Genomic DNA, 71,465 nt, shown 5'->3' on the forward strand with positions numbered 1-71,465 from the left:
TCGCTGAGTTTGAAATCCCAGCGCTTCTATCAAACGCAGAAGTCACATGGGCAAACGTGGCCAACCAATGACAGTTTGCGCTTGGTGTAAACAGACTGGACTGGCCAATAGTAGGTCCAGGAGGTTGTTCTGTTTCCTGTTGACGTCAGTGGCTATGTGAGCACTTTTCTGGTGCCAGGAACTGGGGAGCAAGCAGAGAGGGAAGGAGGAAACCCGGAGGGAGTAAAAGAGATTGCAACAAAACAACAGGATTCACATTGGATAGATGTTTAATCGCTTGGGCATGGCTACAAAGAGAGAGCAGTGACATCGGGACGTTTTTCCGGACATGTTGGTTGGCTGATGTTCAGTGAGATAGCTAGCTGCTCCCGGATTCGCGCATCGAAGTTTTGGCTGAAGAAGTTTGCAGCGGTACGGCTAGCCATTAACGTTATCACCGGGGCTTGTCTTCTATCTCTGACACAGCCCAACGCTACGAAGACAGAAACATGGTGTCCTGGATAATTTCGAGAAGCGTTGTGTAAGTACAAAGACGATTGAGAGTACTAAATGTTAACTTAAATGCTTTTCTTTTTTTTTTCTTTTTACCTCATGGAGAATATAAGCTCAGCAGATGGGATTCAGCTTTGTTAGCTTGCTTGGTTGCTTAGCTAACTTGTTACCGTCCTTTGGCTAAGTTATGACCTTTAGTCCTTAAATTTTCTACATTAGTGCGGAAACATATAGCAACTTATATAGAAAGAAATAGTTACCAGACGCCACAAAGACACGGTATTGCTTCTTTAGTAATGTAGATAGTTGTGGGGCCCCAAATTAGCTAACGTTAGCCTTGTGCTGGTGATTCGAGTCCTAAAGCTAATGCTACCATCTTGTTTGTTGACCATGGCCATGCACACTGCTTGTGAGTCAACATAACTTTACAATGTGTCACTTTTTTAAGTATCGGTGATGTGGAACTTTTCACGCCTCTACTTGTACAACTGTGAAGGAGTGTCAGGTACAGCTGTCATCTTGAAGATATTATTAGCCAGCCCTGCCCAATTTAACCTGGCAACCATAACCATTGTTGGGTCACAGGGAGAAATGCGTCCCTGGACGAATTTGAGTGTATGGATTTGTTTGGTCACTGTTTGGCACGACTAAAATCCACTGTGAATAAAGCAGAAGTAAGACGTTCAGATGTAACACACTGGAGATGTGTTTTGCTTTTGGTTAAAATGCCCATTTCTACCTCTCTCCTCTTCCCTCTGCCTTTCTCTGTCTGTACATATCCAGGAACAGTAGTTACGTAACTTGGCATAATGGAGGACAAGAATGCGGTGGGGAGGACAGGAGGGAGTGGTGGAAAAAAAAATAAGAAAAGCCTCACCTTTTTTTCCTCTAATGCAGCTTTCAAACACAAGCCCTCTGTTGTGGGATAGTGAACACGTTCTTTTGTAACTTGTGACTGTTGTCACAGGTCAACGTGCAGTTCATCACTGTTCGGTCAAGACCTGGTTTAAGTATAGGAAGCAGGGGAGCTTTTGGGGTCTTAATCTCATAACCATGTGGAAGAATCATGCAAGTACATCGGCTTCATCAAATATGCTCAAGTGCTACATTCAGAAACAATAAGAGACATGCCCTGTTTACACCTGGTATTAACATCCGTCCTGGGTGATCCCAGCGGACAGCTCTAATGCCGTGTGTGAATGCACCCGAGATGCATTGAGATTCGATCACTCAGACCACATTCGAAGGTGGTCTGGCTAGCATATGGCCACATTCTTTTAGCAGTGCGCACACCTAATTCTTGTCTCCTTTGTGGTCCGATAAACGGTAAATTCAAAAACCACGCATTTGGTCTTTGTAAATGGAAATTATGTACGTGTTTGTTTGCATATAGAGTGGGGAAGTGAGATCCGATCACAAGTGGTCACTCGATCGCATGTTAGTGCCAGGTGTGCACAGACGTACTCGGAGCTGTCCACTTGTGATTGGATCACCCAGGAAGCATGTTAATACCAGGTGTAAACAGGGTCCTAGATCCATGTCCTGGATGTTGTATGGGCCTGAGCCATTCGCAGCACGGCAAGCAAGTGCTAGTGCCTTGAATCGGATTCGTGCTGCCACCGGTAGCCGGTGCAGAGGAGCGGTGTAGTGTGAGAGAACTTGGGTAGGTTGAAGACCAGCCGAGCAGCTGCACTGGATGAGCTGCAGAGGCCGGATTAGCACATTCAGGCAGACCCACCTGGACCAGAACCTGGATGAGGAATGAAAGTATCCTCCTCATGTTATGGAGGATGAATCTGCAGGAGGGGGTTGTTGGCAGCGAAGGACAGCTGGTTTTCCAGTGTCAGACCCAGGTCCCTTGCTGTCCTAGCCTCTGGTATTGGAGAGGTTGTGGGTGGGAGATGCCTTTCCTGGACGGAAGAGCCGCTTGGTCTTGTCTAGGTTAGGCTTCAGGTCAATATACAGTCCAGTATGTGACCAGTGACACATTGATGTTGGTGTGCCTCTTTACTCTAGGACATTGTTATTTCAAATCCCTTGCAGTAAATGACTGGCTGACCCACAGGCAGCTGCAAAGCCAGTATTGTAACATACTGATGATGAGATAATTCAGTGATAATTATTGTTGATCATGTTGTTCATTTCATTTATCCATCAACTGAACTTGATTTGAATAAATGAAAAAATCTGAAACTCAATAAGGGTGTGAAGTGCAGAGTCTACTATAACTTCATCTAGCTAAAACTTGTCAGGAAGTATACCTAGGTTCTGTTCTCTGGGACGTAGGTCTTGCATTTAAATTGCCTGTAGTGAAACAGTTAAAAAAAAGTCAGACGCTGAGTTTCAACTCAGCTATCCATGTGCAACTAATTTTAGGCGGCAGCCTGCAAGGACTGGTTCCAGAATATTTGCGTGCGTCTCTCCTAGTCTCTATTTGTCCTGCACTTTCTCTTCGTTACAGCCTCCTTTTTTGGTGTCGACAAAGACATTTGAATTGTCTGCTTAATAGCTGAGCAGCAGTGAAAAACGCTTGAGATATTCTTCCCAAGAATGTGGACCTCCTGTGGTGATAATTATTACATAGCACAGCAGAAATTCTGAAAAAAAATGTAGCAGCACAATTAAGAAAAGCACAGGAAACAGTAGCCCAGCTTGTTCTACTCCATTGTATTATTGGAAGGATGTATCTTTCGTAGGGCTGTGGTATTGGATTGCACCAAATTGTGCCGGTGTGAGTGGAAATGTATTGACGGTTTAAACTACACTGGTTGCATTGTCTAAATTTGGAATGTTGTGTATGGTCTGCCTGCTACAGTCTGCTTGTACCTCTCAGCAGAGTGAAGAGCAAGCCTCTCAGGATCAGTAGGATGCATGGTGTGCTCTGATTGACTGTGGCCTTTTAAAGGTCCCATATTGTAGAAAGTGAGGTTTCCATGTCTTGTTTGATTCTAAAGCAGCTCTAGGTGCTGTGTAAATACTGTGAAAGGATCAAAACACTCAGTCCACAGAGAAATGAAACACAGCCCGTATTCAGACACTGTGTCTTTAAACGAGCAGTCAGGACTTCCATAAGGTTGTGATGTCACAACTATACAGTCACCGCACTCAGCCACGCCCCCCCAGCAGGTCATCTGATCCAGGCACAGCACCACCCACCAAGTACAGGGACGCTCATCCACCCGCTCAGTCAGTCTGAGTTATTGCAGCGCTCTGCTCAGGAGCTACTCTTCAAGTGTTTGGAGGTTGTTCAGTTTGTCTAAAACGGCTTGTTTCAGACAGAGGGGGGGGGGGGGAACTGAGGGGCTGCAGAAAGGGCCAGGACAAGATACATAAGGATTTTTTTAACTGTGAATCATGCAAAGCTGCTCTAGTGGAATCCTAGAATAAAAATATATATATAGTATATATAAATATAGAGCTGAAAAGAGCATAATATGGGGCCTTTTTAAAAGGCCCTGAAAACACTATCTCAATCAATTATTTACTGTGAGTAATGGGCTCCTACACAACCACAGGGACATCCCGTCAGAAATCAGTCACTTTCTGACCTATATACTATAGGGTAGACACTGCTTTATATCTCCTGTATACTATATGTCTCCTGAAGTTTTCATGTTGTGTCCGCTACTGGTTGAGCAACATACGACCTCTGAGTGTATGGTGGGCAGGTCAGTTTAAGACACCAAATCCTTAATGTTGCCTACGATTTTCTGTTTCACCTCAAATATCACTGCAGCTTTCTCATTCGTTTAACGTCACACGACTGCAAAACAGAACATTTGAAGTGAAATTACATAATAAGGAAGCCCACGGTGTAATTTGCAGCAGGGACGGTATATATCACGGTATATCCGTTTTTTCTTAACATTTCAATCACTGGAGCAGGAGGCGAAAAGCTAGTAAATCTCTGGAGCAGGAGGCGAAAAGCTAGTCCCGTGAAACAGATCATCATCATCCATTGTTTGGAAGTATTTTCGGATTCAGGGCAAGTGACGTTAAGCAAGAACAAATCATATGCAAAGAGTGCGTGAGACTTGTGTCTGCGCTGCAAAGCAACACAACTAACTTGTTCAACCACCTGAACAAACAAGCAAACAAACTGCAGTACGACGAACGCACGAAGGCCAAAAAGAATAACGACGTTACTTCACTGAATCCCCGTCCTTGTCCAGCGTCAACTCAAGACGTCCATAACAGCGTATTCACATATTCATAACAACAACAACATATTCAGCACGCTGCTGCAAAAAAAAAACGTTTGGTACATTTTTTTTAATTTAGATTTTGCTTCTGTGAGTAGGGACCAGTCTTAAGTTTGATGCAAAGATTTGTACATTAGCAGGAATGTAGCACAACGTGGAAGTGAAAGAGGTGCTCTGTTTACATGAATGTGAAGGCGCAATAAGAATATTTTCTCCCAAAAAATCAATAAACATTATCATTTTGGCCATAATCGTGCAGCCCTACTTAACTATCCAGTCCACGTTTCCCGCCCCTCTCCGTCCAGGATCTCAGCCTCTGATTTGTTCCTCCTGTTTTTTGTCCTGTTCAGCACGAACAAAAACATATAAACAGTGCAAGCTGCCAGACTGACAGAAGCAGCGCACCTGTAAATGACACCAAAATGTGGTAGAGACTTCTCAGCATTGTTTTTTTTTTTTTTAATTCCATGACTATTTTGGAACAAACCCGCCATTGTGGCGGATTAGCCCTCCCGAGATTTACTCAGCAAACGGAAAAATCTACCCTCATTTGGCACTTGGTGGGTGTTCATTTTCCCCGTGCAACTGGGGATTATTAACAGCATCTCAGGTGTGCTCATTTTCAGTCGAATCCAAATAAAGTGGTTTAGGTAATCTGGATAAGCTGGTCGGTTTGTTTGAATCTCGTCTCCTTGTCTGATTGCTTGTGCTTCTTCACCTGTTGGACTTTGTTCCAGCAACGTAGTTGTGTTCTCAGATCTCAGCTATTAACTTAGTGAATGAAATGGCATCAGAACTGATACAAATTCAAATAAGACTCAAGTTTTAATAAACCAGAATTATTATCTTTTAAATAGACCGTGGGCCTCATGCAAGTCAGTTGCTCGATTGTTATTCTAGGCTGTCTCTGTATTTTTATTTTTTTTTTTTTGTGGGGAGATTTATGCCTCCAGAAATGTGCAAAACCATTGAGCTTAAGTTTGAACTCGTGTATGAAGTTCTTTTTTAATGTGGGAAGGTTCGGAGAGCTGCAAGGAGCAGTCTGAATGATGTATGTCATTTCTTCCCCCCCCGTGAGGAAAATACTCTGGAGATGTACAGACCTGGATTCTTAACCAGTCTCATTTGCTTTAGCAGCAGTTCTCTCAACAGTCCCGCCTGTACCTTTTTTTTTTCTTTTTTTTTTAGGGGAAAAGTCATGTAATCAAATTCTTATTCCTGAAGCTCAAACCAGATGGTGGAAGCTCAAATCGGGAGATTTATTTTTCTCTCCCTTCTCTGTTTCTCCCTCTCCATGTGTCTCCTGTTTTTTTTTTTTTTTTATTGCTCATGTTCTCTCTTTTCCTTTGCTCTCTCTCTCTCTCTCTCTCTCTCTCGTCGTCCCGTCCGTCTCCCCCTCCTTCCATCTGGTTGTTTGTGGTGTACGGTGTCAGGAAACCAGGGAAATTGACCCGGAGCCCAGAGTCAAGGCCCATCGAAACGCAACAGGGCTATTTTCTCAGCTGCATGCAGAGAAAGAGGGAGGAGAAGGTGTTGAAATGGGAAGAGGAGGGAAATGGAGAGGTGGTTGATTTGGTATGAAGAAGGGGCCCTACTTTTCACGAAATTGTTTCAAGAACATTTCAGTGCACGTTCAACTTATTTTGTGTGAGCTTGGTTTATGGAGACACTTGGTTTAAGTGTCTGTCCTGGTCTGTAGGTATTTGGAAATAAGTAAATGAGTATTTAAGACCATGGAGGATTTCGCAATAACAGAAACCTTCAAACTGTACTAAGTACTAGTAATCAAGTAGACCGATAACCGATATTTGGAACTGATATACATTTGCAGTAAAAAATGGAAATCTTAGCTAAGATGACATATGCTAGCTAACGTTACTGAAGTATGTCCTGAAGCTGAGAGTATGACCGGCCTTGGTAACATATTTGACGTGCAAGAAATAACGTTATAGCCCATCAGTTTTGTTTTTTTTGTTTTTTTGCTAGTCAGCTTAACTTTATTTCAACCGCCGTATCTGTCTGATGTCAGATAGGCACGGATGTCCTTATATGGTATCTCTGCTTCAGGCACAGACGAGATGTTTATGTCAATGTTGCTTAGTGATTCTAGGTTTACAGTTTGCCTTTGGAAATTCTTCCCAAAGAGATCTGGGACTTGGCCGGCCAATCAGAAGAAAGTGGGCTTTTGGGGGGGGGGGCTCTTAAATAGACCAGAGCTCATACGGCTTGTTTCAGACAGAGGGTTAACTGATGGGCTGCATGAAGGGTCAGAATAAGATGAATCAGGACTTTTTTTTGAACTGTTAATCATGCAAAGCTGCTCTAGTGGAATCACAAAATGAAAATTAGCATAATAGGTCCCCTTTAAAAAATAGATAAATAAATAAAGCTGAATTTCAGTGCTGATAAGCGGTCAACCCCTACTACAAACACACAGACGCACTCTGTGTAGTCTTCTATACAGACACACTCCCCCTGACCAGAGTCCCCTCAGCAGCAGGCCCGCCGCCAACAACCATAGCAGTTTATTTTCCTGCTGTTGCTATAGAAACAGCCACGCTGCCACAGCTTCCATACTCTCTCTTCGTGTCTACATCTCTCTTGTCACACTCTATCATTTCAATTGCCTTTGTTTGCATAAAAGTAAAGAACGGTTAGTAGGATTGTGGTGGAAACATAAATATCAGGATAGTCTCTCTAAATGTATGTATTTTTCTACATTGCTTAGGCTGTCGGTAGTGTAACAACTATACACAAGTCTTTCCCCGCCAACGTGGTAATTTGAAAGGCCTTGTGCTTGGCTAGTAGATCTTAGTCATGCTAATGAAGGGCGATTGCTGATGCTGTGATAATAGCAGGTATTTGTGCCTCAATTGCTCCTAATTTGCTTTGACTGCAGCGAGTCTAGTCACAGAGCTCCTGCGCTCACACGGCTGTTCCCATGGTGTGAAGGACATAAAGACAGTAATAAATAAGCTCACATGTCATTTCACTCCACTCTCGAGTGTAACCTTCCCGTCCCACTTGTAGGATGGTTTGTTACGCGTGAAATGTTTTTTTATATATATATTTTTTTTTTTTTGAGGACAATCAAGGACGGGGAAACCAAGCCTCAAGAGTGTAGCAGGGAGTCAGCAGGGTGCAAAATGAGAACTCGCCAGAGTGGAAATCTACGTTGGCGAATGAAATAAACGAGGCCAGCCACCGTTGGAGAGTTGCTGAAGTAAACCTCCTTCGCGACAAACTCTCATCACTACAACACAGAAGTCGATTGACCATATATTGTTTTGTCTTTGACTGACCCTCGCCGCCCACCGTCGCTATGCTTATTTCTGTACAGACATCTCTTGTTACTTATTGTCCCACATTTCAGGCCCAGGCAATTTATTGACCAGGGCAAAATATCTATCTATCTATCCATCAATCTATCTATCTATCTATCTATCTATCTATCTGTATATGTTGCAGAAAATCTATTTAGAAATTGCTCATGCGCAAGATGGACAGAAACGACAAAGTCTGATACATCAAAGGGGTAGCTATCACAGTAATAATGGTACGGCATTATGTCTGACAGCAGGCACATTTATATATCGTCTCTTAGTGTTTTGTCATATCGCCCACCTCAAGCCTCTGCTGCATTGATTTTGACCCTTCTTCGTTTGACCGCTCTCTCTCTCTCTCTCGCTCTCTCTCGCAACCGTTCTAACATCTATAGACGTGCAATACTGGACTAAACCACTGAAATGTGAGATTTTGTATTTAAGGTGTAATGAGAAACTGACGAGAAGCGTTTCTCATCACAAGTTCTGTTGCGTAAGAGGAAGAATGCTGAAGAACTTGTACAACAAACTGCAGTGCAGCCACTGTGATTTGCTCCCCTCTTTCATCCAGCTAGTAATGGCAATCCATTTGCCTACAATCTGTCCAGTCCTAAGTATGATTGGTTGATGGCAGCAGAATGTGATGGTGACAACTTTGCCCCAAAACGAATTTATCAATGCACACCAAATGTGTGTGGGCTGTTTTTTTTTTTTTTTTTTTTTTTATAGCTGATTAGTCTTTTAAACTTTGGAAATGCACCAATTAGTACCAGCAGTGAAGGCTGAATATGCAGTCACTGTGTATTCCAGCTGAACAGATCCAGATCCAGCGTGCATGCTAGGCAGATCTGCAGAGAACACAGTGTGCTGCAGACATGGCAGGCTCAGTGTGCGGGGATAGGAGGGAGGAGGAGGAGGAGCAGAAGAATGTTAGAGAGAGGGATTCAAGGGAAGGAGTGTCGAGCTATAAATTGATCTAGTCGTTTCTCTCTCTCTCGCACTCTCTCACACACACACACACACACACACAGTTCTGTCAAGCAGAGAGGTGTCTGTGAGCCAGGCTTTGGATATGCATTCTTTTGTCAGTGCTTTCACTGTGTGTTTGTGTGAGGCGGGATAGAGAGAGAGAGCTCTGTTGATCTTCATGTTTGGCTGTACAGAAGTCGGCTGCCAGGCTTCTAACAGGGATCCAAGAGAAGTGACCACACCACATCTGTTTAAGCCCCCTTGCACTGGCTCCCAGTTTGTTTTTAGAATTGATTTTAAGATCTTATTGTTGACTTTTAAGGCTCTTCAAGGCCTCTCTCCATACTATACATCTCACCTCTTAGTCGCATACGAGCCAGTATGTAGCGTCTTTCATCTGTCCCCGAGGTGTGGCTTTATAAACTAGAAGTGACGTAACATTACCCGTCAGAGCCCCGGAGCTATGGAACCAGTTGCCTGAGGATTGGTAACCTCTTTTAAATCTCTTCTTAAAACATATTTTTTTACATACCCATTTGACTTGATTTTAATCGCCCTTTTTGCTGGTGACACTGTTATTTGTTTTATTTCTGGAAATTGTTTTTGTAACCTGCTTGTTGTAAAGTTGTTTCCTTGTGTGAAGCACTTTGTGACGAGAGTTAATTAAAGATTATCATTGTTACTATACAATGGTGTTTATCTCACCATTCAGGTGAAGACTACAATAATAACTTCTGTTTTGCTTAAAATACACAAATGATTTTTAGAGTTACTATCTTTTTTCTTGCAGCACTTGCTGAAAGCAAAGTAAGACAACAAAAAAAATACATATAGATTAATACAATTTTCCATAAACTGGCACTCTCTCAGCTCCGCTTACTGTTTTACAGCATGCAGTTTTACTGTTTTGGGTCAGTTTCACAGCTAAGACTTTAATATTTGCAGGTAGCCATTTTCATCGCAAAAACCCCCCCCAAAAAACCCCCACCAACAGCAGACAAGACACAAAACAGACAGACACCGTTCAAGACGAGCTGGTGAACACAGTGGAGCATTTAGCAGCTAAAGAGCCAGACGTTTTTTCCTCAGGAGTTGGTGGAGACCATAACAGAGCTAAAAGAGAAGTGAATATTGGACCTCCATTCCTCAGGCGGACACTAAATTTTGGACATAAATATGAAACGGTTTAACATGTTTGCCATAACAACTTCATAAGGTGATAATAATATGTCAGTGCAGAGCTGCATTTCTTTCGCTGCCCCCCCCAAATGACAAAAAAAGATGTTCCACCTGGAGGCCAACCAAGAACAATCGCCATGTACAGGTGCATTATGACCAATTTTACAATATGTTTTTCATTTCTACATGACTAGACCAGGAGGAAATTGCAACAAACACTCAGATTATTAGGTACACCTAGTTTACATATATCCAGTCTAATCCAACAGTCCTGCAATAAATCCTACCTTCTAATGTTCAGCTTTTGTTGAAACTGTTTTAGAGAGGCGTTGATTAAACTTAATGGTTATTTTGGAGGCTGTAGTTTTCGGTGCCATTGTGTTACATGGAGAGGTGATTCTATTATACTACTCTTTGTGCCACTCGGAGAGTCTGTGGCTGAGCAGAGGCCCTCACTTGTTGTTTGGATGCAGACAAAACAAAATGATATCGCTCCAAAAATAAATAGATAAATAAATAAAACAACCGCTGATGGCCTACCAGATTATCAGATAGCGTGGGAAAGTCGAGACGGAGTTCTTGTCAGGCCCATGGAGACACGTTTGTGCGACTAGTGTTAATTAAAGTGTATTCAATCGTATATGGATTTAATCCCAATATGAGACACTTGAAATCAAGTGTAAATTGGGCCTTGGTGTGTATCAGGCGTGGCAATAAACAAACAAACAATAAATGTTACCCGAGGGGCAGGTAGAAACCAAAGCAGTGTTTCATGAAATAAATGTCCACTGTGCTATGGTTTAACATAAGCCGTTTTACTGGTCTAAACCCTCAATGTGTCATAGTTCTTTTGTATAATCTACTGAGAGATTACCCAGAAAGTAATGCGTTATATGGTTCCAATAAATGGAAGAGTGCAGTTAGCAGGGCCTAACCATAGACCGTATATATAAAGATGGACGACGCGTCTCCACTGTACAAAAATGAAGCTAAAATATCCCGGATGCGGGGGCTGCCATCTTGCGCTGGTGACGTAATTTGGAGCCAGAGTCTGCGCGGTGGTGATTGGCGAGTGGAGCCGCGGTGCGAGGTCCCCGCCCATACTTCCACCTGACCCAATCGTGAGCGCACCACGGTCAATCTCAGCTGTCAATCATGACGTTTCACCCTGTTTTTATAGCATCAAATAACTAATTAAAACCAAAATTATCAGAAAAATGAACACTTGTACTTTGATCTTATAGTTTGGCCCATATCCCATCCGCTAACATGGGGGGGGGGTTTATGACCTATACTGCAGCCAGCCACCAGCCAGCACTTTTTGTGGAGCTGCCATGTCGTCCATCTTTTAACTGCACCACCTACAGAAACTAAACGTTCTTCAGCAATGCGGTGCAAAAGCACCACATCCTATTGACACTAAAATTCAAACAATGATTATGTTATTTGTACATAGCAAATACCGTGTATCTATGTGCAAACAAAGAGTGCAGTAAGTTGAGGTAGTGTTGAAACCCGCACTGGGCCAGACATGGAACCAAACCCCACATTACCCCCTAACCACCGCTGCTGCTGCAGAAGATTACTGAGGAAACATTGAGTCACTGTCTTGTTTTCCAGTGGTTCTCAGACTCTAGACCAGGGTGACCCAACACCCGATCATCGCAGGATATAAATAAGTCCCCAGATAATGCCTTTTAACTGGAAAATCACAATTTTGTATGTAGGCCTCAGTTTGCACTTATTCAATTATTAATTATTAAACTGTCGTGGCTGTAGAGATGGAGACAAGCCGTAAGTGTTGTAAATATTAGTAAATGGGTCATTTGCATGTGATAATGGTGTGTGTGTGTAATAGAAATGATAAGCTTCATGTTGGCTGTTCTCTCTCTCTCCCTCTGCAGGCTGATGTTTGGGACTCTATATCCTGCATACTACTCTTACAAAGCTGTCAAGACCAAAAACGTTAAGGAATATGTAAGTCCATTTTTTTTTTCTCTTTTTCTTCACATGGTTCTACTACACACATGGGACACTAACCCCATATGTAAAGGGTTTGAGGGTTTTTTGGATAACTAGCCCAAGTTACCAACTATTCTGAATTTTCACAAACATTAACATTTTGTATCAAACCAGATCTAATTGTTGCCTTCACCATTTTCATTAGTCCATTTTTTTGATTGTGTCAATAAATCTGTGCATTTCGATGTGATTTGCATTGCAACGATGCAAAGTGCACTGGATCTAGTACTATCGGTGATACCATTGAGAAATTGGCTAAAGACGATTTATCGCAATCGTTCGATAATATTACGTTGCATTACTGTAGTGTAATGTAGTGCACATCTAACTGAAAACAACTAAAACCCATTTACTCTTCTTGCGCAAGAGTCACAGAGGGCGCATGTTAGAACTGTATGGAATGGATCATTACTGTGTGTGTGTTAACCATGCCCTAACAATTCAGTGTACCCACCCACCCACATACTTCTTTTGAAATATCTTTGTGTATATTTCATTGTATTCATTGCATAAAAAAACAATAACAGCACAGAACAATTAACTGTACAATTAACCTAATTAGTGAACTTATTACCTGCAGGAAGTTTTTATGTAAAACTAGCAATTTGTATAAAATTCTGAGCAGACTATTTCCTGTGGATATTGCAGTATCAGACGATTTTTCCTGATATTTTTCGGAACACAATTTCCATGTGTTATGATTTTCTTTTAATTTCACTATCGTACATATGTTTTGATAGTCCAAGCAGCCTGGCTTTATGATAAATAAAGACACTATACCTCTAAAATAACCCTTACGTTTAGTCTTTTTTTTTTTGGAGGATATCACAAATGCTGCATATCATATTTTGAGGGTTACCTGAGTGTTACTGCTGATAGTTCTGCAGTGGTATCTGTAAATACCAGTTTTGAAGGGAAAAGACTGGTGCTCTTGTTAATATTTGATATGACGTTTTATGTGGATGAGAAACACTCAAAGAAAGTGTGTTGTGCAAATCAGGTGAGCTTTGGTATTGTATTAGCAGAGGGACAGACTTCATTCTATATATTTTCTGTCACAACAACTCCCATGATCCCGCGCTACTTTCGGACGTCACCAAACTACGTCTTTTGTTGTTGTTGTTGTTGTTGTTGTTGTTGTTGTTGATTGAGAGACCTAGAGGCATTTAAGGGCTTGGATGTGTTGCTGGAGTTGGGTGATGTAACTAATGTCAGTGAGAGTGAAATCCCAGTCCGCTGTGTTGGTAACACATGGCGCACACACACGGCTTTAACACACACCAGCTCACAAGGTTCAGACGCAGTAAGCCGCGACTCTGCTTTGAGCTTCCTTCCACTCTGTTTCGCCTTCTCTTTGTCTGCTTCTGCGGCTTGATCTCAGCTGTTACTGATACTCGGGTCCACCTCTCTGCAACATGAAGCACTTGGGGTAGAGGCAAATGTGCTCTTGTTGATTGTGGAACGTTATCACTACAGCAGTACTTTCTTATCTGCCTCAGAGCTTGTGAGGCAACCAGTAAAATTAGCACGATGCTACAAGGCACCATACCTGGTGTGTGCGCTTACACATAGGACTGGGCGAAATCATGGTTGAAATCAATATTGCAATATGTAATATATAATTTCACGACATTCATGTACACTCAGTCGCCAGTTTATTAGGTCGATCACTAACTCTAAAGCTAATGCAGCCTGGTCTAACAGTCCTGCAATAAATCTTACCTTCACGATTGCATAGTACAGATGCGTGTTTCTGTTGTTTAGCCTAGTAGAAAATAACATTTTCGTCCTTTATTTTTACAAATTAATTCATTCTCACTGTAACAGTTAATGCAGCTCGTGCTGGTTTATACAGGGCAGGAACAACAGACTGACTGACATTTGTCTCTTTGTAGCGGGGCTCAGGCACTTTGACCATATGCTTAAATTCTGTATTCTCTGTACCATCAGCAGCGATAAAGACTCCTGTGTTAGATTAAAAAAAGATTTTACAGCCTGGGAAACACTGATGCATGATCATATTCTCATGATATGGTTCCACGTCTGTATGTGATAACATTGGATGATTATGACTGGCCCGGATGATGTTGTATTTTCCACAGTAAAAGCATATACAGTAGCTGCCGGGCTACCCTGTATTATTTTGTTGTCAGCCCCAACTTGCAAGATACCAAGGAGAGGAAGCTTATGGAGGAGAAGCTCAACATCTATGATTTTAACTTGAACCAACCCTTTTTTCCCCCCCCACTGGATGGAAGCAAGACCTCAGCAGCACACTTTGCCTGTGGCTGCTTTTGTGTGACTTGAGCCACAGCACACCCTGCCTGAGGTTACTCCAGTTCATGACGAAGTTGGCTCTTAAAATGCATTCCAAAGGCCCAGCCCTCTTTTTCATGTTTTTATTACTTAAGCGTGTGCATACAGTACACGAGGGGTGGTGCATGCTGTCTGCTGCTCTCAGTCAGTGTCTTGTTGAACAGCAAAAGTAAAACCAGTGATTGAACGTCCTCCTCTTCCTCCTTCCATAGATTCATTCCATTCTTCACCTTCTACATTAACAGCACTGGACACCGTTCAGTTAGAAATATCCTCACTGCGTCGCAGCTACCTATCCACTGTTGACACAGGAATGATAAAGTGTTGAATGAGGGCAGTTAAAGCTTTTCACCCCAGGCTCCACTGCTTGACTCCACTTTAAGACAAATGGACTTCTATGCTGAGCGGTCTGGATCCCAGTCTGACTGGAGCAGACTTGTCTGATGGCCCGTGTTGTTGCTGCTTACACCACAGAAATCTGTATATTCATGTATTTGTGTGCCAATTGCATTCTGCTACATCTGGCATTAACATGCGGGGCCTAAGATTAAGTGTCTGCTTTAATGGGGACAATAATGAACACAGAAATTAAGATTATTCAGATTTATTATATATAAGATTTTTTTTTTTTTTTTTTGGTGGCATTTCTACTTTATTATGACAGTATCACCTGTACCAGGTGAGCTACCAGGGCGCCCCCAACGATGAGTTGTTTTTTTAAGCAAAAAAAGCCAAAGATTCACAATTCCTAGCCTCTCAAAAATGAATGTGATATTTTTTTGTTGTTTTCTATCATAGAAAACTGAACACAGCAAACAATTTGAGTGAATCCATTAAACAATCCCCTGATTGTGTCCATAATGAGAATAATTGCAGCCCCTTTTGGCATTTGAATTGACACTTTGGCAACTCATTAAGTTCACATTAAAATGATTGCAGAACCAACATTAACAGTCATTTTTAATATGCAACGGTTATTTAGCTGAATGAAACTTGTCGGCCGGTGGGGTGTAGCATGCACCACTGGTCAGTCTCCGCTGCTGCCCGGCTCCGTCTTCATGCTCTGTCTACCAAGTTTAGCATTACCAGCGGACCGGTGGCTGTAAAGAGCTGATGTCAGGTGTTTTTTTCTCTTTTTTTTTTCTTCTCTTTTAATGGAAGGCAGTTATTCACAGAAGGGGCCAGTAAATGTCTGCTATTGCCTCTGGAAGGCAAAATGGCTGCTCTATATTTCACCGAGGTCACGTCTTAATGTCCTCCCTACTGATGAGATGAAGGAGGGAGGCCGAGAGAAAGGGGAAAGAGAGGGAGAATGCTGTTGGAGACGCAGAGAGAGAGAGAGAGAAAAGGGGGGCATGAAATGGAAGATGAAAGAGGAGAGGCAGAGGTAGATTGAAACATATACATTAGATGTCCTCTCCATCTCACTTGCTCTGTGTTTCACTTTCTTTCCTTAACATTTATCATTCCCATGAGGCTGTGTGTGTGTGTGGAGGGAGTTCACTATGAGGTCACCAATTAACCAGTCCAGCAGTAATGGTGCAGGCAGCGCAGAGACAGTGCAGTGTGTGTGTGCGTGTGTGTTCAGTGGCTGCCTAATGTGAGTTAGCCCGCAGGCACGTGTGTGTGTGTGTGTGTGTTTTATAATTCTGAGAGTTTGTGCTTGTGAGTCAGGTGAATGTGAGTGTTTGTATTCTGTGTCCCTCTCTCTTTTTCTCCCTCTTTCAAACACAGACTTTACTCCCTCACTCCTCCACACACACACACACACACACACACACACACACACACACACACACTCTGACATTTCATTAGCTAGTGTCAGTGTGTGTTCAGTCATGCGGCAGCGGCCGGGGTCTGGCTAATACCTCAGTCTGCCATGTGACTGTCTGCCCGCCTGCCACTGTCTACCGCTGGCTTTGATATGGAAATCCAGCCAGAAAAGCTTGGAAAGCCCTTAAAGAGGGATGGAGGGAGCAAGAGAGCAGGGAGGACAGCGGAAAGCATAAAAGCAAAGAGAGGGAGAGAGAAAAAAAAAAAATCCTAAACCTCTGTTTGCCCTTCACTACTACTGGCCTGAGAGGGGGAAGGATAAAATGAGAAAGAAATGAGAAGAAGACCATATAATCTTCAAATTCTGTAACTCTGAGAAATCCCGTCCAATCCATGTTCACCTGTTTGATACATTCAGAACAGGGTTAGTAGAACAATGCATTCATATATCCCCCAAAATCATGTTATGTAACCAATTAAGACTCTTTTCTATTAATATCGGGTCATTAGGTCAATGAGAACATATGTCACAATCTGGTATTTTATAAAGCTTTTGTCATCAAATTGTAAGACTAGTGGAATAGTGCAGTACTGAGTTACCAATGCCAATTATTTATTTATTTATTTATTACAGGAAATCAAGTTGGATTTTTGTGTTGCTACCAACAGAGGCACACACTGTGTAGTGTATTGAGAGGGTGCGCCCTTTCAACTGTTACACCGCCAAATGGCATGCTAGGCACAGCTCGCTGGAGAAGTTGCATTGTAGCAATCGTTATAATGTTCGACGTCCGACAGGCACTGCACACCCGCAAGCTAATATGGGCCGATTTCCTGGTCTAGCTCTATTGTTCAGTGTCTCTTTCTGTTTGTTTGTGTGTGTCTGTGTAGGTGCGGTGGATGATGTACTGGATTGTGTTTGCCCTCTACACTGTGGTGGAGACCATCACCGACCTAACACTGGCTTGGTAAGTTAACAGACAAATACACACACACACACACACACATATGGTTGCATCCAGTGGTGCCTGGAGAAGTGGGTATAATTTATGCCCCAATTTTTTTTTTAAGCGCCCTTGTGCACAGTGACATGTAAGACTACGCCTGCATTCCTAGTTTAACCTAAAATGGGCCAGTAGTGTTCGCACACTGTCACCTCACTTCGGCTGCGTGACTTCAGGGAGTAAGGATCATTAAGAACTGTGATCAATACTGGCCCACAGACCGCAGGGTGAGACAACTACATAATTATTCATTTGGAGCGAATTATTCCTTATTCCTTTGTCCATCCACTCATGAAAATTGGACAACTATTCTCTCTCCTTATATGTAGTCTACGGGCCAGTAGTTCCTTTTTGTAAACTGTTTTGTAAACGGCTGATTTGCGACAGATAGTGTAGGCCACGGTGTGCCACCATTATATAATGAGCATTATTTATCAAGGGGCGGTTTGCAAATATAACTGGTCCTATACAGGCCTAATGCATGAATATAAGCCATCTCATCACAGCAAGAAATAACATATTAAACAGTGGCACTGTGCATCTACAGGTCTAATATTTAGCGTGCTAACACCTACCATTTGAATTACAGATATCAAATACATCACTTGTCTTATGAACATCATTTACAAGGTCCTGTTATCAAACAATGCTCACCGTCTTCATTCCAAAAGAGGCCATTTGTTGTTGCCTTATTGAGGTAAACCAACAGGGCAGGTAGGCTGCAGGCGATATTTTTTTTCCCCCGGGATGGCCTACTCTGCCTCTGATTGGCTTACCCTGAGTACTAGCCAATCAGAGGCGGAGTAGGGCGGGTCATGCCTTCGCCATCCTAGGGGGAAAAAAAATTGAATGATGCACGTCAGAGGGGATTTAAAAGTGGCTATATGCAACGTCGACTGAAACAAAAGTAGTTATACGCCGTATAATCTGCGCTACACCACTGGTTGTATCTCAGATAACACCTACACAAAAAAAAGAAAAGAAATGGAATTTCAGTGGTAATTAAGGTCATTAGAAATGCCTTGTGGTATTGAGGATGACAGCTGGGTACACAGACAGTCCTTTTCCACTGCAGGAACTTAACAATCTGTAACCTATCTGGCCCATTCATACATTCCCATTCAAACACTGGCAATACAGCAGAATGCCCTTCATTGTGAATTGAACCTCAAAAAACCCCCCAAAAAAACCAAAACCATTCTGACGACTTCCATCTCAAAGATGTAAAAGGTGCCGTTTTGGCACGATGTGGGGAAGTTGACATGTCCTCTGAGTGGGAGGATCTGTTCTGTATTCCACTCAATGTGGTGTCCATATGTGTAAAGAGCACCAGAAGACAGTGCTGCGGGTGACACTATTTGAAGGTGGAAACAAACTTCTATTCGATGGCCCGAAATGGCGTCCGACCACTTTTTCTTTTTATAGTGTTTTTTTTTTTTTTGGTTCGCTCCACTGCACACATCTCATTTCATCTGTTTATTTTGTCCTCGCCCTGTTTGGCTGTGTGTTGTAACCCATTTCTGCCAGATGTTGAGAAATCCTGTCCTGGTTTAGTCTTTTATCTGCTGACTCCATGTGCCTGGAGATGGCTTCTTTTCCCCACAAGTACCAATGAGGGCCCGGAGATGTTGGTTTGTCCCGCGAGCCTTCTCCATTCTTCTTCATTTTAAGTATGGGTACCGAAACCTGCTATTGAACGGGCTCTGTTTCACCCGTGATGCATTTTCACTGTTTCCAATCCAGAAGAATTAGCCAGCTGATTCTTCAGCTATAAATACGAGTGCGTTCATAACAAAAAGAGCCGACGAGACTACCGTTAAAGTGCCGGATCAATAAGCAGTATCGGTTAAAATCTTAACGATACCCGTCCCTAGTAGTCATCCTTGTTGTTGATTTGACGTCGCATCTGCTTGACCAATCACAATCAGCAGCACTGACTTCCAAAGTACCTGGAACTTGGACTTTGTTTTTCGGAGCTGTGCCCAAACACGGCAAAGCGGGAGGATGACAGTGGCTGCATGTTCTGCATTTGTTCCTGTTGTGGAAAAGAACTTAACAGGGGTTTATATCAGCTCTTATTAATGTTGGGATGCTCCCTCTGTGTGTGTGTGTGTGTGTGTACATGTCCAGGTTTCCTCTGTACTACGAGCTGAAGATAGCCATTGTGATCTGGCTGCTGTCCCCCTACACCAGAGGAGCAAGTCTCATTTACCGGAAGTGTCTGCACCCTCTGCTGTCCTCCAGGGAGAGGGTAAGGTCATCCATCCATCCAGCCATCCATCCATCCGTCCTTCCACGTCTGCCTGTGTATACGTGGATTATTTGCCGTTGAGGATATTCTAGTCACACTACTTTTTCCTTGATTAAAGTGTCTACTAGAAAAGTGTTATTGATTGTCTCCCTGCAGGAAATAGATGAGTACATCGTGCAGGCCAAAGAGAGGAGCTATGAGACCATGGTCAACTTTGGCAAGCAGGGACTGAGCATCGCAGCCACCGCTGCTGTCACTGCAGCTGTCAAGGCAAGTGTCTCTGACTTATACCAATACTAAATATCCAGTTTGATATTTGCTTAAAGGTGCTACTTTTTGTTTAATATCTTCTCATTATCATGGCACTTAAGGTGCCATTCTTCATTCACCAACAATTCACAGTAGCATGACTGAGGCAGTTTGTACCCCCACATCTCACTCGGCTTTGTAAGAAAACCGTGAAAGCTTGGGCTCCCTTTTTGCGTTGATACAACAGCGCCCTCTACTTGTTTTATACAGTAAAGCAATCCAGCAGGTTGTTTTGCCAAGTTCAACCTGTCGGCGCAGGATGTACTCGCTTGGCCTGCTAAATCGCACTAAAGAGGGCGCAGACAGAATCAAGCGTTGTCGGTGTGTAAATGACTGCTCGTGCAAACGTATCCACTGCGTGTGTGTGTGTGTGTGTGTGTGTGTGTGTGTGTGTGTGTGTGCCTCTGAGGCACCGCTCACTGCAGAGTCAGTGCAAGTGAAGAGTGTGTGAGAACTGGTTTCATCAGCATTGCGTGAATACCTGTGTGTATCAGATAATCCCTGCTGATCTCCTGTCTAGGGCTCCGCTGCTCTGCGGTAATCCCAGGCAGTGGGAATCTACCACTAAATAGAAAGTCAAATGATTACATCCAAATGCTCCGCAGAAAACCATCTAGCGTAGGATGCGATTTAGGGCAGGTTGTTATGTTATTGTAATCATTTGAGCAACATATGAATAAAAAAACTGGTTCCAGGCTTTTCAGAACTCTGAGGCCGAGTCATCTTTCTTTCCTGTCTGTACTTCCCGTCTTGCTTCTTCTGCCTCGGTGCAATACCACATTTTCATACTTGCGATGTGGTAAAACGTGTCGTTTCTAAATCCCCAGTAGCGTGCATATTCCAGTGTGTCTGTCATGGGTCGTGTGTGACAGAAAATTAGTTGCAAGGTTTAAAAAAAAACCAAAAAAAACAGCAACAGGACAAACATTATATGGTTAATTAAGTAAGAGAGACAGGATTGGGAGTCCTAAACATACAATGCTACTATCAATGATTAGAAATACATCACACCTGCCACCTGCTCTCCATTGAAGAGCTATGCAACGGCACTGCCAGATCGAGCGCTGCCAAAGAAAAACCTGGTTCTTCATTTGACTGTGATTATACGTGATTTGAACGTAATGTGGGTTTAAAATCGAGTGTTGCCGGGATGACGTATTTTTTTTTGTAAGCAAACCCGGAAGTTAGCGTTGCCCCGGTTCCCTCATCATCATCAAAGGGTGTATCATGATACTTTTAGTATTTCTAATGACTCTAGTTGAAGATGCACCTACATGAATTCATGGCAGACCGTGATCTTAAGACCTGGATCAGATGTGTTCGCACCGAAGCATTCCAGTTGTTATTAAGAGTGCTTTAAAGTTTCTCAAAACCAGGACCAGGATCACAAAGCCAGGTTTCTGAAACCCGTAGACAGGGGCGTAAACAAGATGCTTCAAAACCCGCCCATAACCGGAGATACCGGCGTCGACGTAAACTCCTCGGTAAAATGCCACAAGACGGGACGTTTACATTCATTCTCTTCCGTTACTGACGTCCTCTGGCTCACCTCAAGATGTTCCAGCTCCACCCCTTTGACAACTGGGCCACTGTTGCTCCTCAGTTCAGTTACTTTGTGTTGGACTTGTGCGCAGCCTGAGAAAAGTTTGTCTGACTCGAGGTGTGTGTAATATGTTGAAACAAAGGATCAGAGGGATCAATGCCAAGGGTGTGACATAAGAGATCTTTGCCTGGCTATGCCTCTCTCTCTCTCAACATTCCAATCTCATGCCGTCTCTGTCTTTTTATTTGTCTTTTCTCCTCTCCTCTCTCTCTCCCTATATTCCTATATTCCTTTTCTCTCTACTGCCTCTCCTTCCCTTCTTCTGTGTGGTATCGTCACTGTCACCATGCTATTTCAAACCCTTTTAAAAGCTTTTCGTGTTTTTAGTTTGAACTTAATTAACCTTGGCTTGTGTGATTAAAAAAAAAAAAAAAACCAAGCTGCATCGCGTGTAAAAACCCGTCCGTCTGAACCTTCCGAGATTTGAGCAGAAACCGGAGCCGTGGTTTGGTTTACAAATGCATCGCAGCGTTTAGAGCATGGGTACCCAGCCTATTCGGCATGTGCTTTTATTGAGTAAGAAACTCCCCGAGACACATTTCAAGCTACTATATGCGCCATCCTCTATTATGCATGCAGCATACATACATATTAATGTGCGTGAAGCCTGAGGCTGATTTCTAAATTGCATCTGTAAAGCCCGTACAGGTGTGAAGAAGCAGACTGGCTTTCTTCGATTGTCGCTGTTGTTGCTGCTGCTGCTCCTCGGCCTGTGAGGCCACCTCTGGCCACCTCTGGAGCACACCCCACCTGAATCAGAAATATTCTAGTTCAGATAGCCCCGTTTGGGCTGATTCTTCAAAATTCGATTGATTTCTAACCTTCCAGCGCTTGGGTTTCCATTCCACTGGTTTTCAAGATATTTACTGTGTAAAGCATGGTGATACAAGCAGGTGCTATTTTGTAAAGTCTTCCTTGTTTGTGCGTTCAAAATAACCGGGACACACAATGCAATGTGTGCGAATTTGTTGCCTTTCAAAAAAAAAAAAAAAAGAAGAAGAAGAAAAATCCACTATATCTTCATCACAACATCCGTGCTTTCTTATTGACTCTTTCCACACAACTTAAACTTACCAAGAAGCCATGTTTATGCTTTGACACATGGTCAGCAGCAGTAATACACAGCACGTCTTTCAAGATGCACGGCTTAACTCCAATACTGTGGCATGAAAATATCCTGCTCCATCCCTTTTGGTTTTCCCAATGTGTCTGACTACTACTCACAGTGTTGAGATCGTAATTTTCCACCCCCGTATTAGCCATAGAATTTTATTCTCCTCCCCCCCCCCCCCCCCCCCCCCCCAGATTTCTGTCTATTTCTGCAATAGAGTGCCTTATGAATGAGTACTAAAACCCAGAAATGAGTTTGCATTTTTACACTTCCGGTTCCCTCGTCTCAAAGTCGATGGGTTTTTTGAATGGGTTTTTTTTTGGTTAGATGCCTCAAATAAGGTCTGTGGTTAACACAAGCTGAAGAGATTTCCACGTTTTGTTCTACGACATAAAATACCCCACTCATGAATTTTGAAGCTTTTACGTGTCTTTACAAAAAAGGCGGCTGGTCGCTTAGTTGTGTACTAAATATTCACACCCACTAACTTGCCAGATGTAGCTGTTGTGTAGCTAACTGACGCTAAACTAATGTTAGTTAGCTTGGTAATGTATAACCTGCTTAGAGTGAAGGATAAGAGGCGTATCTGACCTGCAGTCAAGACTTCACAACATACCTCAAATTACCGTTAACGTTTTTGCCAATAACATTTGACTACATGAGTAAATATAGTCAGTTGGTTTACTGATATTCTACATCTTTTGTGCCTCTTAAACTGTCATTTTTAGAACGTATGCTGTCATATGATGATGAACTTGCCTACTAGCTAACCCTCTTGTGACTTCTTGTTTCTCCTTCTCTCTCTCTCTCTGTACTGACATCCTTCTTTCCTCAGGGTTTCTGTGCTTCAGCAGGCTACTCTGGGAGGTAAAAAAAAAACAAACCCCCGTCAGTATAAGCAGCATGGACAGAACGTTCATTTTCCATTTCATACCAGCATTATTCTCCCTTCACCCCGTGTGCCCCGTCCTTTTGACTTTCAGACATTTGTTCTTTCACCAGACCTGGTAGCTGAAAATAAACGGTGGTGTTCATTTCCATTTTTTTTTTACTTGGTGTTGTAATAAAGAATCAACAGTATTTGCAAATACATTTAACTCAATATTTACACCCTCCTTTTTCTTGGTTTTCTTCATTTATATCCTTCACTCACTTCTTTTTCCATTTGCTTTGTGTTTCATCAAAAAAAATCTCCTCAGTTAGTCCCCCCCCCCCCCCTCCCCTTTATCCTGTTGCTGTCGCTCATTTTGTGAACGGTTTCCATGACGATGTCTTCATCACTGTAGAATTTAGTTTTGTTGTCAATAATATTCCTAATGGCAATTATCTGTGCTTCAGTGCATCCTGTTTCTATATAAAGTACATTTTTAACACATATAGTTTTCGGCACACTCCAACGAGATCACTGATTTAATGTTGAATCGGCTGATGTGATATGCAGATGATTGATTGATTGATTGGTTCGTATTCCTTAACAGTAGATATTCTGTAAAAACGTGAGTAGTACTTAGTTATTTTACAAATGACATATATTCCCAAATATATTTCTCCGTGCACGTTAATATTCTGTTTTGCACGAAGTATTTCTGATTCTGATTCTGATTTGCAACCTTGTCCTTGCATTTAAAGCTGTGTGGTGAGAAGCGGCAGAATAAAAAAATAAAACAAAACCCTAAATACTTATTAAGGGCTGTTAGATGTAGCAGTCATCCATGTTTTTTGACTGCTGTTCAAGTCTATTGTAAAGTAAATGGACGAATGCCTGTCTGAGCATCCCTCCACAATGCTGCAAAAGCGTGCCTTTGGCCAAGGGTCTACTCAGCTTCATTTAAAGTTAACTAACAAACGTGTCAAACTAGTTCTTGTGTAGAATCAGTGTAGACGATGCACAATTATCATTATATGGTATTGCAGTGTAAACCAAGTGCTTATCTGACCCCAGAATTTCCCATGTATTATTAAAACTATGGCAGCACACCAGTAGCTCTTTCAGTTTCATGGCCACTATGAAAGAAAGACAATTTTACGAGAGTTCAACACATTTTCTTTTTTTTCTTTTACAAGAAACACTGTCGTAATACTTATTGTTATAAAATCGTAATATTAGGAGATTTATTGTAATACTCCTTCCTTGTCAGACCAAACAGTTCTGGAGAGCTCTCCTGAGAACTACATACCTTCAATTCGCACCGCCAACAGGAACGCTGAAGTGACGTAAGGCAGCCGGCGGTTGCTAAAGCAACGTCACGCACGAGATTTTTTGATTTAGCTCTCACGATGTATTTCCCCGTCGCATATATACGCTCCTTAAAGGGCGGTTTTTAAGGCTACCGTCGTGAGCTGTTGCACAGGTTTTTAAAGATGGCGGCCGGTGGTGCTGCACTGGCTCGTGTTCGACCACTTACGTCACTCAAGGTTCCTCTTGTGCTCCCTCAAAACGGCATTCTTCGACCCACGATCGTTCCCAGTTCTTGCCGTGCGAACACAATAAAAAAGGGGGCTTTTCTTGGAACTATGAAAAAGTTCCTCCGGTCCGAAAACACCGAATGTGGAAAGGGGAGAGCAAGTCTGCCAGCTTACGTGTCAAACGAGGGGTGTGGATGTACTGAAGTTGTAGGTTTCAGCGCCTTGTGAAGCCAATTACACGAGTCTGTAACTGGAGGTGTTTTTACACAGCTGGATTACAGTGGGGACTGGGTTTGCTCCAGCTGAGCCAAAACGCAAAAGTTCAACTCAAAACACTTAAAGTTCAGTGGACTTTATGACTCGTGAAATGCTGTGGAAGGCAGCCAGAGTTAAGGGTTGACATGGAACAGGGCTGACACCACTACATCATATTTCCCCAGCCCAGGTCTCTGTTGTCTAGCTGGTCAGTTTTTGTTTTCCCTCGCAGCTCTAAAGCTGCTTCTAGCTTGGTTTTCAAGCCACATCCAATCAATGGAATTATTTGGGGCAAGTCCTTGAGTGAGACGACATATATATATATATCTATATATATATATATATATAGATATATATATATATATATATATATATATATATCTATATATATATATATATAGATATATATCTATATATATATATCGCCGTTTGTCACACTTAAGCAGCAGATAAGCAGTAGTCAAGTTCTGTGACGACAGCCCATAAATTAGAGGATGACCACTCTCATTCACAACAAAACAGATTCACTGACAGTCATGAACTTTTGTCTGACTGCAACAAAAATCCCACCTCACCCAAAACAGTCTAAAGGTCCCAGCCCCCCCCATATGTTCAGTTGGAAACACCAGACCATTCACAGTCTGTAGATGTTCAGCAATCTGTTGACACTCGCTCACTCCATCAGTGTGTTGGATTTTGTCCTGTTGATCCCTGAGAGGGCTGCTGTTTGCTGGTGATGTAACATTGACTGGTGTATATATGTGTGTGTGTGTGTGTGTCACACAGGGTCAGGGTGCCATCACAGAGAAGCTGCGTAGCCTGAGCATGCACGACCTCACGCAGATAAGCCAGCAGGATGACAGAGGAGGGAACCAGCTCTACCAGTACAGCTCCCACTCAGCCAACCCCGCCATCAGGAGATCTCAGAGCACCGACGCTGCTGACCAAGCTGGTACACACACACACACACACACACACACACACATTGGGCAGGTTGTTTTGGGGCCCCAGTGGCAAAAGCCTGGTCGCCCATAGTCTTCATCTCGGATTTAGGAATGATCAGTCCCTGTATATGTGGACCCGGCCAGGTAATGTAACCACGACGTGCCTAGCTATAGTATTCGCAATTGGAAGGCAATGTGGGAGAGTGTCTCGAAAATGAAGGGAGAAAAAAAAGAAGAACACCGCTGATGATGAGGTCACACCAGAATGTTCTTGTGGGAGTACAGGCTGCACCACAGATGAACTACATCACTGCAACACCACGGGTGTGTCAAATGGCCACACCAGCTCATTATTTTGTTTGTATGTGTCTTTGTTTTTTCCTGCCTGCCTTCCTTCCTTCCTTCCTCCCTTGCTTCCTTGCTTCCTTGCTTCCTTTCTTTCTCCCTTCCTTGCTTGATGAGAACTGCAGGCTGGCTGGCATGTCAATGAAAGCTGTGTGTGTGTGTGTGTGTGTGTGTGTGTGTGTGTGTGTGTGTGTGTGTGTGTGTGTGTGTGTGTGTGTGTGTGTGTGTGTGTGTGTGTGTGTGTGTGTGTGTGTGTGTGTGTGTCCCAGCGGACAGAGGGGATGAGATGAGGTTGGGTGGGATGCTGGTGGAATGTCAAACACACACACACTCTCTCGCTCTCTCTCTCGCTCTCTCTCTCGCTCTCTCGCTCTCTCTCTCTCTCTCTCTCTCTCTCTCTCTCGCTCTCTCTCTCTCTCTCTCTCTCTCTCTCTCTCTCTCTCTCTCTCTCTCTCTCTCTCTCTCTCTCTCTCTCTCTCACAGTCAGTCAGTGAGGCGTTGAGAGAGGGGTGGGAGTGGAGGAGAGGACAGAGATGAATGTATAGGGAGAGAGTGGAGGTGTAAGGGATGGATGAAGAAGAGGAGGTGGATGGATGCAGGGAAAGGAAGGCTGGTAGACAGCATTAGCATACTGAGAGAGGAAAGACTGTATTACGTATTCAGCTCAACCAGCCAGCAGAGACATGATGAGAAGGAGAGAGGCAAAGGAAGCGAGATGTTTTCTCCCTCCAATTGCTTTCTTTCATATGCTTCTCACTGCTCCGGAGGGTTTTCACCAGCCACCACGCACCCTCTGGTGGCCATATTGTATAGGTTTAGCCTCAGGAAACAGCGGCTTTCTACAGATGATTGTTTTGTTAAACGTATGTATTTATCTTACGGCCAAAAAAAGATCCCATGAGTCAAACCAACACTGAATGTATCTACTAACAAGTAGTGATATATCTTCTTCCTCTGTGCCATAGAGCTCCATTGTCAAACTATTAAAAATACATCAGTGGGCCACACTGCTGCACGGGGGTGACATGTTCCGTCATTATAATGAACACACACCCACACACACACACACACACACACACACACACACACTGTAGTTTATTTCGACTCAGTCCCTCATATACCCTCCTGCTGTCCCAAATACTCACTAGAGCACCATATGTGAATTCATCCGCCGCAGAAAAATAGCCCCCCAGCAAATGCACTATTTCCTCCTGTTTGAGTAACATTTGATTTAAATGAATCTAAAAGAAAAGGAAGAATCTAAAGCTATTTCTTTTACAATGAAATAAATCAACCTTATGATAAATAAATGATTCACAGGGCAAAAACAGAAAAACGAGTCGCCACGAAACGAGCCACAAGTAAAAGAACGTGGAAAAACGAGATTTAGGCAAATACTTTTAGTAAACTCCGGTCTGGCTAGCTTAAAACCAACTGGATCACTACAATGTTGGTCGGTGGGCTGAATAAGTAATAAGCACCTCAGACTTGTTCAGTTAAAGGTCATAACGGGACATCCAGACATTCAGTACAGTAGAATTGAGTATCGTCTGGGTAACAAAGGAAAGATATATTGTGTTTTAAAAATGGAAAAGGCTACTACTTGATGAACGAGCGATTGATATATGTATTGCCAGTAATTCATTTTCTGTCATTCAACCGATCAATTCATTGGCTTTCGTCAGCACAAAAAAATTCAACCATTTTTAAAAAAAAAATTTTTTTAGACGAATTGCTTTAAAAGTTAATTGTATCACACAAAGGCCGCATCTTTTGATGATTCCTTTGTCATTATTTTAGTTATCCAACCTTTTTAGATCTTCGCAGCTGAGCTGTATTCTGTTATTTGAGGAGCAGAAGGATTTTTCCAGACCGAAAATACACGTGGTGTCCTTTTGACTACAGTTTACAGGTGCGTTTGTGTGCCTTGAGAAGATGCAGAGTGTGAATGAGAATGATGGTAAAGCACGACAGCAGGTTAAGACAATGTACATATCCAGGACAAGAAAAAAAAACCAACCCTAACATTGTCTTCTGGAGAAACCTGATTGGGCCAGCTGCTCCGGGCCTTTGCTTTTGGCTGAGCCAGATAGAGCATTGTTTAACAAAGCCCTCGGCTCTCCCTACATGACAGGAAATTGGAGAGTTTTACCACAGAATAGACTGGCGATAACTGGAATGACTGGAATGACTTGAATTTGCTCTCCACAGTCCAGACGGAGAATCGGCTCTGTAGAGGGATGAAATTCCACCCTAGAACAACACTGCAACATGTTATTCCTGTGCGGAGGACCAGTAGAGACGGGGGACATTGAACCGCCTGGTTTCTAGACAAGGGTAGTTAACTGCAGGGTTAAAACTGTCTAATAGCAAAAACTGCAGCTCTGGAGTGTTTTTGTCTGTTTGGGGGGGACAAAGGCTGATCGCCATCCGACCGACACACACAGAATTCCGACGGTAATTTTTGATCCCGCGTCGGAATGTAAAATCTCATGCGAAGCTGGCCCCTGCGTCGCCCCGCCCTGCTTCCTCTGGGAGGTGAAAGGTTGCTTCCAACTCTGGAGAGTGGGAGGTTTTCCCTCTTATAGACTCCAGATGTGACAACAACAGGAGCAGCAGGAGCTGGAACCAGAACACACAGAAAGCACATCAAATGTTCAAATGCTAACTCTGCATTGCTTTAGGCTTTGCTCGGATGACAGAACATGACCAGGGGACACACTACTTTTAACTATATGTGACAACATATAACGTAACACATTAGTTATGGGGATGTTATAAGAATTAGTGGTTGCTGTGTTGTCTCGTGAGAGTAAATCATTATTTATTCTAAATGAAACGTGTATTGAAATCATGGCCGTGCTAATTAATGCGTTGAATCTGATCAACAGTAAACGAAACCACGTTCATCTTCATGATAAATGTGATGTGAATGTTTCCGGTCACCCTGGAAAGGCGCCGTAAAGCTTTGGTTTCATTGCTTCTTCGAGCCAAGTGATGGATGTTTCAGGCCACACTGGTGAAGCTGATCGTCCTCGCTGCAGCGCTGCGTAGCACGTGACCCTTTTTTTTTTTTTTTTTTTCTAACTGTGGTGTTTCTGTGAGGAGAGACGAGCCAGGGAAGCAGCTGTGCGTCTGCTGAGCGTCTGCTGACCTCTGCTGGACCAGCTGCCTCTCTCACTCACTCACTCGCAGTTTGAGGATCCCTTAGCTCTTTACACTGCCACCTCAACGCGACACCGACGCAGGCCTGTAATCAGAATCTGTAATCATTCACTGTCACTGCCAGTGAGTGGAAGCAAAAAAAGAAATGCTGGAAATTCAGCAAATATCATTTCGTTACTCATTTTTTTCAAGTGCAGAGTGTGAATCTCAGTGTTTCCTGATATGTCTGTGTCTCTGTGTCTCTGTGTGTCTGTGTGTGCGTGTTTCAGATTACTTTTACGACCAGGAGGAGAGGACAGATGACGAGACTGAGCCGACCTTCTCTGAAGACGAGGCCGTTAGTCAGAAAGGACTGAGGCGATCGCAGAGTGTCAAGATCTCGCGATCCAGAGTCCGCAAAGACGTGAGTGTTCCGCTCCATACCGTTGGAGGCTATCTAGGCTGTCGGGTAGCGAAAAGCATCTGTAATTATTTCCTTTTTTTTTTTTTTTTTTAAGAAAAAGGAAATCAGTGTCTATGAAAGGAAATAATCGGACATTAAAATGGGAATAAGGAAGCGAAAGGCAGAGCGGGCGAGATGGAGGGAAGCCCGTGCTGTGCTAGTTCAGGTTAACATATTGTGTCGTCCCAGTCAACATGTGTGTGAAATCATTCTTAAATGACGGCTAAAAACCTATTTTGAGGTCACAATGACCTTTGACCTTTGACTCAAAAGCGTCACCTTTTCAGTGTCCGACCAGCTGTGAAACATGGCCACAGTCTCCTCTTCTGTTCCCGAGTAATGGACATTATGAGGTCACAGTGACCTTTGACCTTTGACCACCAAATTCCAGTCAGTTCACCCTCGAGTCCAAGTGGACATTTGCGCCAAATTTGAAGAAATTCCCCTCAAGACGTTCCTGAGACACCGCGTTCATGAGAACGGGAAGGCCAGCCACAGCTATCGTCTGCACCAAGGCATAAAAAAAAAAGAAAACTGTGCTGTGAGGGCAAAGAGGAGGGGGGGGGGGGGGGGGGGTGCATATAGTGTATATTGAAATCTCTCTGAAAACATGGCAGAAAGTCACATTCACAACTGTTTTACTTCCATCATGTCGTCACCAGGCTCGCTACGGATCCCTGAAGATTAAAGGCAAGAAGAGGCCGGTGCTGAGCTCTGTGAACTATGGAATGTGAAAAGACTACTGCTGACACACACACACACACACACACACACACACACACACACACACACACACACACACACACACTCCCGTATACACACACACACACACACAGCAGAGCAGTGTGCTGATTGGTGGAGGGTACTGTCAGCCTATATTCAAGCTCTTCTTGGCCTGATGGTTTGCTCTGCTGAACTCTTTTATCTCTTTTGATGATGATGATGATGATGATGATGATGATGAGCTTTCTTCTTACGTATTTATGAACTAATTCTTCCAAAACCAGCGACTCTCAGAGAGCCTACTCTCAGAGAACTTTGATGTTTTTATTTGGGTTTTTTTTTTTTTTTTTTTTTGCACGGACGTGTGGACGTGTGTGTGTGTGTGTGTGTGTGTGTGTGTTTCATCTGTTGTTCATTGTAGTTTAATTGTTTAGGGTGTGCTATTATATATGTGTAGTCTTTTTAGATTTTAGATCCATCAGTCCGCTTGAGTCTTTTTGTTCCATTTCATACAAGTTTTGTGGTACCACTTCCTAATAAGGCATCCTTTATAAAGAGTTAATGAACTGTGATTAGTGGCTTAACTAATAGTTAAATTATTTGCTAATGCTTTAAAGCACATTTAGAAGCCATTAATAAGAGCAACTTTGGGTCACCGGGTTCTGAAAGATCCTTCCGGCTAGTCTTTATCCTCCTGTTTAGCTCTTTAATTCAGTCAGGGAGACTGCGCACCATTTATCTTCCGGAGAAAGCTGCAAGGCCTCCGGACCAAAAGTAGGTTTCATTGTGCAACAGCTTTATTAGTGTGTCCAACCGTTGACTTGTTGGATCATCAGAAAGTGATTCCCATGCAGCGCGACACTCCAAAAAGGGCAGCATTTGAGCGAACGCGTCGGCAAACGGTTGCTTACTTGTAAGTCCAATATTCACTCTCCTCTTGGCTCACGTTCCACATGGATCCATTGTTAATGTAAACATGTTGATTTCTGGAGCTTTAAGGCGCAAATATGCAACTTTTGAAAGGAGAAATAACGCATTCTTCTTCTGAATTTAGCAATTCAAACGCACGCTTGTTCAGTTCACTGCACTCAGGGTTTTTTTTTTTTGTTGTTGTTGTTGTTGTTGCTGCTACAGTCTTTACGTTGTGGCTCATGTTAGCAAAAATGTTCTCATTTCTGTCACTTCTAATCCGTGCAACACTATGAATGTCTTCCAGGAGAGACTTGCGTCCTTGGCCCCGTATTTAAAGGACGCCACGTCACAGTGACTGCAGCTCCTCTGCAGATCTACGGAGCTTTGCACCTTTTGAGCTCATTGTTCTTTTGAGGCCCACGATTTGCTCTCGCGCTACCGTTCTCGGGCCAGCACCAGACAGCAGACCAAGTTAGCAACTGGCAGGTCGAGGAAAGTGGAATGTTGAATAGTGGACTTTAACATTTTGAACTGCAAACATAGCCAAAGAGATGTTTTAACAATGTAGCATTCCAAATGTTTTTTATATTAATGGCTTATAAGTGACCAAGAAGCCTTTATTGCCCATTAAGCTATTGGTTTCAGCTTTTTTTATAAAGAGTGCCTTATTAAAACATGGTACCAATTCTGCTTCTGCTGCCTTTCAGGTATTTTGTCATTGAGGAACTTGTTCCCAGTTGAAAGTCTGACAGTAGTGTTATATATTAATGTACTAATGGAGATTATATTTTTTACCCTGAGAGACACATGTAGGTTCAGACACGTGCATCATTCCCTGTCACAGTGGTGACTACACAAGAGCCCCTCCCCTCCTCCCCAGCAGGGATACCGGCACTTCTTCTAAACATGAACATTTGAGCTTTAGGAGAGCGGGGGTCAGTGGAACTGAGCCTATCTGAGAGAAACACACTTGATCACCAGCAGATGATCCCTTATTCCTGGCAGAGGGAAGGAGACCGATGAAGAAGAAAAAGGGAAGAGAAAACCAAATGACCTGGTTTCTGTGTGTGAGAATGTCAGAACTCCCACTCACTATTAATGATGATTTCTTATTTTCCTGCTTTTTACTTTCTTTTTTTTTTTTTATATGACTGTGTCCTGCTCACAGCCCTGGTTGTACATTTCTAGCTGTATTTCTCAGTGAAGATTAGCTTTTTAATTGTATTGTTTGTTTTTTGTGTGTGTGTGTGTGTTACCTTTGAATCAAAAGGAGTCTTTTCTATTGTAACCACCTGTTTTGCACATATACCTCCTCCCAAACCTTTTTTTTGTTTTTTTGTTTTATCAATGCTGTTGTTGCTTGTCATCTCATTTTATAATAATGTACTTTGCTGTGGGAGGATGCAGCACACAGCTAATACTAACGGCCTCCCATGGCATTTTAAAGTTTGGCTTGGTTTTTGGCACTGCAGTCAGTGCTACACTGCTGACAAGCTGTAGAATGTCACTTCTACAGTTGCAGTTGAAGTTGAACAGAATTAGAACAGTCAGTTTATATAGTTTCTGTGTCACAGCGCTTCTGATTCAGCGGTATGTCTGGCTAAAGCCAAATGACTTACTGACCCAGTAGCATTCCCAGAAACTACAAAATCTCTTCCAGGATGAAAATGATATGAATTCTATGCTACAGTATGTTCTCTACGGTCACCAGACCGGCTTGAACATCTATGGGGGGGGGGGGGGGTTTCTGTGACATGAGTTTCATCATCTGGCCATGACTGGGTGAAATGTATATGCTGACCACACACACACACACACACACCGACTATGCTACGTGTAAACATGTCCGCCTAAGCACGTAACCAATGTAGTATAAACAGAAGAAATTGCCCCCCCCCCCCCCCCCCCCCCCCCCCGCTGTCCATGGCCCGTTGTACCGTAAGCAACCGAGGCCATTCAAGCCATGCTGGCATGGTAGGAAAGGTTTTCCACAGGACTCGTTTTGTAATGATAAGCTCTCCTAACTCCTAGAAGCTTCCTGGTGCGGGTGGGAAACGCGCTGTGTAGCAGCAGCGCAAGATGTTCAACTTAACATAACTCTGATATAGCTAAAATCATCATTAAAGGCTGATATCTATATAAGTAGAGATAAGTACATGCTGGAATAGGCAAGACTTTGGTTTGAGAAGGAAGCTATGAACACATCTGCTCATGGCTCAGTTTAATTTTGTAGAAAGTGAGGTTTCCGTGTCTTGTTTTGATTCTAAAGCAGGTCTAGGTGCTGTACAAATACTGTGAAAGGATCAAAACGCTCAGTCCACGGAGAAATGAAACACAGCCCACCATTCAGAAACCGTGCCTTTGTACGAGCCGTCGGGACTTCCGTAAGGTTGTGATGTCACCACCCTCAGCCACGCCCCCCCCAGCAGTTCATCTGTCTTGCAGGGGCCTGTATCAGGGCCTTTTCCTTTCGTTTGTCACTCATATCCTATATGAGCCCCCCCCCCACACACACACACACACACACACACATATTTTATTTTATTACGGGCAGTCCAAGTCTCAATCAATGTCCACTTATGGGCGACCTGGTGGGTTTAACAGAGGTCCAAATGGGCTCATGGACAGCAAGTCGGACCCTGTTTAGCCTTTGCTGAGGTGCAATAACAAGCCAAACTTTCTCATGCCTCGAGGTCTTTAATGATCATAACTGACTAATGATACCAAAGCTTCATGTACTCACCCGGAGCTGTGTGGCAAGGGTTTTTTTTTGATCTGTGTGGGGAAAATGTCTGGTGTGTGGATTGCTGATTGTCAATGCAACACAATAAAGGCTGCCCCGATTACAGTAGGGCAACAAATGAAGTTTACTCTCCATGTTTTCAAGACGTGCGATGGCAAGGTTGGGCGTTTAGAAAGGAGACGTCTCAACTCAGACTCACTTTCCTGCATCTGTGTCATGTGGGTTTCGTCATTTGAGAGACTAGACTGAACGTGAGCACAGATTGTGCCCCATTCTTTCGCCCCGTGGTCACAAAAGTAAATGTTGGACCCATTTTTTCACAAGCCAACATATATTCCGAACATTCTGACACTAAAATGGCATTTTTCAGACGGACAAATCAGGAGGAAATGAACTTTGTTGGAGACCCGTCTCTGTCTGTCTCTCGCTGCTGGTGCTGAACCGGCGGTAAAATTAAACATTAAAACTGAAATGAAAAGAGCGTTTCTTTGTTTAACAACACTATTTTTTTTATTATTATTATTTAACTGTTTAAAGGGGGGAAAAAAAGAGAATACACAAAACTGCTATCAACTACTCGATACACCAATGCAAAAAAAACAAAATGAGACAAAGATGAAAGTAAAGTAGAAAAAATGAATGACCGCCGTAAGCCACACCAGCAACACCTACAGGCTGAAATGTTCATTACACCCAGCAATGAAAGAGATTGGGGCAAAATGAGCAATATAATAAAAATGTTGCTACTGGGAAAGGTCATTCACATTATGATCCATCCTCTGGGGACCGTGAATATCCACAGTTAACTTCATGACAATCTTGCCTGTAGTTGTGTCGATCTGTTAATGAGGAACAAAACAATGTTACGTCCACGGAACTTAAATAGCATTTCATTTAAAATTCACCGCCATTATTCTCGTTATCACAGTTCATGATAGTCCCCCCTTAGACCCCAGCACTCCATACGTTACTCTAAGCTTTGGACACGTAGCGGTTCCTATGCTAACCATAGGGGGGGAAAAAAACACAACTTTTAAGAAGAAGAGAGTTCGACATTTTGCTTTCTTGCCAGGAGTGGGATGAGAAGATCAATATCACTCTCATGTTTGTGCGTTAAGTGCAGAGCTGGAGCCAGGAGGTGATTAGCTTAGCTTCGCATTAAGACCGGAAGCAGGGGGGAAAAAACAGCTAGCCTTGCTCTCCAAAGTTTCCAAATTTAGGTAACAAACTTCATTTTACAGGGCTGCAAATTTCATGGTAAGTGGGTGATAATGAGCAAGTGATGTATTTGAAATTTCTTTTAAATTTTCCCAACATTTAACCCCAAAATTGATTGAAAATGACCCCAACGTTATTTACTAATTATATTACGCTATTTCCCAATAAGTTTCCCCCTGCCTTCAGTCTTTATGCTAAGCTAGGCTAACAGGCTAACTCCATTTCCATAGCTACATACGCACAGATATGAGTGGTATTGATGTTCTCATCCCGCTCTCTTTTGGCTGGGGCAAACATTTCATTATTCCAGACAGACAATAAACACATGTAAAATCACATAATACGTTTGGAGATACAGCCTGCTGAGGTAAAAAACAAACAACAACAAAAAACCCAACATTTTTTTACGGAGAGCCATGTGACCGAATCTCACAGTGCTATGGTCACTATAGGGTTAAAGGTCAGCACACACACACACTTTGATAACAAAATGTCCTCAGAGCTGGTGGCATCAGAGTGGGCGAGAGTACCACACAGCTAAAAACTGCAGCAACAGTTGGGATTCTCCAAACCCCTCCCTGGATGTCAGCCCGATTCTAGGTGTGAATGGTATATAATCCACCAAACAGCTACTTCAAATGTGCCTTGCAGTTGTGGGTCCGTGCGGGCGCCACCCTGATACGTTCCATATGAAGATGCTCGCTCATCTGTGCTGGAGAAGGGAAGGATTCCAGACTAGCAACTCAAGACGTTTGATTGTTTCACCCACAATTCTGAAATTAACCTCACAGACTGAAGAGCAGCTGGTTGGAGCAAATTCATGGTCCTGAGGCCGTGGTAAAAGGAGTCTGAGGCCGTGGTAAAAGCGGTGGATTGCTCCTTTCAGGTTGCAAGTGAGTCCAAGCTCCAAGTATCTTAGGGTCTCGTGGAGTGAGCAGAACAGCATTAGAGAGGTCTGGTTTTTATACAACCCCCCCCCCCCCCCCTGTATTTCTGGAGTCTGCAGGTGAGGCTTTAACAGTCGATCTACTCACCTACGGTCAGTTGTGAGCTTTAAGTAGCGACTAAAAGTATAAGAAAGTAGGTGCAAGCTGTTGAAATTAAGTTTCCTTTGCAGGGTGTGTGGGCTCACCCTTACAGCAACATGGCTACGAAAACGGCCGAGTGTGGCCAGCTACATCGCCGCTGACTCGCCGCTGAAGCATCGCTCAAGCACTTGTTGATGTGGTTATGTCATTGTGGGCTCGTGTGCTGCAGGAATGAGTCCTAAAACCCGGAAATGAGTCAGCAGTTTTACACTTCCAGTTCCCTCGTCTGGAGGTCAGTGGGGTTTCTTGAATGGGGTTTTTTTGGTTAGATGCCTGAAATAAGGTCTGTGGTTACACACAAGCTGAAGAGATTTCAACGTTTTGTTCTACGACATAAAATACGTCAGTAGATACCCCCCCCCCCCACACACACACACACACACTCGTGAATTTGGAAGCTTTTTTGTGTCTTAACTTCCGGGTTTGCCTACAAAAACACGTCCTCCCTGCAGCACTATTCAATTTCGCTTGATTGAATCACTCAGCAGTGGATTCCTAAGGGCATCTGAAGTCCCTGAAAATCAGTGGGGAGAGTTCCAAAAGATGCTTTGGTGCATTCAATCAGCCGTCCATCGACCACAGACGATGTGCACGATCGTTGATTGTTGTTGACAGTGGACAACAGGTGACACCTGGACACCGGTGAGACACTGCGACCACGTTAATAAGCGAGTGATCCGCCGACTAACTGCAGACAATATACTGCATCGGATTGTAAAACAACCGAGTACGTTTATTGTGTATTTTCATTCAAATTAACCAAATGAAATGCAAAACAAACCCAAAAACATTCGGCTCACTTCACAGGCTGGAGGGAGGACAGAACCCGGGTGGACATGGACATGGACTGATACTCTTCTGTTCAGTTGTACTGATTCTGACAGAAATCTGGATCAGATCCATTCGACAACACATGCATGTTTTATAGGTCAAGGAGTTTTAGAAGAAGACCATGAGATGTGGTTGAAAGGCCCAGGAAAAGCTTGTTCCAGTATTGTAATGAAAGCTGGGCATTGTCATTTTTGGGCCACGAAATGACTTTATTATTCGTTTATGACACCATTACATACCAGCATAACATATTAACTATGAGCCAAAACACAGGCGACTGTTGGTTACAGTGGGCAGGTAAACATACCTGAACTGGCCTTCAAACCATAATAAAACTCGCACTCGTACAGCGCGCACACACACACACACACACACACACAGGGGTTCAACAACACACGAAGAGCACAACTCTCACTTGACAGTGTTAGAAAAACACACCAGCCGGCACATGATTACTCCAAAATCGCACAATATCACATGTCATGACAACACACGACACTGAAGTCGTCAAACAAGAGACAGACAGAGAGAGAGAGAGAGAGAGGACTGGGTGGAAGGTCCCGAACTCTGCTGATACCAAAACAAAAGTCTGCCTTAACACGACTCATCTTTTTCAAAAGGGGGGGGGGGGGGGGTGACGTTGGAGGCCAAGCCAAGCCGCGAGCAACCGTGACCACTCAAGCTTACCAGTGCCTACAGCGGCCACCACTAGCATGAGTGGTGACCTGAGTCTCGTTGCATTATGGGTAATGCAGGCGCCAGTAGTGTTTTTCGTTTTTTTTTTTTTTTTAAACAGTCCATCGTGACTCTTGACAGTGTTACGGGGGTGCAGCGGTGAATCCGTGCTCAGCTCTGATTTGGACAGTTGCTTGGTTCCGTTACCAAGGCTGTGCCGCCAGGTGACCTCGGAGTCTTGAACCCTAACCCTTGTCACGCTCGACAAGGCTGCTATTTCGGAGGCTCCTTTCACAATCAACCAATCAACACAGCTGTAGAGCGATCAGCATTCGGGTTGCACGTAAGAACAGAGCTGTCTCTCGTCACCGACGTAGCCAGGTGTTGAGCTCGTCAGCAGAGCGAGACAAAGCTTTGGTTTGACCGTGTAACGGTGATGCATGATCATGACGTGGCGCAGCGTGGTTACAGATGTGGGCTTTTCTTAGGAGCCAGGAAACAGTGGCACTCTGAAGAGCTGAGCTGACTTTATTTTTTCAGTCATTGTTCATCTGTCTGACGGACAGTTTGATCAACCTTCCCGTCAGACATCAAGCGGAAAGACTTCTGCTTCCATTCATCCGAAGACGTTGCTGCCACAGTACAGAGAGTTGTCCCAAGGCACAGGTTAGGCTTGTTGAGAAGGTACAGAGTTTTTGGATGGTTCTTGAAGCTGTTTCGGCTACTTTAATTGACGCTGGCCGGGCCAGCCGGCAGTTTCAGCTTTCTCGCTTTGTGCTCCGCGCCATCAAGGACATGCGACTCCATTTTGTAGCAATGCTGCATTCACGTCCTATGAGGAATGACAATCAAAACAACCTGACAATTATTCAGAACCCATTGACATCGCGTCAATGATGAAACAAAACACGGAACAAGACATTATGTCCTGCCCGAGCTTTCAAGAGCTGTGACCACAAATGATGAGATATTGTGATGAAAGGCATTTGAAAAGCTCTCCACGTGTCAGCATTAGGGTCGCTCCTAACATTTTTAACATTTAACAGCTGAAAGCGAAGGTCAACGCCATCTTATCATGTCTTGCATAGGTCGTGAACACAGCATAATGTCCTGTTTGCAGCCAGGTCTGCATGTGATTATTGTTCCAGCAAAGAAATGCATGTTTCTGAGTGTGAATCCACGAGTTTGTACAAATGCCTCAAAGTGTGCGCATGCACGTGCCACACATGCGTTCATACTGCAAGCAACGGTCAACAAGTCGCCTCGAGTCCTCGTCTTTCCCCCCCCCCGCGCCAAAAGCTGTCCACGGCCAATCCCGTCTTCATTCGACAAGATGTTGATTACATCCGTTAAATGTTTCCCAGTTGTTACTGCTGCAGATTTAATGCTTGCTCAGCTCAGTTGAAGCTGCATTAATGAATAGTTTTGGGGGGTTTTTTTTGTTTGTTTTATGTCAACACCAAGTCAAATTGTGAAAGGTGAGGCTGGTAGGGATGCATCCACATATAGCACAAGGCAACTCTGCAGGTCTACAGAGCTATTTAGCCTCTTTTAGCCTCACTGTTTTGGTATCACAGCACTACATTTACTTTACGGCGCAGCCTATGCGCTGTCATCGCGCCTCACTGCAGGGAGCTACTTTTGGCAAACAAGCTCTAATAAAGCCACTGTACTGCTGCCTGCCCAGCAGCAAACGGCAAGGCAGACGCTGCTGAATACAGTGGCGCATTTAGCTGCACAAGAGCCACATGTTTCCTTCAGGAGGTGGTGGCTACCAAAATTGCCGGCAGATAACCGATTTACACGTCGATTACGTATCCGGGCTGTCTCTATCAAAGTTCTCTAGCCCCCTTGTAAACAGAAACGGATTAATGCAGCTTTAAAAGAACCACACCGGTGCTTTTGCACGTTTTAGTCCATTTACCTTCATTCCTGCCGACCGACTTCCTAACATCTAACGGCGCTTTAGATTTCGTAAATGTTTCTGAACTGGACTCTGCAACTGCACTGCCACGCGCCACGATGTGTTGCGCTGCTCAAGCAAATAGGAATCAGCCGATTATTCATCTCGGTTAATAATTCGTGTTTGAGTCTGAAAAATGCTCATCGCAATGACTTAAAAGCCCAAGATGACAAAAACAAAATCCTCACAATTGAGAGGCTGGGATCAATGAATGTGTGCCATTTTTGCAGGTCAATAAATGCTCACTGATTAATGGATTATCAAAGCAGTTTCAGTTCTACAAGCAGGCTTTCACGTCTACAGATGTGGCGGTTTACGAAATCTGAAGATAAAAACAAAAAAAAACAAAAAAAAGTCACAAGTCTAAGAAACTAGACTGTTGGAAAACGGTCGGCAGGTGAAGTGCAGATGATTAGTGGTACGCGGTTTTCATTGGAGAGCACTATGAAAGCTCTAACCAGCAAACATCCCATTTCCCTGTTTGCAAACCTCGACGTCACTCAAGTTCTTGAATACATCGACCTCGTTGCCGGCAGTGTGAACGAGCAGTGGCTGGGTGTGTCTGCAAGGTTCTATCACCTGTGTGCTTCAGCCTTCAGTCCCGTTAATCTCAGGCTTTAGTTCATGCCATCAGTGTGTGTGTGTGTGTGTGTATTGCTGTTGTTGCACAAAAACATCTGCGAGAAAATCTGGAAGAGAGCGTATTCTCTCATCAGCAGCCACATCACATCAAAGACCTGCTCATGAAAAAAGAATAAATCACTACACACACAAATGATCACCGAAGCCTTTAATTCAAGTACGCTAAAATCATTTTTAAAATGCAGCAGTGTAGTTTTTCCTCAACAACAGCAATATGATTTTTTTTTTTTTGTTTTTGTGGCTGAATCACACTGCACATGATCCTGATCTATAGGTGTGTGTGTGTGTGTGTGTGTGACAGGGTTAGACCAATACCTCTGACATTCTCCATTAACAACTGAGGCTGCTGGGAACATGTTCTGATAGGAGGACCAAAGCACAGACAGTGAGCGCGGATGTGCTCCGACCAGCTTGCTATGAAGTGTTCTGAAAGCGAACTACTTTGCTGTGGGTCCGTGATTATCTCCCCGGGAGAACAGTCATTCAAAACTACAGGGCCAAAACAAAACAAAATAAAAAAAACAGACTTTCCAGGGAAATCACATTGACGTAACACAAATGACCAAAAACCACCAACGTAATATTGTTGCTTATTGAATATTTACTAAATTACATAGGTCATTTATATTTTCCACTAATCAATCTCTACAGCCATGGCTAGCGGCCCTACGGTGACACACACACACACACACCTTTCTGCTTAATATATAAAAAGTATATTTCCAGCAGCGTCACCATTTAGCTTCAGAACATTTACAATATGCTGTCATTTCATGGATATTTCCACACATTATGTGAAATAGGTTTTGACGGATGACAAAAAAAACAAATAAAATAAAACGAAGAATTACTTTGTCAAACTAAAATGGCCAAGAATGAACTTTCACACTCAATCCCAAAACATGTTCCTGACAACTTCAGCTGTTTTCCTGCAGGCTGACGCAGAGCTGAGTGTGTGACATCCAACCCCCGCCGATTGTTCCTGATTGCGTTTTAGTAGTGGTATAGGTGTTAATCGCTTTATCTGCCTGATTAGACCCCCTTCTCAAGACTGTATGCACCTGTATCTTATTAGTGCAGAGAGTACCTGTATCATTCTTGTTAGTGCAGAGAGTTTGGGGGGCTCATGGGATATCCATGACAGCTCTGTCCACCTTGCAGCTTGAGCAGAAGTCTGATCAGACAAGTATTTTGGCATCTGAACTCAAAAGCCATATTGGTTGAACCCTGGTGCCTGTGTGCGTGTGTGTGTGTGTGTGTGAGAGAGACATGTCTCTTATCCCAGTTTGTCCCTGTCCAGTAGCTCCTGTAGTTCATTCTGGATGTCCTCTGGCAGCTCCAGAGGAGGCAGGTCGTCCAGACACAGATCTTCCTGAGCTGGCATCTCCAGTGGTGGCAGCTGAGGGATTGCGATGTCCTTCCCCTTCCCCGTGCTTTTCCTCTCCTGCCCGCCCCCTGCTTGCGGGAGCACCCAGAGCTCCGAGCGCTCCACAAAGTCTGCCGCCTCGGAGCGCAGTCGGGCGTTTTCCGATTGTAGCCGCTCGTTGTCGGCCACCAGCCGCTGGTTTTCGTCCATCAGGTGGTCGACCAGACGCCGCAGGTCCTCGATGGTGGTCTGTTGTTCTTCCAGCCGAGTTTTGTCGTCTTTGGTGGTCTTAGATCCGGGGCACGGTGGAGTCAAAGGCTGGCAGCCTCCAGTCTGCCGAGTCTGAAGCTGGTAGAGCAAGGTGTCGTACTCTCTCTCCCTGACTCCTCCGCACTCTGCAGCTGAGAGGCCCGGCGAACCGTGGGGCTGGAGCTGGCCTGTGGACTGGGTATGGCTAATGAGGGCCGGGCCGCTGGGGGGCTGCACCGAGCCAGGTCGGGCCTTTGTTGCCTCACGGCGCGCCTCTCTCTTCCAGCGCTCTTGGATCAGTCGCTGCTGTTTGATGTGACTGTCCCTCTGCAGCTCCATGGACAGACGAGCCTGCGGACACACAGCATCAACACCAGCAAACTGATACAAGGCCAAAACCGAAGGGCAGTTAGTATGGAGGCAGGTGGGGATGCCCCCGCGAAACCCGGTTCTGAATTGGACGTGGTTCTAAATTGGGTCTAAAGAACCCAGAGTTTTTTTTTTTTTTTTTTTTTTAAGGCTGTTGTCGGCTCTGTCTCCCTCATAAGACGATCTGATACGACACAATTCGGGGACGAGACATTTTACACAATCCGATTCAATGCGACACGATGCAATCCGATACTTAACATTTGTGGAATGTAGGCATTCAATTCCGTTACAAATGAAAATAAGCCACTTCTATAAAAGTAGCATTGCTTACCTTCAAACAGATACTGTGCATTTGATAAAAGGCCGGGGAAGTATTTCTGTTGCTCAAACAGACTTGACAACAAATTATATATAACAACAACAAGCAGCGCTCAAAAGCGGCCGAGTGTTCGCAGCCTGTTGAGATATGTCGTGCTACTGTGGTACTTCATTGCTGTTCTACAGACCTTACAAAGGGCCAGACTTTGGTCCAGTTTTCCTGACTTCTTACGAAAGACAAACGTCTTCCTGACTTTAGATTTGATGATGGCACTGTAAACCGCGTCGGACATTTTTCGTTTTTTTTTTTAAACCTTGCAAGTAACGCGATTCTGATTTGTACCTGTGAGTCGTTGCACCCCTAATTGTTTCCTCCTTGGTCTGCTGATCCCAGATCTGCTGCAGCTCTCTGGTCCAATCACTTTCAGAGTGTTGTGCAACTGATATATCGATACGTAAGCAGTATTTTAATGTCCCGACTGGCCGAGGTGGAGCTAAGTGTAATTTTTGGCTAATCTGTCCTCTGCTTCGGGTTGTAGACGGAGCCTTTACTGAGCACGCTGTTACAGGGATAATCGTGCTTCTTCAGCGGGGTGATATTGCAGGCCTCCTGTACATTCTGGTATTTGATATGATGATAACAATAGTTGTAATGCTGCTTTAGGCTCCGGATGACCTCACCTGCTCACACTCTGTTGTCTTCATTGCATCTGTCAAAAGATCTGGGGGAGAGACAGAGACAAGACAGTTGAGCAACACGGGAGGAGGCTAACAACTGCCATCATCAACGCAAATAGAGGCCGAAACAAATGGAAAAGGTTAACATTAACTTCGACAGATAAAGTCATCATTTTGTATTATTTGTTTGCAAGGTGACGACCCGTAGCAAGTCTTTGATTGTATGCTTGTATGTTACAGCTCCTGTCTGCAAAAGTGGAAGGAAGAGCATCACAGGCACAGCGTCACAGATACATACCTGCTGCTTTTCCATGGCAGGAGATGGCCTCCTCGTACTTTCCAGCTGCAAGCAAACGGTCCGCCTTCCTGCACTGCTGATGAGCCTGAAGAGAGGCAGACGCGTGGAGGCCGCACGGAGCCAAGGAGAAGGAGAGCAGTGTATTACAAAAATGTTCAAATGGGGTGGAGAGCCCCGTTGTTTAGGAAAGAAGAATCAGAGGGAGGGGGGAGAAAGGAGAAAGGAGGGAGAGGCGGGCAGAGGGCAAGAGCTGTTCAATTCAATATTCAATGTCACAAAAACCGAGGGTAGCCTTCTGTCTCAGACAGAGTGCTGATTTTACTATAGAACTGAAACACAGGTAGAAAATGAATCAGCATCCAACTGTTTCAGTCTTTTTACAAACCAAAAATACCTCACCAGATTTGCTGGTTGCTCTCACTCAAATGTAAGACTTTGATGCTTCTCCCGGTCATATATGATGATGCATGATGATAAACTGAATATATTGGGTTTGGGACAAAGGATTGGATGAAATGAGCAATATGGAGATTTCACTTTCGCTCTGGAAAATTATAAGGGCTCAGTTCCTCAGTTAATACAGAATATTAACCATCTGAATGAAAGTAATCAATAGTTGCAGCCTTCTTTTGCTAAAATAAATGCATTTTACCACCTGAAGTTGTAAGAATAGTCCTGGCCTGGCTTGTGTAAATTGCATTTTCATTGTAATATTTCCAGGATAACATACTGGTCATGGGAAGTCTTGATTACATGAAGAAAATTTAAGACAGATTCATCTTTGGACAGACAGGAGACATGTTAAAAAGGAAATGATGATGCTTCAATTCAGGCGTGCTGCATGTCATAATCACATTTTACCATTATGCTCTGTGAATACAAATTCTGAGCAGGCCCAGGTGACCTCGATTTTGGATCAAGATGGCAGGAGGAAAAGATCAAGTTGACTTAGAGAGAGGATTCAAAGTACTGCCACGGGGCATGAGGGCTCATTGGATGTTTGATGAGTATGAAAAATGATGTGAATCACCCATGCATGGGGTTTTTGGAGCGACATGTTACACAGCGTTCTCCACCGCCTAGCTCCAGTTTGTGCCTCTTATGTATTAGCATTGCATTCAAGTCACAGAGCTGAGCATCCCTCTCTCCATCCATCCATCCATCCATTATCTACAGCCGCTTACACTGTAATGTGTCTAATTCAGGCGAGTTCCTACAGCTGGATGTTTGAGCGTCACTGTGCAGAATGATGTTATGTGCAGAGTTTGACACAAGAAGATTGTTTCCACATTCATCTGCTGAAAGTGGAAAGTTTCTCCGTGCCGAGAGAAGACCTGGCGGGCGAGCGGACGAGCATGATCTGTGATATCCACAAATAGTTTGGAAGCCAATCCTGGTCGAATATCAACAAGTGTGATACAGAAACTTGAAGCCGCCAGTGCACACACACACACACACACACACACACACACACACACACACACACACACACACACACACACACACACACACACACACACTGAGAATGGACTGAAGTAGGAGACATCTTGTGTCCTGCAGGAAAACTTTAGAAATTAACAAAATGTGCATATTCAGAGATTCTGGAGGATTTTAACATGGAAGTTATACTTTTTTGTTGTTTGTTATTGTTCCAAGCAGACTATTTGTCTAGTATATATATGTTTTAATACATATCTGGAGGGGATCTTCAAAGAAAAATTAATAAATAAATAAAACTTTCCAACACATTTTCCAAGTTGTGACTATATTTCCTAAGTCTGTAGCCAGAAAGGGCATGTCTCCTTGCTTGTTTTGAAATGAACAAATCTGGCTACAATTATTGCTTGGATTAGGGATTTAGTTACAGCTTCTTTTCATTCTTTTTTATTGTGTAGTGGACAAAATAATTTATCCAGATGGTTAGGAGTCTGAAGAAATACCTTGTGTGTTTGGCAGGGATTTCTTTTGGCTCGACTGCAGCAAAGTTACACCGGTGGTCCGTTGGCCGTTGCTCTTTCAAAATGAAAAGATGCGGACATACACGGTCTAGTCATATACTCGGTTTCCACCCAGTCGGTTTTCTGAGAACAACGGATGCTCAGTTTTGTGATTTGATTAGACGTTTTTTTCAGACCAAACAGTTCTTGGGAGTCCCTGAGAGGAACTGCCAACTGGGGAATGCAATAGGAACGCTGACAAAGCGACGTAAGCCGGCCGGCGGGTGGTATATCAACGTCATGAGTCAAACTCACGTTTTATTTCCCCCGTCGCATATGAACTCAAAGCCTGGACTTCAACGTGGGCCAATAATTCCGTGTTTTGGTACATTTTTTAAGGCTTCTGTTATGAGCTGTTAGGTTTTTAAAGATGGTGGTTGCCTGCTAGTGTTTGACCAATCACCTTACGCTTACGTCACTCTAGGTCCTCTTGTGCTGGGAGAGTGCCTACTCTAAGTCTTCTAAGAACCACGACCGTTCCCAGTTCTCGCAGCGCGAACACAATAAAAAGGGGCGGGGTCCTCCAACTGTTCTTAGAACTATGAAAAGGTTCCTATGGTCTGAAAACGCCTAATGTTACGGCAATCGGACCTTCCACCGCTATCATCAAAACTACCAAATGAGGGAACATCTTCAGGGAGAATTGCGTTCCACACACTTGGGAGAATCTTGGGAGCTGGTTTGGAGAATCATGGTGAAGTACCACCTTACTGACACACTTTATGTTTTTTTCCATTTGTCACCCATCTCTCTATATACTGACACTCTTAAGGCCAACTCAGTGATTGGAGGATGCTGTCCAAGTTAGTAAGCATCTTGAACAACGTCTCCCAGCCCCTCCGTGACATGCTGGTTGAGAAGAGGAACGTCTTCAACAAGAGACTTATTCCCTCAAGGTGTTCCACCGAGTAGCACAGAGGATCCCTCCTGCCGGTGACCGTCAAACTGTTTAACTGGCCCCCACTCTGTGGACACCAGTGTACTGGGGAGGCAACTAACTGGAGGTCTTACTGGACTCGAGCTGGACTAATAATTACATTTTCTGTAACTTCTGGCACAGTGCAACACATCCATTTAACCTATAACTTCACTTTGTTATGTCTATGTTTGTACTTGTGTTTGACATTGTTTTTGCACTTGCTTCCTTCGCAAACTGCTGCTGCTGAACTATCTATCTAAAAACTGCCCCCCCCCCAAGTGTCGTCCGCCTTAATTGTAATGCTGATTGCAAAATTACTCTTAATGTTAAATCAGCCAACTCGTCCTCAGAGGAATGCCCCCTGCTAACGGCTAACAACCAGACACGTTACAGATGAAATAACGGTGACGTATCATCCTGTGTATTGGAGGTTGGGGACCGTGTAGCCATATTTGACATTTTAAAATAACATGCTAACGGTAGCTTACTATCAAATGGCCTCGCAAACAAGTTCACTAGTAACACATTCGTCCTTCGTAACACCATATAGCCAGTCAAATCTGACAGTATTTTGTTCCAACGTCAAACGTCTCGCTCGCTCTGTCGAGGACAAAACCGAAGTGTCTCACGTGTAGCATGTCCAAGCTACCGGACAAATGGGGCAAACAACAGAGCGCTCGGTCGCCAACTTACTATGGGAGCTAGCTAGTGTAGCTCGGCGTTACCTATGCAATCGCCTAGCTACAGTAGCGTTAGCCTGTTATTGCAACATCCAAGACCGAAACTTACGAGATTGAGCGGACTGTCGGCGACCTCCATGGAGTCGATGTTTCGATGGCTTCCGCTACATGAAAGGTGTCTCTGTCCGTCGCGGACTGTCATTCGCACTGCGATTAAAAAAAAAAAGAAGAAAAAAAGAAAGAAAAAGAAAATCTTGATTGTAAGAAAATTACTGTCGGGTAAGCACAGTCGCCTCCACAGCCGAAAGCTGCGTCAACACGTCGTGACGTCACGGCAGTTCTAGACGACGTTTGGTCAGATGTTTCGCTGCGTAAAGTTACCGGGAATAGAAACGGCTTGCCACAAAAATTAAAAGTCTTAAAATTAATTGCGTCGAAATAGTCACAACCGTCTTCGTGAAACGCGACCAAGCACGCGTCGGATTTGCCCCGAACACGTCTATATTTCTCTAAGATCAACCCAACCAGAGCATTAGCCAGGATTTATGCGTCTTGGTGTTTGCGTGGTGGTTTTATTGCGAAATTTCGAACGGAAATGCACGGTGTTATTCTGTCTCGCTTGCCGCGCTGTTTTGTTTTCGTCCAGGACTCACCAGGAAGTGACTTCTACGTCGAATGTGGTCAGTGGGTTGTGAATTAGGCTACATATAGCGATAAATCCCCGGGTTATAACTTTACAGCAAATTTAACACTTGTTTCGGAGCAGTCTGCGTAAACAGCTAACGCGAATTGCTTCCGTCGTTGTCCTCTTAAAACATTTAAGGGCACCGGTCAACGTCACTGAACGCATCAACGCGCGCCAGCAGCGAAAGCACTCATGTTGGTGAAAAAGAGAGGTCAGACGTGCTTGATCGCGTCCAGTATGGCCTCGCTAGTCGTGCTCATGGTGGTGCTGTTCGGCGCCATCGGCACCCAGCAGCCGGGCAGCTCCATCCTCAGACACGACTACCAGCTGCTGGGCAGACCCCTGTACAAACTGGATCTCAGCTGGCCCAAGAACCCGGAACTCTTCACCGGGGAGGTGTTCGGAGTGGCTGTCAACCAGTATGCCGGCGTGTTGTACGTGGCACAGAGAGGTAAATGCGCGCATTCGTCTACATTCTGCTTCATTTCGTTTTGTGCACTGGGAAATGTAGCTTCCAGTGATATTAGCAATATAATGTGATATAGCGTGATGGATAAAACCAGTTGGAAATGTTCAGTGGCATCTGTGAGTCTCATCCCAGGTGTGCAAACACACACACAGAGAGTGCGCATGTGTTCTAATTTGACAGTGTGATGTGTGAATGTGTATCTTGTTGACATTTGTAAAAGTTTACTCATGTTTACTAATGACACGTGAACGTCTACCCAGATTCTGTAATGTTACAGATAGCTCCTTTCATTGCCAGGACCAAATCTGCATACACCCCCCCCCCCCCCCCCTCTAAGCCTGACTTTGAGTCAGTCAAACACAACAGTAATACACTTAACCCCTGACTGATGAGCTCTTGTTCTCACGCCACTCAGATGTATGCAGATGTACTGTAAATGTGTCCCCGCAGTTGACCACGGTCTGCTGTGTCATACCAGTCCAGCTGTTGGTGGTAGTGAGGCTATAAACCGTCAGCAATCAACATGGAGAAGTTGAAAGCGCGTCACACGTTGAATTCAGCCTGAATGTTATGAATCAAACCCACTGTTGGCAGTTACTGCACTTAACTGCTACGTTGGTATTGGGGCAGACCCTTGCTTTTCGTCTTTTTTCGCTTTTTAGTTCGACGGGAAGACTGCGCCAATGAACCCTTGGACCGCTGAGGTGGAGAGGGTTGCAGAGAATGTAGTCCAGAATCCCTTTGTTTGATATTTAATGACATGGAACACTGCCAGACTTGATGGCTTATCAGAAAGTTAGACCCATTACCCTTTTACAAAGACAAGGCTGTCGTTATTCTATGTTTTTCCTATTGTCCTCGAATTCCAGTAAAAGACCAAAACAACAGTTAGTCACTCCATCTCTCAGTACTTTCTACTTCCCCCTACCCTGTTGCTCTCAGCTCCAAGCCCTTTGGTTCTTACTTTAACAGTTTGCGGAGAACAATGGAGCTCTATGACACAGAGGAGGAAGATGTATCAGGCTTTGGATGCACACACACACACAATAATTTGGTGACTTTAATCGACTATCAAATATAGACGTAGACTATCACAAGACTTACAATATGCTTTAATGAGTCACCAACGATATATAGGACCATTAAATTGTTGTCAAACATTTGCCTCTTGGTGTGTTTACAACCCCTAATCTGCAGAATAGTATTATTCTATTTTATCAAATCAATATAAAGTGCGCTGCCTCATGTGAACATTTCACTTTGCTTTGTGGCTCCTAGGCGACAACGTGCCCAAGGTGCTGGTGTTCACCACGCACGGAGATTTCCTCATGTCCTGGAACACAACCACCCTGGAAATGCCTCATGGGATATTTTTAGCGGACGCTGCCTCGTCAAACCCCACTGTGTGGATCACAGATGTGGGGAAGGGTCCATATGGCCACTGCATCAAGCAGTACTCGCCATCTGGCAAGCTCCTGCAGGTGACTGCTTTATCTAGGATTTGATTGTAGTTGGTTCAGGTTCTACCAGCTTGGTTTCCATTTAAGTATTTAGTGTGATATATAGGAATTAGAAAAGCCGAATGGAGCCAAAAGTTGCCTGCTGTTGAATATGTTCTTGTATTTGTCAGGTGCTTGGTACACCAGGGAAGGCGGGCTCTGGGGTGAACCCTCTGCAGTTCGACCAGCCGGCTGAGATCTTCGTCCACGACTCGGGAGAGATGTACATCGTGGACGGTGATGGTGGGATGAACAACCGCCTCATCAAGCTGTCCAAAGAGCAGGAGGTGTTGTGGATGCACGGGGAGAAAGGACAAGGCCTTGCTCAGTTCTACATCCCCCACAGCGTGACCGTGGACAACGCCCTGAGAGTATGGGTGGCCGACAGGGGGAATAAGAGGATCCAGGTCTTTAACTCCGTCACCGGGGACTGGCTGGGGACGTGGGGAAGCTGCTTCACCGAGGATGCGCCCTACTCTGTCCGCCTGACCCCGGACAAGAAGTACTTTGTCGTCGTCCAGCTCAACACCAACCAGATTTCGCTGCTGGACGCCCCGCCGGTGGGTTTGATAGGCCAGTGCAGAGTGGTCAGTGTGATCCAGCTAGCCGATGACGTGAAGCCCCACCTGGTAGACCTGGACCTGAAGACAGGGGCCCTGTACGTGGCTGAGATTGGAGCTCAGCAGGCCCAGAAGTTCACCCCCTTCAGTCTGGGGGGGACTCCTGTAGAGCCGCACTGGGCTTTAACTGAAGAACTGAAATGGCATGATTGATCAGGAACGAACTGTGCAGATAATTGATAATAATTAAAAATAAAAAAGTTATAAAACATTTTTTTTGTCAATATGGTGACATATAAGATAAGCTGTCCAAGCTAAGGTCATCTGACAATCCTGCCTCATAGAAATGCCATTTTTATACGTCCAATTAGCGACAACAAATATGTTTTGAAAGAAACGATGGCATCCGGAAAACCGGAGAGTCTAATGTTCACACTCAGCGCAGTTCCAAAATGTCCACAACAAGTGACAACGTATTCCTTGTGTTTTCCTATATTGTGTGCTTGTATTCAAAGAAAGCATGATGGTTGTTTCTGTGGTTCTGTTCGGGCAACACAAAGGGTTAGGGAAAGCTAGTCCAATCCTAGCCTTCCCCGGTTCCCTGGTGTCAAAGTCCTGCAGTACAAAAAAAAAAAACTCAGCACCTCATGGAAAAAAAAACGGAAAGCCATTTTACAACTGCTAATTTGAATATCTGTACCACACATCCTGTTTTTTTTTGTTTGTTTTTGCTGCCCATGTCAACAGGCTAGAGCTTTTTTTTTTTTATGTGGTTCTCAGCAAAAACACAGTGAAAATGATCTGTTGATAGTCATATTGACGTCGCACGTGCAACATGACTCACATTTCACGACAGTTTCGGTGGCTGTATTGGAAACCGCCCGCTGCACAAGGCACTACGAACTGATTTGGCCAAAATGTAGCATTGCGTAGCGCGCAGTGTGCAAAACACCCGGATGTCGTAAAAAGTTTCCACATCGGCATCCGCATTATTTGACAGGACCATTTAGTTGTATATAAATGTCTCTTTTTTTTTTCTTTTTTTTTTAAAAGTGAGCATATGATTGTTACTTGGTGTTTGTGAAGTTATGGGCCATTTGTGTTTTTCTTGGATTTTTGCACTGCTTGAAAAAGACGAGAGCTTCTCCTAGGCAGAGGTGTTTCCTTTCTTTCAACTCTTTTTTTTTTTTGTTTGTTTGTTTTTTTGCTGGTTCAGCCTTTGGCCACGTTAGACATCTGTGTGTAACATGGCTAGAACTGAATTGTTTTGCACAGTTTGAGTCTGAGCTTTCTGTGAGTACCACTGGAGCTGGAAGCACCTCATAATGCAGTGAATAAATACAGTGTACTTAGAGGAGCGCTGAGCTCAGGCCGCCACTGTGTGTGTCGTACCACTGTCTCGCAGAATCACCTGTATTGTGATATTATCATTACAGTGAGAAATGTATTGGGCTAATTTTGATTGCTTTTTCAGTGGTTCTGTGTTGCCACTATCGGTCACTGTACGTGTTGCGTGGGGAAAACGAGCGATTTGTGATTTACCTGGAGATTCAGTGAGGTAGGAAGCGATGCTTGTGGCCACTTGCTGCTGTTAGTTCCACAGAAGACAAGGAATTCCCACTGTATAGAGCTGTTGGATTGTTGCACTTTGTTGCCAAACTCTACCCAATAATTGAGCTACATGTGAATGCTGAGTCTTCAGTTTTAAGGCCTGGGATGCTGATAATTCCAGACTGTAAGTCTAACCTCTGTGGGAAAAAAATCCCAGTTTGGGCTTGGACACTAAATAACAGAAAGCCTGCGTTACAATGCATTATGGGAAATGTAGAATTCATTTGCCTTTTTTGGAGTTTGACCCATTCTAGAGACTAAAAGTCAGGATATCTCGGCCTCTGATGCTTCAATTATGTCCCTTCTGTTTTTAATCTGTCTCTTGTGAGTCCCCCAACTTTATAGAAGTGCAATACTACATCACTGGAGTACTCCTCTAATGATCACAATTTCTTTGTTTGTTTGAGGCTTTTCTGGGAAACATCTTGTGATTGTAACTATTTGTGATTGTTCTTTTTTTTTCACTTTAATATGTCATATTTTTTTAAGTTGTATTTGAAGTGATCTTTTTTTTTTTTTTACATAGTGTCATCAATGCTAGCTGGGAACCCAAAGGTGGATGATGCTTAAAATTAAAGGCATTTAATAATAGCAGAGTGTCTCATTTTTACTATGATCTACTGTCAGGATCCAGCACTGTAATGAATGATGATAAAGGCCTCATGTGTGACAGATTTTGTACTCAGTCCTTATTGTTTGTGCAGTCCCGTACTGTACCTTCACTGCCATCAGCTCTACTTCCACGATTTAAAATGAGCGTTGATTGCGCGCTTCCTTGTTCCTTGAAGAACATTCCAGGAGCAGACCTGGTGCTCTGGGTTCCCTGGGCGTGGCCGGGGCGTGCAGATATCCCTCGGAATCGATGACAAGAAGGCCTGACAATAAATTGTTCCTCCAAATATACTGATGCACTTTCCTGGTAAGCACTCGCACAGCGGTTCGGGTGAGCTGGTTAGAATGAATTAGGTTCGTTCCACATTGTACCACTAGATGGAGCTCAATTCATACAGGTTGTACTTCCTGCTGTGATCTACTTTGCAGCAGGTAAATAACGTCCAGTTTAATGCACTCATGAAGTCCTGTACAGTTTCAGTACATAAACACTTCAAGTGATGTCTTCCAGCACAGATCAGTTCAGATGTTCTCAGTAATATGTTTTAATTACATTTCAATAGCACTGTTACAAGTGTAAGTATTTGCATCACTTACATTTTTATTTACACTTTAAAGACGTCAGCTAGTGTGCAGTTTAATTACGTATAGATGAAGTGACTTGACTCACTAATACTGTATTTTTGTTTAGCGCCTAACAAACTAAACAACTGGTTTATATAGTTGTTTTCACGTCAAACAAAATGACTCCATAAAAAGTACAATCATGTGTTTAATCTGTCGTTTTGAGTCAGTTGTATCCAAACAATGAATATTTTGCAATTCACACATTCGGCTTGTGTACATTTTTAGGTTAACCACATGAACATCAGCCATCAGAGTTTCCTGCTGCCCTGCACTGCTTTGCTCTCACCGCAGTCTGAGAGGAACTCTGTGGGCGTACCATGCAAACAACAGACAAATGTGAACTGAGTCATGGCTCATTGAATGAAAGATGGAGAACTTGAGAGAGGCAGAGAGAGAGAGAGAGAGAGAGAGAGAGATGTGGAAAGACTTGGGGAAGAGCGGGAGGATCTATAGCAAGAAGCTGGCAGAAGGCAGAAGGCTGTAAGTGAGGGGGGGGACGAGATGAATATAGTACAACACAGCATCTTTGTCACGGGGCTGTAGTGGCTTCTCAGCACAGAAACACAGATGGAAATAAAAGAAGTGGTGAGGAGCATGGAGGGATGTGGCAGCCCCCTTTGTATTTAATTGAAAAAAAAAACAAAAAAAAAAACTGGACCAGGTCTGAATCAAACAACCAATCAGGGTTAGCTAGCACGTAACTGGCCAATCACATCGGCTCTCTGCAAACAAAGGGGTAAGTATCATAAGTATGAATATAAACTGGTGAACGGTAAGGATGGCAGATATTTTGTGTGTGTAAGAACTGGCATATAGCTATCTCAGATATGACCACAGGTAAAGTGTGTATGGTTATGTTCAGTAATCAATTTCAATAGAAAATGTACCTTTTTTTTTTTAACACAAACGCGACCATTTTGATGTGAACCGTCGGACGACACAAATGTTTTACATCGTTGATTGTTGTTATTTTGACTTCACTGTTCTGTCTCAAAGTGATCGAACGTGTTTTGCCATGATTGTGTCGTGGTCTCATTGTGTTGTTTTTTTTACTGCAGCTCTATGGTGTTTTCATGTCTGGAGCGCTGGACCCCCGCATGCATGGGCACAAACTTGTCAGTGTTTTGTCAATTTAACAAAGTACAAAGCTGCCAGAAAACCCAAGTGCCTGTAAAAAAAAAAAAAAGTGACAATCACTCAAAATATTATCATAGAAGAGTTTTAAGAAATATAGTGTCACTATTTATACGCACAAATACACACGTTTCTCTTTATATACATTAAGATAATAGGTCAAACCCCCTCATCAGCACTTTCAACTGTTTTTTTCTCAGCTTGTCTCTGCGTGATGTATAAGTTATGTGAATTATATGTTAATAAAACTGTAGTGTGTACACTGATTGAGTCTGTCTATTAATAATAACATTGTTGTGTCACCACCCAGCAGCCAGACTGGTTCAATGTACATACGACTGTCCACTCTGACTGTTCTAAGGGACAAGTTTAGTTTATTTATTTTTGCACAATTTAAAAAAACAAAAAAAAAAACACACAAACTGGACAAAGATAAACAAATAATATGCAGTGCAGGGAGGGGCAGAACGCCCAAGTGGGCTTATTTGAAGCCTCCTAAACGTAAAGACTACAGATGCAGAGAAGAATATGGCTACATAAGTGACGGCAAACTAATAACACAATGCTACCAGTAATCACAATAGCAATATAAAAGCAGAAAATGTAAGTGTGTGTTTGGGGGATACAAAAAATCGCTCCTCTGATGGCCAACCTCCTGTCTCCACCTCTCGGGACTAAAGTGTAGCTGTGTAGCTGCCCCCCCCACCCCCTGGAGCTACGCTAATCAGAACTCACCTCTTCAAAACTGCTTTTAATGTGTTGATGTTGTGTTTTTAATATAATCTTAATATCTTGTTTAAATAATAATCACCATTTTAACTCATGTAAAGTGTCTCTATAAAGCGCTCTATAAATAAAATGTATTATTATGGTTATTATTATTAAGAATCTGGTAGTTGACACTTCTTTGAGTATTTATGCCACTGAAAATGATGAAAGTTCGATTTTTTTTTATTTTTTATGACCACTTCAGTTTTTTTTCTTTCTGGACGAACTCGACTGATGATGGTTTCCGTTCTACACATCGAAATAACTTTCAGCTCCAATAAGTACTTCTACCCAAGTACTGTACTTATGTAGAATTCTGAAGTAGTTGTACTTCACTGTGCACTGTGGTGTTGTAGTCAGCTGAAAACCTTCAAGTTTTAGGTGCTTCTGTATGGGCGCATAGTAAATCCCCCCCAACCGGTCTCCAAAAACCCCTTCAAGACCTACTAAGGGCATCATCAATGAAAAGTTGACTTCACAGAGATACCACACTTTCATCCAACAACAGGAATTTGACTTTTCATTCGTGGCGTGCCGTTCCTTTAAACACAATAGTCTAGCCCTCTTATATTGACTTAAGGTGTTTAATATTTTCCTCACTTTATTCATGTTCGAATGGTAGATGTTTATGTACGGAGGCTGTGCTGTCATTAAGCAGGACGGTCTGACCATCAGGGGGCGCCACCTGACCTAACTCTGGCTGTGTGAGAGCTCTGCTTGAGCGTGCACTCCACATGCTGCGCTCTCTCACACCAACAAAAAAAGATGCTTACCTGTGGAAATGTCTAATACCACTGATGTTTGCTGGGATGTGTTATTCATAGGTGCTTCCAGAAGAACAGAATGTAATGCATGAAGCTAGACCTCTGCAACCATCGCAGTGTGTGTGTGTGTGTGTGTGTTCTTGCGTATTGGTCACAAGCAGCTTCTAAGGTGATATACTGTGTAGTTGTGATATTCAAATTTTGGATAGGCCATTTTCTCCAAAAGCTATGTTCTGAAAATTGTATTCAAACGCAGTGGTGGAAGATGCATTCAGTTCATTTACTTAACAGCAACACAGTATAAAAGTACCCCATTATGAGTAAAAATCCTGCATTCAAAATCTGACTTCAGTGAGGCTACAGAAGGAATGGCGAAAAAAAAAATAAAAGTATCAAAAGTAAAACAAATATTCATTATGCAGGACAGATCATTATTCCTGATGGATTCACATGAAGCTATGAAGCTAATTCTAACTAGAGTGTAGTATAATTTAGTTGTATTGCAGATATGAGGGCATTTTTAAATGTTAAATTGAATTATTTTAATTTAATGTTAATTCATTCATTCTATATTATGACTGTGTTCTGCTATATTGTCATTCATTACCTGTTTATACAGCAGGTGTCCACGGGAGGAGTTCTAGTTGTTGACAAATGCATTCATAAACACTCATATCTGCTCCCAACTACATTATAGTTGTTTATCACATGTTGATATATATATATATATATATATATATAAATGCTAAATAGGGAGGGTTAAAGTCAAGCGTTACCCAATGATCTTGTGTTTCGTATGGAAAATCTTCTCAATCTCACAAGAAACTAGAAGCTGTAGTCAAATAAATGTGCATGTCATTCACATTTTCACATGCTTGCCCAGTGGGGACCCAGACCCCTTCAGCCCGAGGAGGCCCAAACCCCGTCAAACAGAATGCCTCCGAGGTCTCCCGTTGCATTCAGACCCGGGAAAAGAGCATCGCCTCCCACACACATCTCTTCCTGCTGCAGGTACTTACTAACACTGTCATTCCTGTTGACTTCCATATAATACTGAGGAATGTGAGCGTAGGAGTGGGCCTATTCTGTACACCGGGATGGTCACACCGACACGCACTTTCCTGCATGCTTGTCCACCTCACACTTTCTACTCTCGCTCTCACTCTCTCACACTGCCTTTGTTCTCCTCCGGTTTTCTTGTTGTTTCCTCCTCTATGGTTTCTGCCTTGCTGGCTGTTTTTGCTGACAGACTCCAGCTGGATGTCTGGGTCGGGATAGAGGCGGGATCCTGAGTGTGTAGGCTGGCCTTTAGAGTCCATCTGTATGGGGAAAGCCCACACAACACTCCCACACACCTTCCCCACACACCCAGGAGGGATTCCAGACTCCACAAAGGGCCACTTCCTTATTAAATGTATTCATTTGTTCACCGGTTTTTGAGGAGGAGGCGGAATTGAGATAGGAAATGGTTGGTGGTGATATTCTGTATTTATACGAAAAGACCAAAACCAACGATAATTTTCAACTTCTCTACTACAACAAAAAACAAACATTTAGGCTGATTCTAATACATTTGGATCTAGTATTGATTTCCTAATAATTTCCTAGGAGGTTCCCCGGAATGTAATCTGGTACTAATGACGGGGGAATTAAGAGACTGTAAGTTAGTTGTGTTGCGTTCATAAGCAGATTTTCACGACTCCATTCACGTAAGTCTAGCAGTAAATATAATTCCACAGCTGACTATAAAAAAAAATATTGATTTTTTTTTTATAAGGCGTTCTCAATAGTTTTTGGACAACAATCTGCGGACCAGAGGAAGAAGATACATCAGGCTTTGATACAGGCGGTACTTGTTAGTAGACACATTCATTGTTGGTTTGGGTCTGATTTGTAGACAATAAGAAAAATACAACATCACCAAACGTGTTCTTTAAAATCTTACTGCCATGAAAAATAATAATGTTGTCTTGCTTACTCCTAATAAGTGAGAATAAATGTAGGCCTTATGTGGTATGGCAGTAGATTCCCAACTGATTGGCCCCCGGTGTGAATGTGAAAGGACGTGGAGCTGATCAGTACTGATCTATCGCATTATTATAGACATTATTACGGACGAGATGCTATTTGATGGAAACCCTCTTGACACCACAGCCCCGCATTTGTTTACCTCCTCTGTGCTCCCCTCCGCCAGCCACTGGCCGCTACCCGCTGCAGCAGAAAACTACAGGCTGTGGACGTTATTGCTGCTGTGTCATCATTCCTGTCTTGTCCTGTCACGGAGACAAAGACGCCCTGAGACGGACGATTCGGAGGCCGTCGGTGTGATGACACACCGACGGCATTTTTTTCCTGCCTTCAGAGATGGAGAGTACCGTCGGACAGATTTAGTCAGTCTTACCCATCCACAAATGTGAAAAATAAATAATAATAAGAGAAACAGCAGGGGTGGGGGGGTGGGGGGGGGGCTAACACAGTTAACAAAAGCATCCGCTGTAGTCCTTTAGGGTTGGCAGTGTTGAATTCTTCCACCAGGTCTGAGTTCTGGCGCGATCATGAACGATACACTTGTTTAATGGGAGGTGATATCCGGGGGGGATTAGCATATTAGCATACTAATACTCTCAAAGCGGCAATGTTAGCATGCTATCATTTGCTAATTAGCTCGAAACACAAAGCACAGCTGAGGCCGACGGGGAAAACTCTTCTCCAGTACACTCTGTGTACTTCCTTATACACACACCAACCCACCTCAGACACCACACCGATGAAGGCGACACAGCTGGACGTTCACTAAAGTCCTTAGGATTCATCCACTGGGAAGCATGAATATCTGTACCAAATCTCATGGCAATCCATCCAGTAGTTGTTGAGATATTTCAATCTGGATGAAACTAGAAATAAGGGACCTGGGATCCTCTGGGAACCATGAATATCCAATCTGTCCTGTGGATGTGGAGGAATCTTGCTCTGGGCCCAAGTGTAGGTCAGCAGGGGTGGATGGACAGATCGCCTCTCAGAGAGGGCAGGGAGAGCAGCGGGGGGGGGGGGGGGGGTAACAGGACCTGTGGAGCTGCAAGCTGGGAGGAGGCATGGTGGAGTAGTACTGACTGTCACCTGGGAGACAGATGGGTCTCTCAGTTCTGCCAGTACTCCCATGCATGAGTACTGGGATGTCAGCGGGGGTTCACTATTCTGCTGAAATTGCACAGTTTAGTGTGTATACAGTGTCATGTGTGTATAATAGATGCCATATTACTTCTGTTTGTATGTGCATGTGTATTATATTTCCATGTGTTCATGTTAGTTTAGAAGTGACGTGATCGCAGGGCCTGATGTTGTTAAATCGGGTATGTTGCGTTCATATATAGGTTATGTAATATATGCAACATTTTTCAACATTCTCAGAAATCAGAATAGTGTGTTTGTTTTATTATTCTTACTAAATATCGGTTTAGTTTATATTCCTGAAGATATATCGATAATACAAATCTTCTACCCTGTTTGAGCCAACCAGCACAAAGACGGTGAATACATACAGATGAAGAGGTGCAATGAGGGGGTGTATCGCTCCCTGGCAGAAGCACTGCATCAGTTCCTGTCTGCGGTTGAACATTAACAGGCCTTCCATCACAGGCTGCCACCCGTGAATAGGAGGGAATGTAGCTCCTGCTCTCTGCTGCATCCTGAGGCCCTGCTGAGGCAGACAGGAGACCGCCAGTGTCTCATCATCACAGGGCCGTTCAACGGGACCCTCTGTCTTTGTTTGTCTGGACGGGACACGACAGGGATGACAACGCGTCAGCCATAATGGCCTTGTCTGTAGTTTTGTGCTGCGGCAGGAGGAACTCAGTCAGCGGGCGGCAGAGAGGAAGGCAGAGGAAGTAAGGAGGTGGACGAGAAGCGTTATGCTGAGCTTTCAAGCACTTTTCACCGAGCAGTGAGTGATCTCGCGGTTTGAACCGCACCAGGGTCATTCCAGAGTTTGTGCATGTTTAGCCCACACAGTTGATCTCTCATATGCTGTACTGTACATTGTAGAATTAATGTAGAAGTGACTTGAATTTTTTTTTCTATAGTTAATTTCTATTTTTACTTAATATTGTCATACTCTACTTTAGCGTCATTATTTTTTAAATAAAAATTAAGTTTTTCCTTATCTAAATTGAGGGATTAAGAAAAGAGGGTACTGACTTTCAAAGCCCTCTAAGACAAATTTGCGATTCAGGGTTATAAAATCAATATAAAAGAAAAAAGAAAAAGACAGACAAAAATTCTAGAATTTACTTAATTCAAGAGTTTGGTGGTCAGTTACATTACGCAGAGAAATAGCAGATCACATACTGCCCATAGTTTCCTCCTACTGCACAAATCTATCACTGAAGTACGATAATGCTTCTTGTAAACGGCGAAACTGGCTGTGTTAGTGTTTAACGGTCTTGATTGTTATTCAAACTGTATAACAGAATACTGCAGGTTGGCAGACGGTCAAACCCTGTGCAAATCATATCTGATCTTCAGCTCCAAAAACAACCCTTTGAAACTGGGGCTTGAAAAACAACCCCTCTTGAAAACTAGAATCTTTGGTGGTCAGTGATGAGGACGGTCTCGTCTCGTCACAGAGGTCGTCCATCGCGGCGTCTTTGTTCCCTCGATGAGACAAGACAGGAGCGACAACACATCAGCCTTAATGGCCGTGTCTGTGGTTTTTTTTTTTTTTTTTTTTTGAGGAAGGAAGCTGCAGAGAAGAGAGGAAGCACGCATGAGTGTGCTGAGATTGCATGGAGCTTATATGTTCAAATGGAGGAAAAAAAAAAAGAAGTCATGTGTTACTTACTTTTACCTCTGTGCTACAGGTACTGATGTAGACCCATGGTGTGTTAGCCTAGCTTAACATAAATTTGCGTACAAATGCAAATTGTATTGGTTCATTCGTCTGGGACAATGCAAACTGTAAACGAGCCAAAGTTAGCAAAAAAAAAAAAAAATTAGTTACCACAGGTATGAAACCGCAGAGGTCATTTTACATTTCTGTTTATGTAACAAATTGAACAGACGAGATACAACGTGTTAATTAGTGAGCTTTAGAAGCCTTGGTAGCCAGGCTAGCTACAGTATTTCCCCCTGCTTCTAGTCTTTATGCTAAGCTAGGGTTAGCCACGTCCTGACTCCATGTCTTAACGGCAGGAGTAGAATGGGTTTGGGCTTAAGGCTTAAATTGCTCCTGATGGAGGCCAGCACCTCGCATGGCAGCTCGGTCGCCATCGGCGTGCGAATGGGTGAATGTGACCAATCCGTAAAGCGCTTTAAAGAACTGTTAAGGTTGAAAAGTGCTTTATAAGCGAAGCAGACATGGGATTGACGTCATTCTCCTCATCTCACTCTTCAAATTTCCCAAAAATGTTGAAGTATTTCTTCAACACGCAGCTTAACACGGGACAGGCAGGATTCAATAATAATGAGCGCGAAACAAGTCTTGTTTGCTCCGTACAGTTTCTCCTTTAAATGATGTATTGATCCCCCATCCAAAGCTTGATTTCATTTTGTCTGCGGATTGTGACTGTGCTGAATAATAAAGATAAAGACCAGAGCGCTGCTGAAAAAAAGAATAATCCTGCCCGGAGTAAAATAAAGGTTACCAGAAGCAAAAGGCTCTTGCAAAGCCCTGAGATATTGATTGTTCATAAGTTATGGCCGGTGTATTGATCCGACAGGACGTATGCCCACAGCAGTAAGACAAAGAGACACACCTCAGCCCTGACTATGAATATTTCAGGAAGGAACACAGAAAGATTTGCAAATTGCTTATTTAAAAAAAACAAAACACTCCAATACTTGTTTATTAAAAAAAAAGAAGAAGAAGAAGAAGAAGAAAATTCCTTCGTTGAAGCAGGTTTATAAGCATAAAGAACCAATCATTTCTGAAATGCATGACCAGCAGTGATGCGTTATGGGTAGTAGGTATTGATCTGTGACCATAGAACATTTAGAGAACATCGCACTATCCATCTGCATGTGACAATAGACTATTCCCAACAAGCAAATACTGAGGAATGCTGCCTGCTTTCCTTGGATATCCTGGAAAGTTTCACACTGGAGAGAGAACGGGACAACGCCGTGCCTCTGCAAGTCGTCGGGCTGTTGCTGAGGATTTTAAAATGGGAATCACGACGAGTCACATAATGAACGCATAAAATCCAGTGTACACCCAAATCCAAGTGTGGAGTGATAATATCACAGTAATATCCGTAGAAAATATTTTATACATTTTCTCAGCAGCCTCCAAATCATTAAGAGGAGAAAATGTGTCGTCTCTCTGGCTGAATGTGTCAAGGATACAGATAAGTGAACTTTAATCCAATGGAATTAGGAATCACAGCCGCCTGTGACCATAGCTACATCCATAAAGACGTCACAGGACCTGCTGGTAGATTAGAAGAGCTTCATGAGACGCAGTCCGAGATCCTAAAGGATGGAAAAACACTGACAGATTGTATCTTGACATGATCAAGTTAGTAACGGTTTAGTGAGGGCATGTTGACGTGTACTGAAAAGACAATCTTGTGAAGGTGTAGATGTCCGCCTTGTCTGTCATATACCGCCAAGGCATCATGGTCAGTCCTGTTCTTTTTAAAGAACCGATTTAACCCAGAAATGGTCCATTTCATTAAAAGACTGCACGCACACACATTTGCATTTACCCAATCAGATCATTTTATTTTAAAGAGGAAATATTATGCTTTTCTTTATTTTACAAGAGCAATACATATATATACATACACATACACATACACTGTTATTGTATATATTTTTTCTTTTTCACTTACATATAATACAGCAAATGTATATATTTAATTTTTTTTTATATATTTCATATATTTTTATTTTATTTTTACATACTTATCACTTCTAGCTCTTGGATCACGTTGGATGTTCCCATTAAACGTTACCAAAGTTGGCAAATAATGGGGAAAACGTATGTAAAAGCACTCCCCTGTGAGCCAAAAGCTTCAGTCTTCAGAGCGCTCCCTTCGCTTTTCGTGTCTTAACTTCCGTGAGACGTATTGTGATATACGTCCCGGATTTCCTCAGGTGGTCATCCGCTCAGAGCACAGCAGTGACAGTATGCCCACAAAGAAGAGGAAAAAAGTCAACAAAAGTACGCCCACGAAGTAGAGGGACACGCTCATCCACCTGCAAGTTGTTCGGCTGCTCAGGTCTGCTCTTTACTACTACTCAGGTTGTTCAAGTGTGTCTCGCAGAAAGAGCTTTTTCTGTTGTGAAGGAAAGTAGGTAGGTAGGAGGTAGTTTCTTGATGGACAGGTGGCTTTACTTGTTGCTAAAGTAATCGTAAACTACTGCTCTGAGCCCGGGACTGAAAACCTCCTCCTCCCCCCGGGGGTCCAAAGCCCCTGGTGCTCAGAGCTAACTGAGCTAACGGCAGCTACAGTCAGCAGCAGCTAGCAGTTGCTTTCTAAAGCTTTCTGTCCATCAGGAAAACTCCTGTAAAACACAGAGAGTTGAGGCAGAGCAGCCGGAGGGAAAACCAGAAACATTTTCTCCATAAAATTATCGAATTTCACCAAATTCAGTGAATAAAGTTGTGGCGAGCCTTGAAGAGACAGGAGCTGCATGAAGGGCCAGAATAAGATGAATAAGGACTTATTTGATCTATAAATCGGGCAAACCCTCTCTAGAGGTTTCCCAGAATAAAGATATAGAACAAACCGGCAAACCCAGACGTTAGCATCGCCCTGGTTCCCTCCACTAAAAGCCAGTGGGATTTGTTCCATGGGACTTTGGATTATTGCAGAAAATAAACTCTGTGGCAAAACAAAAGTTTATGATTCTTACACGTTTTGTTCAGCGAGATAATCTTCACTAATGAACACCACTTTTATGATTTTTGAAGCGTAAATGGAATCACCAGACGTAAAAAGCTAACGTTAGGCTATGGCTAGGCTATAAAGGAACTACACCACGGTCACATCACTTCAACGTCACCACCGCTGAGCTTCACTTTGAAGAGAATATAGATACATGGACAGATAGATACAGAGTATAAACACGAGTAGAGGACTTTCTGCGTTTAGCCACCTGCTAGTGCCATTTTTAAGACACATGAAACCTTCAAAATTCACAAATGGGACGTATCTACTGACGTATTTTATGTTGTAAAAGAAAAACGTTGAAATCTCTTCAGCTTGTGTTAACCACAGACCTTATTTCAGGCATCTAACCAAAAAATCGACTTCGAGACGAGGGAACCGGAAGTGTAAAAATGCCAACTCATTTCCAGGTTTCAGGACTCATTGCTGCAGCACTCTGTTAAGCAGTAACACCACTGTTCTATCATAGGCAGATGGTCACACTGACTAGCAGCCAGACAGCAGCCTGCTACACAACACAAAAGCCACAGACTCTGAACAACAACCCACGTTAGCGTTCTGGCTCGTTACAGCTATTATAGGGCGTTTAAAACAAATGCGCCTCGACAGTGATGTCATGTCACCTACACATCAGTTTTCAAAGAACTGATCATCTTTGGGGGGGGGGGGGGGGGGGTTGTATCTAACTGATAAATGCACTACTGATTCTAAAAGATGTCTCGCAAAACAGCCAATGTTTCCTTCTTATCTACAAACAAAGACGTTGTTTTGTGTCGCACATTAGCTTGTTAAATGAGTCACCAAACATCCACTGGGGAAAAGTGACACTGACACATTGACCCAAAAAAACTTTTCTTTAAACTTTATCTAAACTGCCTCCGCCACATCCCCATATCTCAATGAATATCCAGAGTGAAATGAATCTACAGGAAATATGGTCAACGCAATCAAAAATCAAAATATTTGTTTGCTTTAAGTCATCTGTTTCTTGTTCACGTCTTCTATTATAGTTATTTGAACCACTGTTGACAAATGCTTTCATTCCAAACTCCACGTAAATCCACTTCCTGTGAACCGACACTCAACGCTGCCCTTAAATATCGATCACTCCTCCAGAGCAGTTGCATAAGCGTCGAAAAAGAAAAAGGACAAAAACATTGTGACTTGCGGTTAAGCTTCACTCTGAGAACGCGACTTATCAGTGTAAACTGGGGTTACCAGGAGAAGGGAGATTTTACTTCCACATCCCTGAGTCAAAAGTTTCTCTGCGACTCCCTCAGTGGAATGACACCGTAAATGTTGCTTTGGATGCAGATTAAAGAATATTATTTGCGAGAAAAAAGGGGATGGAGATTTAATAACTACAAAACCAATAAGGGAAATGGTTCTAGGAGTTCCTGTACATTCCTTTATTCTGAAGACAGGGAGAGATTTAGCTATTTTTGGAGCCCATCAACCTCAGATCACATCATCTGCGCCATTCAATGTAACAGTAAATACATCAGCATCAGGCTCCAAGGCCTCTCTACAGCCGACACACACACACACACACACACACACAGTATGACTATCAGCAGAGACAGAGGGATTCTTGATGATTTTCTAATAGGGTTTATTCCTCTTTCCTGTCATTAGTCAAATGATGACAAATCCATTTGATCTCCGCCGTGTGATGTTATATGAACTTCACTGGGGAAGCTCTCTCCTCTCCTGCCCAGATGAGCCTGAAACCTGAGCCCTCACATTCCCTTTTTTGCTTAATTGAAGCATTGAGAGGCAAATTAAACAATAGCCCGGTGTAATTAAATCTCAGCAATACCCTGTTGTGGTAGTTTAAGCCTGTAATGATGTTTTTGCCGCGTTCCTCTCTCCTGTTCCCCACCAATTAAACCCTGCTAAAGAGCGCGAAGACAGCTGGATCGAGTTCTGCTTAATGCCGGTGTTGCGGTTTTCGAGCCATCCTCCAGTGGCACTGAAATCCAATAAATGGTATAATCATGGTTTCTTAATGACAAGACGCAGGTGCAGGGTGATTTGTTTTTCTTGATTTAGTGCGCCGGATAAGATTTACACAAGACGAAAAAAAAAAAAAAAGAAAGAAAGTTGAAGTTGCTTAATTGCCACAGGAACAGCCCATGATGTGATACTAATGTGCGGAGGTTTCAAGATGCAGCAGTTGATTTGAGAAGAATAGCAGGATTTTTGGCTTTACAGAAGTCAATGCTGAATATGTTACTGAGACACTTGGTAGCTATGGGCCTCTTAATTGTGTGTGAAACCCATAGCTGGGCCTTTAGCAGCGCACATTTACACAAAAAAGCCCACCGCAGAGCAGATTTGTGTTGAGTATTCCCCAGCATTATAAGCTGAATTTGGCAGTCAGACATTTTTGAACCACGTGCTACATTTTTGTAAGGTAGATCCCAGTATTTTTAGATCAAAGCCTACGCAACTTGACATCTTGAATACTCCGTTATTTATTTGACGACAAGTTGGGCCATTTTGTCTCGTATAGCCAGACCTATCTGGTCTCGTTTTTAGCGCTGTGCCGGTGCTGGAGAAAGGTCTGGCCCAACCCATTATCATTCTGGTATAGGGTAAAAATATAACGGGCCAATGGCACCCACAGCCTACTTCCCGTGAAGTCAGACCAGGTGCCATTAATAATAATAATGATAATAATAGCTTGCATTTATATAGCACCTTTCAGTGGACCCAAGGACACTTTACATTAGAGTCCAGACAGTCGACAAAATAACATGTTAGAATGAATGATGGTAGCAGGGATTGTCGAGTTAATGAAGTCCATAGGCCTTGGTGAAGAGTTTTGAGGATATCCAGGGATGTAGCATTGTGGATGTCCGCCGGGAGAGAGTTCAAAATGGTGGGGGCTGCCACACTGAAAACTCTGCGGCCGGGTGTGAGGGGTGGTGGGCAGACCTACCTCCTCACTTGCATCCCATTCCCTGATCAGCCACTCTCTACATATGCCGGCCCAGGTCCTTTGTTTTGATTTCCTTTGTCACATTTTTGCTTCCATTTTTCTGCCACCCAAACCTTAACCTGAGCCTGTCTACCTGCCTGCCTGTTACCTGTCTACCCGTTTGCCTGTCTGCATACCTGTACCTGCCTATAAGCTATTTTGGTCATTAAACCACTGATGTCGCCCTGCCATCTCCAGCTTTCACCATGGCCTGCTAGCAACCGGCCTGCTAACAACCAGCCTGCACTCCAGTCAATAGCCTTGGGTTTGTGAGCCTGTTTCCTGCCTGCCCTGGGCGGGCTAGCCCACTGCCTGCCTGCCCTGCCTCCCCCAAACCCTTCGAGCCTTCATTGGACAGGTAAAGGAGCCAGCCTGATATCCAGCGGTCACCTTTCGAAGGGAGTCACCTGGTTCATTGGCAGGCCATCCCTGCCAACGTCCAGCATGAATCCCAGTTGGCCGCCCCTGCGATTCCCTGTCCTTGACCACACCCGAAGCCGATTCTGTGCTCCGGCCGCCAGCCTCCTGCTCTGTACTCTAGTTGTTTTTTATATTATAGAGGTGCGCAAGTCATGTACCACACCACCTTTAGCTATTTGATGCAGGTAATGTGGGTTTGGTTTTCGTAAAAATGTTGTGCTGTGGTTGAGATATAGTCTTTCAGCCACTATTTATAACATGAATGGATTTTTCATCTAGATTCTTCATGAGGTTTTCGCTTTCATTTTTTTCCGCCACTTGAACCCGGACCTGAACCTGCCGATCCGCCTGCCTGTTACCTGTCTGCCCGTTTGCCTGTCTGCCTACCGGTACCTGCCTATGAGCTCTTTTTGGCCATTAAACCACTGATATCATCCTGCCGTGACTGTCTGCTTTTGGTTCCTTCCCTTTTTGCCACTCTCCCTCACCGTTTGACACCAAGTCATTTTACATTTCTAGGTATCGCTGGGCATAATTTCCTGCCCAGCCTGACATATTTGGTATCACTGGAAAGTTTGGAATGTACAATAGAATTTGAAATAATGGTCATATGGGTTTAAATAATGTTTTACTATATGCAATACTATGTTCAGTATGTTAATATCTTTGTATTAATGTTTTCATCTCTTCCCTTCTCTTCCCTTCTCTGACTGGGCCGGTTGTTTAACTAGTGTCTGTACAACTGAATGGCATTCAATTATGAGTGCTATTATCAGCCTGGAGGTTAGGGCCCTGTCTAATTCACTCCTACTCTGTTGTCACAACATTAAGACCCCCCAACCCACCCGCTCCTCCTCTGTTATCTAAACTATACACATTGGCATCTGATAATAATGCCTGATTATGATGTCTACACCCCCCCACCCCACACACACACACCGCTCTCCCCCCACAACCCATCCCCAGCTAAATGAAAGCAGGGAGTGGATTAGCTTCTCCTATGCTGCTTTAACAGCATTAAAGCAATGGGGCAGGTACGGTTTCCTATCAATTTTATCCAGGAGGAAACACTAGACTCACCAGCATCATTAGTGAGCAGACATAATGTGATCACTCATGAACAGTGCATGTGTGTATGTGTGTGTGTGTGTGTGTGTGTGTGTGCTAGGCAGGGGGTTGGTAGGTCTATATTACATTCATCAGCAGCAGTGGTCATTAAAAGTGAACTTTTTTGACTTTTTTTGTGTGGGATTGTGTATGTGTGTGTGTGATTTACATGTGTGATCAGCACTGGTAATTAAATGTGAACCTGTTTCCAGATTTGGGCATCAAGAGGATTTGAGGTCAGAGGTCACACATTCATCACAGTTAGATGTCAGATACTCAGAGTGGGTGTGATGCAGTGGGAGCATGTCTTTGCATGTGTGTGTGTGTGTGTGTGTGTGTGTGATCATTGCAGGATGATATGAGTTATCTTTGTCAAACTGTCACAAAAGAAGAGTGTAGGAGGAGAGGAGAGGAGAAGAGGGGGGGGGGGAGAGGGAGAGAAGGGGAAACAGGAGAGGAAAGGAGAGGAAGCAAGAAGTGGAGAAGTGAAGTGAAGAGGAGGAGAGATGAAACAAAAAAGTGTAAAGGAAAAGGAGAAGGGAAAAAAGAGGATAAGAGGGAAGGAAAAAGACAAAAAGCAAGGAGGAGATGAGATATAGAGGAACTGGAAAGGAGGAGTGGATTGGCAGGAGACGAAAGGGGTGGTGAAGAGGAGTAACATTGAGAGGAGGAAAGAAAGAGGAAGGGAGTGGGAGTGGGAGGGGAGGAGGGGAGAAAAAAAGAAGAGGTGAGAGGAAGAAGTAAAAGAGATCAGCAAAGGCAAAAATATTAGGGGGTGTGAAAAAGGAGACGAAGAACAGGAAAAAGAGACGTGAAATGTGGCAAGGAAATGGAGGCATGAGGAAAAGCGAGGCAAAAATGGAAAGGGGTGAGTAAAAAGAGGAAGAGGTGGAGAGCAAGGGAGAGAGGGGAGGAAGAACGAGAAAGAGAGAGGCAAATGCATAAATAGAAGAGGAAACGTGAAGAGAATAGGAGAAGAGAAGGAAATAGGCGAGGAGAGGACGAGGAAAGGAGAGAATGAGAATGTGGGGAGGGGAGATGGAAAAAAGCCGAAAAGCAGGGAAGGAGAGGAGAGATTAAAGACTGATAAAAAAGAAGAGGAAGGAAAAGGTAAGGGGAGAGCAGGAGGAGAGAAAGGGAGGAGAGGAGGAGAGATGAAAGGTGGTAAGGACAAGGAGGGAGAGACGAGAGCAAGAGGCAGAGAAGGAGGTGAGGGGAGCTGAGGAAGAGGAAAACGACGGAAGGACGAAGAGGAGAGGAACAGCAGGGGCGGGAAAGAGAAATGAGGGGAAAGGAGGCAAGCAAAAGAAGTAAGGGACAAGAGGAAAAGGCAGGGAAAAGTTGAGAAGTTGAGAGGAGTGGGAGAGGAAGGGAGGAGAGAGGAGACGAGGCGAGAGGAGGTGGAGAAATGATCACACCAGAGAGGAGAAAGAGAGGGGTGGAGAGGAAAGGAAAAGAGAAGTGGAGAGCCTCTTTCTGTGTGACGCATTAGGTCATAATACATAAAACCCTTCCAATGCGCCATTATACTCCACAATACTCCACATTCTGTGTGTGTGTGTGTGTGTGCGTGCGTGCTGAAGAGGGCTGTTTGCAGTCCACATGTTCGTGCAGCAATTTTGTACTTTAGCTTTTTTGTCCCCACATGGTCGTGCGTCACTGATAACCTCCATTAACTCATCATTGTTTATTTGCATTCAATAGGACATCAAGTCGGGTTTTTCGGCTTTCGAAGGTCGATATGAAGCTCACATGCACGCGTGGCGCAATATGGTTTTACGCAGGACTGTCCGAGAGAAGCTCCAGCTGAATCCTCGAAACAAAATCCTCGAAACAAAATCCTCTGCACGCTGCTGCGCTCTCGCGGAGCTGCCCTCCACACGTTGGTGTTGTGCAATCACCCGTGGTAGTCTTGCACTTGAGTGCACGAACACCCACCTTACCACTGACGCATGCAGCAGTGTGGAAGTTATGAATATTATATTATTATTATTATTATTATGAGTATAGAAAGACGCATGATCAGATTTTAAAATAAAGACTGTGTATAGACAGAGGTCTCGTTTCCTTTGGCTAGTGACAGCGGAGACAGAGACATTTTTAATGTCAAGACAGAATCAATATGGGTAAAATAATGGGCTACAAGGCACAACAGTTGCCTCCGATGTTGCCCATGGGTCATGGCTTTAGTGATGGAGGATCAATGCAGCTAAAGAGAAACTGATCCCAGATCTGTTCTTTCCTAACATGTCTTGTCCAGCCTGGCATATAACATATAAACACATATTAACATATACAGAGGGGTTCCTCTCCCTGGTGCCAGTCAGTCAGTCACTGTGTGTGTTGTCCACTATGTAGTCATCTTAAAGGTCCCATATTATGGGACTCATTTCTGCTTTATATTGTTATTCTGGGGCTCCACTAGAGCAGCTTTGCATGATTCACAGTTTATAGTCCTTAATTATCTTCTCCCGGCCCTTTCTGCAGCCCCTCAGTCCCCCCTCCTCTGTCTGAAACAAGCCGTTTTAGACAAACTGAACCACCTCCAAAAACC

At 43.6% G+C, this 71,465-nt stretch overlaps 3 protein-coding genes across 5 annotated transcripts; 2 read left to right on the top strand and 1 right to left on the bottom strand.

Annotated features, from left to right (window-relative positions):
• Positions 1–262: 262 nt before the first annotated feature.
• reep3b (receptor accessory protein 3b) lies at positions 263–30,884 on the top strand. 3 transcript variants are annotated; one of them, XM_070927142.1, is made up of 9 exons: positions 12,026–12,142; positions 17,168–17,244; positions 19,411–19,531; positions 19,688–19,801; positions 26,002–26,099; positions 29,050–29,069; positions 29,615–29,637; positions 29,959–30,072; positions 30,774–30,884. In XM_070927142.1, exons 1-9 carry the CDS (start codon positions 12,026–12,028, stop codon positions 30,843–30,845), a joined length of 756 nt encoding a protein of 251 aa, XP_070783243.1. In that variant the 3' UTR covers positions 30,846–30,884. The 3 variants fall into 3 exon arrangements, with proteins under 3 accessions (XP_070783242.1, XP_070783243.1, XP_070783241.1); XM_070927141.1 differs by lacking the exons at positions 29,050–29,069; positions 29,615–29,637 and adding an exon at positions 263–520 and having other exon boundaries at positions 12,070–12,142; positions 26,002–26,167; positions 29,939–30,072; XM_070927140.1 differs by lacking the exons at positions 29,050–29,069; positions 29,615–29,637 and having other exon boundaries at positions 26,002–26,167; positions 29,939–30,072.
• A 10,165-nt stretch (positions 30,885–41,049) lies between these two features.
• Positions 41,050–47,985, bottom strand: nrbf2b (nuclear receptor binding factor 2b). The gene is made up of 4 exons (XM_070927162.1): positions 47,893–47,985; positions 44,188–44,272; positions 43,893–43,933; positions 41,050–42,872 (listed from the first exon to the last, which is right to left on the bottom strand). Exons 1-4 carry the CDS (start codon positions 47,983–47,985, stop codon positions 42,183–42,185), a joined length of 909 nt encoding a protein of 302 aa, XP_070783263.1. The 3' UTR covers positions 41,050–42,182.
• A 675-nt stretch (positions 47,986–48,660) lies between these two features.
• Positions 48,661–51,209, top strand: LOC139303674 (NHL repeat-containing protein 3-like). Its single transcript, XM_070927512.1, has 3 exons — positions 48,661–48,919; positions 50,216–50,418; positions 50,568–51,209. The coding sequence occupies exons 1-3, from the start codon at positions 48,661–48,663 to the stop codon at positions 51,207–51,209; spliced, it is 1,104 nt and encodes a 367-aa protein (XP_070783613.1).
• The last annotated feature ends 20,256 nt before the right edge of the window (positions 51,210–71,465 follow it).

The sequence above is a fragment of the Enoplosus armatus genome, chromosome 20 (genome assembly GCF_043641665.1).
Source record: "Enoplosus armatus isolate fEnoArm2 chromosome 20, fEnoArm2.hap1, whole genome shotgun sequence".
In the NCBI taxonomy this organism is placed as follows: Eukaryota; Metazoa; Chordata; class Actinopteri; order Centrarchiformes; family Enoplosidae; genus Enoplosus; species Enoplosus armatus.

Bases quoted from the DNA above. Each gene is read 5' to 3' on its own strand.
- LOC139303674 (XM_070927512.1), top strand. From the start codon at position 48,661: ATGTTGGTGAAAAAGAGAGGTCAGACGTGCTTGATCGCGTCCAGTATG. The intron at 48,920-50,215 runs GTAAATGCGCGC...TGTGGCTCCTAG, and splicing joins GTTGTACGTGGCACAGAGAG to GCGACAACGTGCCCAAGGTG. The intron at 50,419-50,567 runs GTGACTGCTTTA...TGTATTTGTCAG, and splicing joins CATCTGGCAAGCTCCTGCAG to GTGCTTGGTACACCAGGGAA.
- reep3b (XM_070927140.1), top strand. From the start codon at position 12,026: ATGATAAGCTTCATGTTGGCTGTTCTCTCTCTCTCCCTCTGCAGGCTG. The intron at 12,143-17,167 runs GTAAGTCCATTT...GTGTCTGTGTAG, and splicing joins CCAAAAACGTTAAGGAATAT to GTGCGGTGGATGATGTACTG. The intron at 30,073-30,773 runs GTGAGTGTTCCG...TGTCGTCACCAG, and splicing joins GATCCAGAGTCCGCAAAGAC to GCTCGCTACGGATCCCTGAA.
- nrbf2b (XM_070927162.1), bottom strand. From the start codon at position 47,985: ATGACAGTCCGCGACGGACAGAGACACCTTTCATGTAGCGGAAGCCAT. The intron at 44,273-47,892 runs GTAAGTTTCGGT...GCCTCTCTTCAG, and splicing joins CCGACAGTCCGCTCAATCTC to GCTCATCAGCAGTGCAGGAA. The intron at 43,934-44,187 runs GTATGTATCTGT...TCTCTCCCCCAG, and splicing joins CTGCCATGGAAAAGCAGCAG to ATCTTTTGACAGATGCAATG.